Raw genomic sequence first — 72089 nt, 5'->3', positions numbered from 1 at the left:
AGAGAATTTTTGTCCACAGATTTTAAAAATTACCTTAGCTTACATAGAGTCACACATCAAAGGTCTTGCCCATACACACCTCAATAAAATGGGCTGGCAGAACATAAACATCGTCATATTATGAAAATCACTGGGACTTTACTAATAGCAAATCAAGTCCCAAAAGATTTTTGGGCAGAAGCTGCCTTAACTGCCACCTATCTGATTAATCGAATGTCATCCTCTTCTTTGCAAAATATAACTCCAATCGAAAAACTTGTGAACCTTTCTCCATATTACTCTAGACTGAGAGTATTTGGATGCAAGTGTTTTATATTTACAGACAAAAATGATGAACTTTCTCTTTATGCGATTTCTCGTGCCTTTTTATGATTTTTTTAGGATATACAGAAAATAAAAAAGGTTATAGGTGTTTTGACTTCAAGAATGATAGATTATATGTTTCAAGAAATGTTTCATTTTTAGAAAAAGAAAGCTTCTTTGATTTTGAAAAATCAAAAGAAGTTATTGAGTACTCATTTTTGTTAGATCTGACATCTAAATCTGATGAATATGATCTTGACTATAGCTTTGATAATGATCAAGGTATTATTGATCTTGATCATAATGTTGACAATGAAGAAGTCCATGGAAACACAAGTATACAATATTCCAGATGAAGAGAACCTAATCTTCCATGTGCACTTGAAAGATATTCTGACATTCCAACCAGAAGGTCATCCCGAGTTTTGAGGCCTCTAGAAAAAATTGTGTCATACAAATCCTTCTCACCTACATATAGGTCAGTCATTGCATTAATTCACTCAATTGAGGAATCATATTCGTACTCTCATGCCAAAAACGGTATCAAATGGATAGAAGCCATGAAAGCTGAGTTAGATGTACTTGAAAAGGCTTCTACATGGACTATTCAAGACATTCTTCTAGGCAAGAAACCTATAGGATGTCGATGGATTTATAAGGTTAAAACCAAGAGTGATGGCATTCCTGAAAGATATAAAGCCCGATTAGTAGCCAAAGGTTATGCCCAAGAATATGACATTGATTATGAAGAAACCTTTGCCACTGTTGCTCATATGACAACAATCAGAACTTTAATTGCCTTAGCTTTCATCAAGAAATGGTTCATATTTCAGATGGATGTCAAAAATGCATTTTTAAATGGAAACCTAGTTGAAGAAGTGTATATGGAAGCCCCTCTAGATCTTAGTATTCCTAAGGGTAAAACTCTTCGCTTAGAAAAAACTCTTTATGGCCTTAAACAAGCACAAAAAGCTTGGTATGATAGGTTTAATCGTGTTATGCTTGATATTAGTTTTCAATTCTGTTTGACTGACATTGTTTTGTTTATTAAGAATTCTGATGCAGGAATTATTGTGCCTCTTCTATACGTGGATGATATAATCATCACCGGAAGCGATAAACAGAGAGTTTAAAACATCAAAACATTTCTCAAATGTCACTTTGAAATGATTGATTTAGGTTTATTGAGATACTTTTTAGGCATTGAAGTCACCTATTCTCCTAGGAGATATTTATTATCTCAGACTAAATTTGCTTTTGACATTGTTTTGAGGTTTGAAATTACATATGATAAGAAAGTAGACACTCAAGAAGTTGTCAATGTTAAAATGAATATTGATGATGGAGAACATTTTGAAGATCCTACTCCTTATAGACAGCTTGTCGGGGCACTTTCCTATCTATCCATTACCAGACCAGACATATCACATGTTGTTTACACAGAAAGACAGTTCCAACATGCTCCCACCTCTGTTCACATGGGAGCAGTCATGCGTATTATCAGATACATCCAGTCCTCTTTTTTACGAGGACTTTTCTTGTTTTTCTCTTCCTCTCGTGATTTAATTGCATATACTGATTCTGATTGGGGAGGTAATACCGAGTCATGGAAACCACGACCATGGAAGTAGTTTGGCTCCGACGTCTGCTTGCCAACATGGGAGTTGAAGCAACAAAAGCTTCACGAATGTCCTGTGACAATAAGAGTGCGATCTACATTTCAAGTAACAAAACATTTCACGAACACACCAAACATATTGAAATGGATTGTCACTACGTCAGAGATGAATATCTATATAGGACAATTGATCTGCCATATGTTACTTCAGAATATCAGTTAGCAGGCTTCTTTGTGTCTTGTTCTAATAGAACTAGACAACTTTAACTAGTTAAGTTTCACTTGAAACTTTAATAAAGTAACCGTTAGACTAGTCCAACGGTTACATTTATAACCGTTGGACTAGTCCAACGGTTACAAGGAGAGCTCCTTAAGAGCTCTCCTTTCTCACTTGTATATAAAGGTGTGCATCCCCTCTTGTAAACTTACTGAATGCTTCTTAAGCATTTTATCATTTCAATAAAGATTATTTTTATTTCTTTTTTGTTCCCATTATACCCTTTTTAAGGGTTATGTTCAAGTGTCTCCCTAGACACCCTCTCTTGCGGATCTAAGTACTTTTGTGTAAGATCCTCACTTCATTTCAAACCTTACCTTTTATTATGTTATTTTTTGTCTTTTTGTTTTCAGTATTGTGTGGTTAATTATGCTCCTTTTTTAGCTTATTTTTTTACTTGTATTTAAGAATAAGTGTTTATCGACGGTCGAGCTCTGGTGGGATTCTATCATCAGTCCTCAACTTTATCATAAGCGAAAATGATTTAGGCTTGCATCATCTTCATTTTGCTTTCTAATCTCCTAGTCCAGCTAGTGCATAGGAGCCCAACATTGCACATTTTAGTTTTCATTTTTTAAAGACATTTTTTTTATCACTAATTCTTTTTGTCTGGTACTATAAGTTAAATTGACCCCATGGCAGACCAATTATTGGCTTGGTGATATAGCCTCTTGGTCTTGATAAGAATTATATCACCCTCTTTGTTGGTCATAATACTAACATACCATGAATGATCTGTGTGTGTGTGTGTGTGCATCACATGCATGCATGTGTTCTTGCACTGTGCTCATCAACAAATCACATAGAATAGGTTAGTTCATTTCCCATAATAGGAATTCCTCTTGCTTAAACGTTGTTTTCCTTTTTATGATTCCGTTTGAGCATAGCTACTGCTGTCATTCTTTCTTTTCTTTTCTTCTCTCCTCTCTTTCCCTCTTGGCCCTCTGCATCCCGCAGGAAAAAATTTATATATATGACGCTGTTTGAGTTGGTAAGTGGTGGAGTTGCTTCATCTAGAATGTGGTCATTTTTTCATACTCCGCTTGCATTATGTTGCATTTTTGGGGGTATTCTTTTTACTGCAAGTATTGCTTGCAAATAATAATATTTTGATGTATGTATGATTTCATCAGATATATTTGAATGATGTGTAGCACCTTTTGTTTTGTTTTGTTTTCTTTTTTTTCATTAGCTTAGTAATGTATACTTATCATATACGTTTACAAACCAATCTTTTGCTTCAGGGTGCACATATTCCATTTTATTCTTTTATAGTAGCTAACTCTCCACAAGTTTCTAGCGAGCATGGTCCACGAGTGAAGAAATTGCGAACATTTATGCCAGCTCTATGGCAAGATCATCTAGGGATATATGGTATAACCGTTTTTTTACAAAATGGTGGTTTTATATTGTCCAAACTTTGTGAATTCTCATGACCATGTCTGAAACTTTTTCCAATATAGATTCTTGGGGAAACTGATGTGACTGATATTGGACAAGTGTGGCCTATTTTGGTAGTTTCATGATCTCAAGTTGCAGCTTATGGTAGTTAATCAGAACCTCTAACATGATGTGGATATAAGTTCGATCCTTTGCCTTTTGACTAAGATCAAGTGAGGTTGCCCTCTTATTCAATAACATGAGCAGTGTAGCCATAGAGGAACTGGTGCAGTTTTTTTTGTTCATACTGTAATTGCTAAAATAAATGTGCTCATCTATGGTTCTTGTATTTGTTCATGGTGATGGATTTGACAATTGCATCTGAATGATGTCTAGGGTCTCTCTGATGGGGCAGATTATGTAAATTCAAATGTTTAATTTTACCTATTATTGACTTTTGGATTGTGCACTCATATTTATAACATTCTTTCAGAATATTTACTCGTTTGTCTCTACTGCTATTAGGTTAACAGTATGGTATTAATCTTCGTGATTGGAACCTGTCATTGTAGTTTGCAAAGAATTATCATGGATGCTATGCATAATGGATGTTTATAAGCCTATTATTCTGTTTGAAATGAAAAGGGGCTCCCTTTTTCCTAGTTTTTTTTATGCATGTTACAATTGCTAAGATAAGTCTATTATGTTATCTTATCGGTGGTTAGATCTTGTTATTTAATTCCTAGAGGGTGTAGGCATTTCTTCATCCAAACATGAATGTCACCTTCTCGATATGATTCACAGGAACAGCCTTTATCATTGCAAACAAGTCTTTCTTTTTGTTTTGTTTTGTTTTTATTTGCTACTTCTCACTGTAAATGTCACCAATTATTCTTTCTGTCAGGATCTTGGTGCTAGATATATGGAAAAGTGAGGCTGCTCTGCCATTTGTTTCTTCATGATGACACATCAATTATTGGTATGCAATTTTTCTATGGATTATGGATTATCAGTCTTATGTTTTCTTTTCTTTTAAAAGAACTAAAATTCAGAGAAATGAGACAAAATCACTTGAACAGATGCTGGTACATCCAATGTTGTCAGTATCGGTATTGGCCCTGTATTGTTTGGCCAACGGTTCAGGTGAACGGCCAATACCAATACTCAAGTGAATCGTTCTGAATCAGCCAAAAAATAATTAAAAAATATTATGTGTTAATCAGAATGTGACACGTGTTAAAGCCATTAAAATAATATTAAAAAATATTTTTAAGTATTTTTTTACATTTATTAAAAAATAGCCAATTCAGGGGTGAAGCGGATCGATTTTCTGCCGATATGATACCTATCGTCCAATAGGCACCGATATTGACAACATTGGGTACATCTAATGACAAAAGAACCAATCCTAGGTCTGATCCAAGCAATTTCAAAATTTGACCATTTCTTTTCAGAACGTTGCAATATCTAATTGCATCATATATGAATGTACTCCAGTTTAGAAAGGATTCAATTAAAGATCTGATTATATCTCTCCTTCTAAAGGGCCCCTAGGTTGTGAGAGGCCATCATCTCCATATGTGCCTCCTTTTCCTGTTTGTATAGATTTCATGGGGTCCCAAGAGAAATGTTGTGAGAATCGGATCGGGACCTGAATCAATTTTCAAAACTATTCATGAAATTGGCCGATTCCAATTCTGAACTGAATCAGGCTGAATCTGTGAATTTTTAATCAACAGATGACGTGTCAGGAAAATATTAAAAAATATTTTAAACTCTTTTCAAAAATTATTTAAAAAATAAGCTGATCAGCTCGTTTCTTATCGATTTTTTTGCTGATACGATACAATCGGCTGATTCAGGCCGATTGGCAACGATACTGACAACACTGCAGAAGAGTAATTTCCTTGTGCAAAACTTTGGATTAATGTTAACCAAGACGTTTGTCCATGCTATATGAAATAATTACTGGAAAGAAATGCATGACCAGAATGAATTATTTTCTTCTTCACCATTCATATCTGCTAGCAAGCTATATTCCTTTTCTTTTCAGATTTTTTATATTGATCATATCTAATGACGGTAACCAACACAGTGGTGGTTGGGTTGCTGCAGGTTGCCTTTGCAAATGAAGAAGTCTTACTATCCCTAATCCCCCAAAAAATGTGAAATTTTTGGTAAGTGAGCTCAATTCACGCTCCATTGGCTGTAGGAATTCTGTTTGCTAGCTACATTTTTTTTATTAGTCGAGTTCCAAGGGAAGTGTAGTAGACCGATGAGACTCGCATGAAGGAACTCAGCTTGAGAATCCCTCTGCATTACTCACCGCGGTCTTCATATAGAAGTGGTTAGGGTCATTGCCTTTGTTGTAGCTATTGGTATCCGAGATTGTTGCTGAATCAGTTTTTGGTTGATGGAATGCTGCATGCGTCCATCAGTGAAGGTGTGTTCAATCTGGTGGAAGTTTTTCAATCCTACGTGCAGTCGAAGACTAGGTGCAAGCTAATCTAATTCTGAGCACACACTCAAGAATCAACCTTTGAATCTGATGGATGGACTGAAATCGCTGAACCAGAGAATATAAGAGCTATAATCAGAATGTTGGATTCGTACTAATATAAAGAAGGAAATTGGGTAAGCTTGAAATTTAGTTATGTTTGTGTATTGCATTTTGCTTAAGCTTATAGCCTAGCCTATACATGATTTGAGAAATTTTGATGTTTTACAAGATGCAATGCTACCAAAACTCACCCTTGCAGTTAACTTCAAATAAACCCTTTTATTTTAGGATGGGGAGCGAGAACGAGGCTTGATTTTTTGTTTCTAATGTTGTGTTAATTTTTGGCTTTTCAACAAGGTTTTCTCCTTCGTTTCTGCATTTGATGGTTCTATGTTTTTTGTTTGTTTTCCTACTCTGATGATAGGCTACAATGCAAGAGTAATGATCGATTTTGGTGCTAGCTTCATGTACAGCGTGCAGAGTCACGGGGCATGGAGGGTATTGTCTAAAAGGAGTTCTCCAGAGTTGAGTGGGGAGTGAGCTTACTACTGGTTAGTGGAGATCGTATGAACTTTTCTCCAACCTGACTCAGTGCCCCTTAAACCTATTCTCATGAGAGAAATCCCTCAGTGGTAGTGGTGGTGAGATGGGTGGTGGCGGTGGTAGTGGTGGTGAGATGGGTGGTGGCGGTGGTGAGATGATGATGGTAGTGAGATGGAGAGGGCGCCCACACATTTTTTCTGGAAACATTCTACCCGAAAGAATGTTTTCTATCAAAAAGTGTATTTTTACAAACTCTTTCAGAGAGATTTTCTCTCTCATTTGAAAGCGTCGGAAAATTTGTACGGATTTTTAAAATTTTGTATCACTTTTTCTACATCTTTCTCACTTTTAAACGTGCCCTAAAGACACATTTGAAAGCCAGAAGAGTTTTTACAGGAAAAAAAATTGTCTATTGGAAGTTTTGATATGATAACTTTTTTAAATAAAAAAATCCACTTGTTTGTGTAACATGAAAAAAAAGGATAGAAAATGAGCTAGAGAAAAGGTGGGTAAGGTAATCTGGGGCTAGTCCGACTCCCATCAGTTATACAACAATACCATTGGAATTAGAATGTGCAACGTCTAAACTTGCCCTAAGTCTTGTGTGTTACAAATACGTGGGATATTTTGATTTTGTTGTAATAGTGTTAAAATACGATATAATCTCCATAAAATTTTGCTACATTTTTCAGACATCTCTAATTTCATAGTATCATGAAATAACGCGTTATAGCAAATTATTATTTTTGTAGATTTATATATACCATTTTTTTTAATATATTTTTCCTTTTTTTGATGTCTAGAGATTTTCCCTTTCTAAGAGATGCCTGGTAGCGATGTTTAAGGCACGGTCCTGATGGATGCACATTTTCAGAAGGAAAAAAGTTCACTGCTTGTCATTTTAACTTGAATCCTAACAGAAACCGAACCTTATGGGTATCTGACTCTGGTTAAATTTTCGAGTGTGTTTAATTAACTGTTTAAGCTACTGCACAAAAAGGGTTTGCTACAGTAAGATGGGACATAGACCGTTAGTAAGCTCACGGACTTTTACCTTTAGTAGCTAGGAGTTTTACCTATAGGACATCGACAGTAATTATGCCCGACTGAGTCGGTATTGTTAGGTTTCTGATCTTGGGGGCTGTTTCTCTGTAAATATTAAAAAAAAAAATACTACTTTGCCAGTGTATCACCCACAAAACTAACCTGGGGGCTGTCTTGAATTGTTTCTGAAATCACTTATAAGTCAAGGGGTTTTAAATCCAAGTCCGAATCCAAACCCTCCAAATATGGTTAATTTCCAAACTTGGGTACTTGTAATAGTATATTCAACTAGCCTTTGCCACCCAATCCAAATCCATTCAGATTCTGGATCTAATTAAGCAATATAGATCAGGTTGGATTTAGCAATGCCTACATCCGAACGAAATCTGATGGCTCTGTTTGGAATCTGGAGATGGGAGTGGAGATGTTATTTAATGAGGGTGTAATTATAACCACCTACCTTTCACAGGTGCCCATTTTGGGAGACGAGGCTAGTGTTGGGAGTGGAAATGAATCATTTTCAACTATAACCTCGTAAGTAGGTTGTTGACAACTCCAGCCTTTTCTTCATTTTCATCTTCACTCCCATTATTCTTCTCATCTCCTCACCAACACTGGCTCTAAAAAAGAAAGCCTACATTCCTAGGACAACACAAGTATGCATCCTTGTGGCTATTGCTTGCTCTTTTGCTGGGTTGACTCGGTTGGTTTGACCCGGATCATCCAATCACCAGGTCAAAAAAACAGGTTAGGGGGCTTTAACAAAACTTATATATTGGTAAAATATTATAAATATAAAGTTAACATGACCAGACCGAGTTATGAGTCACTAAAGAATGAGCTGAGTGACGAGTCACCAGGTTTTAAAACACCGGACAAGATCCACTGCCTTCTCCAAATATCACATTAACTTGTTAGCTGTTACACGTCTTGACCTTCTTTCCCACGCTTCATTTTCCCTCTACGTCCATCATGCTAGCTGCAACATACACACACGTGTCGCTTAGCCATTGGACCACCATGCCACCTTCCATCCATAACTCAAGTTTAAAACACAAAATAAAGTTGAAAATAACAGAGTTAAAATCCTTATTCATGCTAAAATTCAAAATAAACCAAACGTGAAAGAGAAAAACTTGCCTCTTGTTCTTTGAAAACTCCAGTGATACCTTTATTTTTTTAGCTTATGAATGTGTACGTTACAAACATTAAATTAACTGTTGCATTTTTTATATTTTTGTTCTATGCATAATTAAAAAAAAGCTAAAGTTGTTTAGATATGATAGCGAATATAAATGAAAAACAAAGTTAGGTTTTCACCCCGTGCAAACCCTATATGCACGGAAAAAGTCGGTGCAGTACAACGAATAAAAAATGTTCAAAGCCTTTCCTTTCTTGCTCTTTAAATCATTCAATCTCATTTGGAGAGGAACGTATAAACAGAAATTCTGAGTTTACCTTTTGTTTTGTTTCAGACATCATGGCTGTGAGTTTTATTCTTCCCATCTTAGTTGCGGAGTTCATAATGTCCTTACGTTCACCATCGATCAGATAAGGTCATATTGTATATGACTGATTTATGTCATATTCAATCCCCACCACACATCAGTTCTTTAGTTAGATGCACAGTTTTCTAGTGAGATGAACGGTGGGGACTGAATGTAACGGATCAGCGGTTACATCAATATGACCCTGTTATGCTCTCACCATCACCACCACTTGTTGTCACCATTTTCCTGGTTGTTTTTTTAATATATGGAGTTTGATTTCAGACGGTGGAGATAGAGTTCACGTGGACTGTGCTGGATGTGAGGCTAAGATTAGAATGGCTCTTCAAAGGCTCGAGGGTAAATAAACTAGTGTTGTGAGAGGCGTATGCCTCAATACCTGAAGCGTACGCCTCATAGGCGAAGCGAAGTGCACACTCAAGGTATTGAGGTTTTTCAGGCTTGAAACGCACGCTTCACTCATGTGAAGCACACGCCTCAAGTCGAAGCGCGCTTCGCTTCTAAAGCGTACGCATCTGTGTAGTCCCTACAAACTGCTCCTTTCCTGCCAAAATCCGCCGCCGGGGACATTGACGAGCAGGTTGGCGCCGCAAAGCCGATGGCGAAGAGGGCAAGGATCCCGACGATGACAAGGATCACGATGAGAACCGTCGGGGAAACCTCCCTTGCACTTGCGCCGCCGGAGGAGCACCGTCGGAGTGTTCGGGTTAGGGAAGGGTCGGACGCCCAGAGTTGGGGGTTCTGGAGGAAGCTCTGATCGAACGCCGCAGTGTCGAAGGTGCTGGGGATCTTTCCAGTGAGGGCGTTGTCGGAGAAGTTGAGGAAGGTCGGCTTCAGTCTGCCGAGCTCCGATGGCGAAGAGGGCAAGGATCCCGACGACGACAAGGATCGCGATGAGAACCGCCGAGGAAACCTCCATTGCACTTGCGCCGTCGGAGGAGCACCGCCGGAGTGTTCGGGTTAGGGAAGGGTCGGACGCGCAGAGTTGGGGGTTCTAGAGGAAGCTTTGGTCGAACGCCGCAGTGTCGAAGGCGTTGGGGATCTTTCCGGTGAGGGCGTTGCTGGAGAAGTTGAGGAAGGTCGACTTTAGTCTGCCAAGCTCCGATGGCGAAGAGGGCAAGGATCCCGACGACGACAAGGATCGCTATGAGAACCGCCGGGAAAACCTCCCTTGCACTTGCGCCGCTGGAGGAGCACCGCCGGAGTGTTCGGGTTAGGGAAGGGTCGGACGCGCAGAGTTGGGGGTTCTGGAGGAAGCTCTGGTTGAACGCCGCGGTGTCAAAGACGCTGGGGATCTTTCAGGTGAGGGCATTGCCGGAGAAATTGAGGAAGGTCTGCTTCAGTCTGCTGAGCTCCGGCGGTATCTCGTTGGAGAGGTTGTTCTCCGAGAGGTCCAGACTGTTTAGGGACGACAGGGAGGCGAGCGACGTGGGGATGCCGCTGTTGAGTTCGTTGTGGCTCAGATCGAGGATAGATAGCCCCAGCAACGATCCGATCTCCGAGGGTATCTGGCTGGAGAATCGCTTGCGGTCCTTCTGGGAGCCGGTGAGGCAGAACTGGGCGACGGAGCGGACGGTGCCGAAGACCGCGAGAGAGAGAGAGAGAGAGAGAGAGAGAGAGAGAGAGAGAGAGAGAGACGGATGAGGATGCCCTAAGGGTCCGGGACTCGGGGGTGAAAATGGATCGGGTTCGATTGGAACCCCGATTGATCATGAAGCTTACGCTCCAACGCCTAGCTTCGCCTCAGCGCATTTAACAACCTTGAAATAAACTTCTTTTGAGTTATACCTTCAAGGTTTCACTTTTTTATAAGTTCTTCGTTTTGTTGTATTGAGAGAATGTATTGTTGAAAAAAGCAACTTTTGTGGACATCAAACTCAAGTACAATGTTGTAAGCAGCAAAATTAAAAAAAGAAATAAAGAGAAAAAACAGCTCCCTTCCATCATGGCATTAATAATAATAATAATATTATTATTATTATTAGGAGATCACATTATTCATAGAAATTTGATAATCAATTAATTGTTTAGGACAATTAACTATATTTATGTATTTATTTATTTTAAACTCAGGAATTGATGGGGTTGATATAGACATGAGAATGCAGGAGGTGACGGTAACGGGTTGGGCGGATCAGAAGAAAGTGCTGAGGACGGTGAGGAAGACTGGGAGGAGAGCAGAGCTATGGTCATCCCATTACAACGCAGAGCAGGCATACTTCCATCACTACTATCATCCCCAATATCAACCTCAGCATGCTACATGCCACAACTCATCATCATACAACTACTATAAGCATGGGTATGATGCTCACATGCATGGCTACTACTATGGTCATGCCTATTCCACCATAGTGAATGACAGGGCTGGTGCTTTCTTTAGTGATGAGCTGATAAGAACTATTTGAACCAAACCCGGGCCATACCTGGTAAAATAATATATTTTTTATCATTTTTACATTGAAAATTTGTGGGTCTTAATTGGAACTTGGGTCGGCCCTGGGTCTGGTATAAAATTTCACAAACTATACCCAGCCCCATGTATTAATAAATTTTTGGGTCCAGACCCAGATCTTAATCGGGTCTTTTTATTTATCACCATACTCGGATCCTATAGGGTTTGGTATAGGTCGGGTCTAGGTAAACCCGACCCATTGACACCCTTTTGATATCTGTCCAGTGCAAGTGGTGATGTTTTACCAGGTGTGCAAATAAGTCGGACTCAGATTGGATATTGTCAGATCCAAATCTGAATCCAAAATGTAAATGGCATTTTCAAATCAGATCTGAGAAGGTAAGGTTGAATCCAAATCTAAAATACATGTCTTAATACTGGGTTCGCAAAAATTAGAACAAAAACAAGCTATTTACATGTTAAAAAATTGTAATCATGTCAGATTTTGAATTGGGTCGATTCTAAATCTGACCTAAAATGCTGATCCAAAATCCGAAAGTATTATGATGAAACAGATCCGAATCTGATCTGAATGTACATTCAGATCTTCCTTAAATGATCTATATTTGAAAAAACATGTCGATTTCGGATCAAATATCCAACCATATCCGATCTATTTGTAGCCCTGCCTTTCACAAGGTAAAGTTGGAAGCTTCATGGGGGATTGGAGGGGGGCGTCTATTGGGTTTTATGCCACAGGGGCGACGACCGTAGGTACAGTAGACAGTGTGGCCAGGTCTCCAATCCTGAGTGTGGTTTCTCTATGTAATAAACAAAAAAAATAGTGTTCTTCTATGAGGCTGTGTTTGGGAGCCATGCATTGGGATGGAAACACGGTTTCAGTGTTGCTAAAATATTGTTTTGCTAATGTGTGATGTCAAGAGATGGAGTTACCAAAAACATCCTCTCGTGAAGGGTGTTGGGGCTGGCACGCAATTCTTGATGCATTGTTTCATCATTGTCACTGCTCTCAAACAGAGAGAGTATGAGAACGAGCCCGGGCCAGTAATGCAGCCCTGGCCTGGGTGCACGTGGTTCGATCTTTGGAAATTTGAGAAGACGAGGTCCATAAAATTAAGTTCCATTTTATGAAAGGGTTAGGTTCAGAACAAGTGACATTGGGTTCAGTCATATTCAATTTAGATTCGGATAAACAAATAAGCTTGAAAGAATGAAATTATTAAAGCACCTTTTAAAAGTTGTATTTTCAGAAAACATGTATGCTTTCAACGGTAGATAAAGCATTTTATTTTGAACGAGAAATAAAAAGTTAAAAGCACAAATTTAAAAAGTTAACAAGGATATTTCATAAAGTAAAATTGACATTTTTAACCTTAAAAAGTAGTTGCAGAGCTAAAAAAAATGCTGCCTTTTTTAAAGTTAATTTTTTATAACGTTTGTCAAGCTAACATTGAGTAACCTGAACTAGGTCTGGGAAACGAGATGAGCAGCTTGCCATTCTGCAAGTTTTACATAATTTACATTTACATATTATATATTTTATAATATACAGAGCGATGGGTAGGTGCTTGACCCTTTTTTGTGCCTACCAAGCTTTGGAAAGATTGTTTCTATTTTTTCTAAAATCTGACCATACGGATCTGATCTACATGCTTGATTTTGTAGGAATCTACTTTTGGATCTTCCGATTCCAACACTAAAGTTAGATTTTTATGAGATTTAAAAACCAAGGGTCTACAATTTTAAAAAATATTCAATACTTAAAAAACCATTTTTTTTCTAAAAAAAACATGATTCAAGTGTGATTTTCTAGCAAATCGATTGTGCAGAACACATCTATAGGGTCAGATTTTTTAAAACCAACCTAAAAACCCCTATCCAAGTTCGATAGGGACGTGGTAGGCACAAAAAGCATTAGGCACCTACCTTTTTCTGATAATATACATATTGTATATGTTTTATACATCTATTACACATACATAATATGTATTTTATATATTATCAAGCATAAAAACATCTATATGTTTTAAACGAGTTATCTTGTGATCAGCTTGCAAAGCTCGGCTCAGCTCGCAACAAGCTCACCAGACAAGCTTGAGCAAGTGTATGCCCTTAATGAGCCGAGCCCAAACAGCGCAAGCTCAGCTCGTTAATCAGCCCAAACCTGAACTAAACAATTTTAACATTATTTTAGCTTAATAGAATTTGTTGCTTAGCTGGAAGCTATAAAACATCACATGCAAGTTTTATATAATTTAGTGCTCAAGATGACTGCACTCATTTGGTAGGGGCGACTTGTGAATGTCACCAAATTTAATACAACATTACTTGTTCTAAACATACTAGGGTGGGCACGTGTGCACCTTTACATTATTACTGCATATCAAAAAATGCTTTCAATGTATGAAACAAGTGTGTGAATGAATGTGTGGTTATATGGATACTTTGTTACTTCATGTTTTAAGCTCAAGATTCTTTGTTGGCAAACAGAATTGGACCTAATTGCTTTATTGGATTGGTCAGATATCCGACTCGAACTTCGACACATCCTAGTGTTTGTGCCCACCCTAGTTTAAACGCCTGGATCCGCCCCTACCACACACCCTTTATTGCAGGTATAGTGACAAATTTGGCAAGATGTATGGAAAAATCTCACAAAAATATCACGACAAATTATCCAAAAGTTAAAAACAGTAATTTCTCATGAAATTTTTGTCAAAAACATAAATACCACATTTTAAACATGATATTTATGTTTTTTATTGGCTATTTATCATGAAAAAAATCATGTGTTTTTTTATTTTTAAATAATTTTTATTTATATTTTCTTATAATAATTAAATTTTAATTTTTATTGTAAAAATTTTGCTGAAAATGAGAGATTTAAAAAAAAAATCAAATTCTCACGAGTTTTTTGCTGCCGATATTTCGCCTTTTTAAACTTTTGTCACTGTGACTGTAAGGCTGAAGTTGAGTGTACTCCCTTGTGAATAAGCAGAACTTAGGCTTTTACTCCAATAAACTCGATAAATAAAGCAGACTATTTTATTATTAAAAAAAAAGAGTTTGATAGTTGGGACTGGGACCAGATCTGACCCGTAAATGGTCCAGATATTCAAATTGAATGGATACAACTTAACATCTATAATTTTGAGTATGGACCACCTTAAAAAGTATCGCAGGGGCCCGAACCACAATGAAATGAAACATTCCACTATGGGATCCAAGTTTTGTCATGATCGGTAACCGGACCCACCCTAGGGACATGGCTCATATTAAGTCTGGGTCGGATCTGGAACAAAGATAGTCAGGCATACTCGGATATGGGTCAAAATTGTGAAAACAAATATAAATCAGGTCCAGTTCGAAACCGGGCTTAACGAAAGCACCTTCCCCACATAAAATTCAATAACTTTTACTCTTTTCTAACGGATCCAGTACCATAAGTGCTCAAATGCGGATCATAATCGCGACCCCATCTTTGAAAAAGTACACGTTGTCGGATAAATCCTGACCCAACCCATAACCAACAAGCTCTCGTTCCTAATCCTACCAGCTATTTAAAGATCGGATCCATACGACCCATTATCCAACTTGCCTGATTTCCTCGTCAATGACATTTTCTAAGGGTAAATTGGTCATTTTAAACTGACCGGCAACAGCGCGCATTGACGGTTCTGAAACATGAGGGTATAAAAGTCATTTCGTTTCGAATTCCTCTGTAAATATCTCGTTCTAGAGTTACTTCTAAGGCTCTCTCTCCCTCCAGGCAAAGAAAAAGAAGAAGAAATGGCGTCGTCGAAGGAACGCGACAGCTACGTCTACGTCGCTAAACTTGCCGAGCAGGCGGAGCGTTACGACGGTATCCCTCGGTTTTCTTCCCTCCCCTCCCCGCCCCCCCTCTTGTTGATATTCCATCCTTCCTTTCTGGGTTTTTTCCCTCTTCATTCCGTCGGCAGATGGTGTCTAAGGTGTGATTCTGTATTTTTGCCGTGATTGTCTTGCGGTTCGTTTTTTTTCGATGGATTCCCTGAATGATCGGTACGGCGGCGGCGGCCTCCTCTTCCCTCGCTGTTGGATTTTTTAGGGTTTCTGGTGTCTTTGGGGGGGGGGGAGCGGGGGATTTAAGATTTGAATGTGTTTTCTATTGAATTGGTTTGTATGACACCGCATTTTCTATTGAAATGGTGTGTATGGCGCCGAAAATGGGGAGGATTTTCATAGAACAGATCTCTCTCTCTCTCTTTCAGAGGCATTTTCTTAGGTTTTATACCTTTCATTCCTGGGAGTTGGAAGTTAGTTGTTTTCTTCGTCGTGCTGACAATGGTGGATTTATGAACAAAATATGGCGCTTGAATGTATAATTGATTGGGTAAAGAGCGAAAAGGGTTTAAAGTTGCATGTTTTCTTTTCATTTCTTGAATTTCAGAATACTCAAAATGGTGGTTTTGATCGGGAAATAGGATATTTTGGCAATAGACACCGGCAAGGTTGATGGTTGCGGAGTTGTCCTGTAGACATGTTCTATCACTTGTTTTTTGTTTTCTGGGTGATGAAGTCGTTCGCTCAAAAGTGTCCCTTTTTATGTCCAAATTGATGGTAATGGAGTTCATCATTAGGCATATTCTCTTAGTTCTTTTTTGTTTTTGAGGAACGAGAAAATTTGTGTAATTTGTGCAATTAAGTAGAAATTACGGGATTAGTGAGAAAAGTATAAAAAATAGGTAACAGAGGTGGTGGGCAGTGGAGGGCGTAGGCACACAAACATGCGTCATGAATCTATATATTTTAGATGTTCTTTTTCTTTTTCTTGAAAGATACTGAAAATATTGGTGTTTGTTTCTCCATTCTTTCTTGAAATGGTTAATTGCTGCAGATTTGACAACTTTGTATGTGAAATTCAACTATTTCTTTGTATAGAATCTATAGATTTCATTAGTTCGGATCTCTTTATTTTTTAGAATAATTAAAGAAAAGGAAATTGTAATTCCCAGCCATTTCGATTTGCAGAAATGGTTGAGTCAATGAAGAAAGTTGCGAAGTTAGATGTGGAGTTGACAGTGGAGGAGAGAAATTTGCTCTCTGTGGGGTACAAGAATGTGATTGGAGCTCGCCGAGCCTCTTGGCGGATACTTTCATCGATCGAGCAGAAGGAAGAGGCAAAAGGGAATGAAGTGAATGCAAAACGGATACGAGATTATCGGCATAAGGTGGAATCCGAATTGTCAAGCATCTGTAGCGATGTGATGACTGTTATTGATGAACATCTTATACCTTCATCAGCTGCTGGTGAAACTACTGTCTTTTACTACAAGATGTGAGTAATTTCTTCCTTCTCATATCTGTTGTTTCCCTGTTATTGACATAGGATGTAATGTTTTCAGGCCTTTTAGGTGTGAATTATTGTATTCTCCTTTTGACAGGAAAGGTGACTACTATCGATACTTGGCTGAGTTCAGCACTGGGAGTGAGAGGAAGGAGGCTGCTGATCATTCATTGAAAGCTTATCAGGTAAGATATTATGGTAATGACTGATGAATATTGTGAATTTCTGCTTCTTGATTCTATTCTTTAAGCATATGATTTTGTAAGAAAATGGGCATAAAGGAGTCCTATATTGCTTTGATTTCAGTAGCTTGTTTGTTATCATTTATAGACTTGGATAACACTTGGATAACAAATGACTCACTTTGATGAGAGTTATCCATATTCTCTTCTTTCCTATTGTATATGTCTTTTCTAATTCTCTGGTTCAAATCTTTCCACCCCTTGAAGTGAATGCAGGGAGGAGGTTGTTCTCTAGGTAATTTAAGTAGTCACGATCATGAATTATGCTTAGTATATACAGGGATGTCTGAGGAGGTAGGTCCAAATATTTTAATAAGTCCAAGGAAAGGGAATGAAGTATTACTAAGACATTCACACATGCATATGATTGTGAAATTTTGAGAGTAATTAGTCTCAGTGAGGCATTTTGTGTTTTGCATGTTATAAATAGCTGTTCTTGGAAGGGAATGTTTTGGTCTCTTTTGTGAAATAAAGTAACCCCTGATGGTGTTTTCCTGGTGTGATTTAGGAAACAATCTACACTGGCGTTCTATTTTTAAGATCTGAGAGTGGGCAAAGAAGCATGGTAATAGTATGAGCAGGGGTTTGGGCAACATGGCATGGCTGAGTCTGAGAGTAGGTTGAGGATTACACTCTGAGACTATTCCTAGTCATTAATGATCTCACCAAGAAAACATAACTCCTTATTAAAATGCTTTTTGTTTCTCTTGTACTGAGTCAAAATCTTACTTGTCAGAGGCGGTGCCTAGGTGCTGCCTAGGCGGGCTGGGTGCAGGGCTACCGCCTAGGCTTATGGGTCTTCATGGCGCTTCCGAAATGCACTGAGAAGCGCCATAATTAAATGGGAAGCTCTCTTCCCCTTCTTTTTTCCTTTTTTCTGTTTCTTTTTTCTTTTCTTTTTTCTTCCTCCTATTTTTTCTTCTTCTCTTTTCTTTTTTTATTCTTCTTCCTGTTTTTCTTTCTTATTTTTGTTTCTCTCTGTCAGTTTTCTTGTTTTTGCTATAGTTTATGTTTTTCAGTTATATTATATATTTTGTATTTCAGTTATTATAATATGTATATTATATATTGTGTGTTCTTGTGTTTCATATATATATATATATTGTGTGTGTGTGTAATTCATATATAATCCGTTTGTTTCTGAGTTACGTAATTTATATTTTTGATTGACTGTTTCTGAGTTATATAACTTATATTTCTGGTTGTCTTTTTTTGAGTTATATTTCTGGTTGACTATTTTTGAGTTATATAACTTATATTTCTGGTTAACTGATTTTGAGTTATATTTTTTGGGGGACTTTTAGTCTTATTTATGTGATTTTTTGCTTCCCTTCGAATCCTTGTTCGTTTCGAGTTCTCTTTCGGTTTGCTTCCTAGGTCGCTTCGGGTTTTCTTCTCTTCTCGCTTCCGAGATGATTCTTGGTTCACTTTTAAGTCGTTCCACACTTCTTGCTTCTTAAAATTTTGTAAGTGCCTCGCTTCTCGCTCCCGCTTCCCTGTCTGACAACTCTGGTCTTGGTTGTAAGATCCTGTTTTTTCTGCCTAGGCCGTGGGGACATGGATGTCATTATATTTTTGTTTTGTTTTTTGTTTTTGTTCTTCTTCTTACTCCTACCCTACGTCACCCGGGTACAAATGCATGTGCAGTGTATGACATGGCAATTCCAAAAAATGTGTATATATATTATATACTGAAAATATAAAGTTATAAAGCGAAAATACAATATATTATATACTGAAAATATAGGTCAGGCAAAAGGCCATGTCCGGTATCCGCCTCCATATCCCGTGTCAACACGGGTACACCACCTTCTTTCTTTCTTTTTTTCCTTCTTCTTTCATTTTTCCTTTTTGCCTTGTTTTTTTTTAACCCCTCATTTTTCTTCTTTTCCTCCTCTTCTTCTTCTTTGTCTTTTTATTCCTTTTTCCCTTCTTTTTTCTCTTTTGAAATTTCCTTTTTTTTCTTCTCATGTTCCTTCTCTTGCCCCTTGACTCTCTTCTCTTTTTTTTCTTCCCTTTTCTCTTTTTTTTCCTTATTTTCTTCTGTTTTATTTTTGTTCTTTACATGTATGTATGCCCATCACACACACACACACACACACACACACACACACACACACACACATATATATATATATATATATATATATATATATATATATATATATATATATATATATATATATATATATATATATATATATGTGCTCTTGGAGCACCTACTCTCAACTAATAGAAGCTTCAAATTTTCAAAATTTGAGTGTTTTTTGTTGATTGGACCCTATAGATATGATCTACATTCATTATTTAGTGAAAAACAAGTTTTGGATAATGTGATTATGACATATATGTAGGTTTTTTAAGATCTTCAAAACTCAACATTAATGTACCATCATGACAACCTATTTTGATGTCCAAAAGACATGATTCCTATCAAGTAAATTGTGTTAAATTCATCTATAAGTTCTGATTGAGAAGATGGAACCTACAACTATGATTTCTACCATAGTCACCTGTATTGTTAAAGGTAATTTCTTGGTGAGGGTATTCCTCAGAGAAATTTTCAAAAGTTGATAAATCTCGGGAATATCTCTGAAAAATCTAGTGAGTACCAAAATTTACTGATCTGAAGATTTTTCATGTTAACAAATATAACAGAAAAATATTTTGTTCAAGAAAAAGGAGAAAATCATCAAAGGTTTCGGCGTCTGAAACAAACATGAACTTGTATAACAAAAAAACGATCTGATTAGTGATTTTTGTATCTGATTAGTGATTTTCTTTTTTGCTAATTTTATGTTGCAGTCAGCTTCCACTGCAGCAGAGACAGATTTGCCACCCACGCATCCTATTAGATTGGGATTAGCATTAAATTTTTCAGTATTTTACTATGAGATTATGAATTCGCCTGAAAGGTATGGACTGTGCAGATGATTGACTATATCATTTCTTGTGGGTGTTTGGAGAAAATTTTGTGCTGTCTGATATGCCTTTATGGCGTCTTTCTAATGCAGAGCTTGCCACCTTGCAAAACAAGCTTTCGACGAGGCAATTTCTGAACTTGACACTTTGAATGAAGAATCTTATAAAGACAGCACTTTGATTATGCAACTGCTGAGGGACAATCTAACATTATGGACATCTGACATTCCAGAGGATGGAGGTATCACTCAAAGCTTTTAACTTGTGGCTTCTTTTACCCTTCTTTCTGCAATGTATGCTATTTCAGGCACTTTTTTGTGTGCCACTGTCTTATTGTGGCATACTTGGTTCAAGAAATGCTGAAATGCGTCTTCTGTGCTAAAATTAGAGTTGTTTTTTACCATCCACAAATTCTCTCGTGTATATACTTCGCTAGTTGGTGATGTAAATGCTCCAGTCAAATTTAATTATGTTGCTGTTGGAATCTGAGCTTTCAATTTCGGCAACTGTCATATTTGTTTTGTGTGTCATAGATGGTTACATGTCGTCCAAGAGATTAGCTTTCCTGATCTTCTTTTACTTGTAGCTAGTTTCCCATTGAAACTATTTTTGCTGTTTTGGCAAGCCTATACCTTATTCCTTACAAAAGAAACATTAGCATTTTTTTTATAGGCGAAGCATTACCATTTTTGGAAGAACTTATGTTCTAAATTTTTCTGTCATTTTTGCATTTACTTCTAATATTGGGTGGGCTGCATGTTTATTGAGCTACTTCAGATGTAGGTTTTGTACTTTCTAACCATAGTCACCTGTATCAGTCTCGGCAATTTCTTGCCGAGGGTTTGTGTGGGGAAATCTTGGGAGTTTGAAAAAAATTTAAAATATAAATACTAATAAAAAGATAAGAAAATAACAAGTTTTGCATGATTTTTCTTGAAAAAAATAGACAAATTTTAAAATGTAAAAGAAAAAAAATAAAATGTAGGCTTAAAATATAGAAAAATAAGATTTTTCCCAAAAATATTATGATATTATTGTGATAAAATATCACAATATATTGCCAATAATATTGGCTGACCTTGAATCACTAATATTATCGTCATATTCTCAAAATATCAGTGACTATGCTTCTGGACCTCTAGGTATTCACAGTTATATCTTTGTGGAGTTTTTTTTAGGTGTATGTTGTTTCAGAGTTAAAAGAGTTATCATTGGAGCTATGTCACATGGGTGCGGGTGCGGGGGTGTGGCACTTTCAAAAAACTTGGGTACGGGGTGCGGCAAAAATATAAAAAATTATATATATAAAGTCCAAAAGTTGGACATAAATGACCCTGAGTGTGTTGACTGCACCCAGGGTCAGGTTGATCGCATCGGGTGCGGGTGTGGGTGCAGGTGCAGGTGCGGGTGCGCCCCCTAGTTGGAGAGTCCCTGTGACATATCATTGGAGTTGTTTTTGTTGTTGTCTTCAGTCAGGTCAATAGATTATTTTTGTATATGTACTTTTGAGGAGGATTGAACCATGTTTGAGAAGGTAGGGCATTCTATATGCTAATCAACTTATGCTATCTTTTAGGTGGAGAATCTGATCAGGTCTTATAGAGGACCATTTCCATGAGTATGCATGCCTCGTCACTCATGCAGGGATGGTGGTGATATGTTCAAGGCAGCATAGGTGCCCCTGGAACTTGTATGATAACATACATGGAGGAGATTTGCAGAGGAACTGACCCTCATGGTTGTCAATCAGGGTTATTTCTGATTCATAATGTCTTTGGTAGCTCAGGTGACTGTACAGAATGCGTTGCAGCATTGCCTGGACTGTTTGTGGATTACAGATTTTGGGCTTGACTTGCTAGGTTTTTGCTCTTTCATATCGTTTCTGAAAGACAAAATGCAAATGATCATTTACCCTATCAAAATGAAGAGGGCATTTTATGTTTTGTGAGGTGTCAATTACTGCAAAGGAACGTCTGCAGGGCTCTGCTATCATGAGTTCACATGAGGCAGTTTTGGAGGAAATTCAGGTAAGTACTTTGACAAGGTTGATTTTGGTTGTTTTTTCTGAAAGATTATAGAGGTTTGCTTTTGGCTGGGGAAGTACTTTTTGAGGATATACATTTGATACCGAGGAATTTTGGGTGGCTTCTGAATTTGAGCTATATATGTCCAGTTTAGTTGGAATCATCCTACATGTTTGTAGGATCACTCAATTTTTTTTAGATATATTTATGTTAGTAATTTCCACTAAGATTTTAGCTTTTAATAATGTTTAGTTTCTACAGCCACAATTATGTTCTATGAGGGGGATTTAGGATTTTCTGAAGCCATTTTTCATTCTCAAGGATGCCTGCTCGGGGTTAGCCTATCAAATTTTCATTTTGCTGTCAAAATTGGAAGACTTCATGTCTGATGAGCTAGCCCAGAAGCCATATCCCCGCTGGTGGCTGCACTGTGATATGCTGAATCTTATGAGATTTCCCAACATGGTTAACGAACATTGGGACATCTAAAATCCAGTTCTCTGAATTGGGAGAATTCATTAGCAGCAGTTTCAGGAAACCATGAATGGGATCTAATTGGAACAAGGGGTATTTTCACGTACACCACTATGTCGATGGGATAGGTCAAACTAGTTGTGCATAAACCCTGCAAATGGTCAAATAGTTTTCTCTAGTGTCTGAAAAGCATTCCTTGTAGCCCTCCCACTTGAAGTTCAGTGATGCTCCAGGTTCAGCAAAGGAGGTGTTAAAAGGTATGCTGAATGTGTGCCTGAAAGGAATTATACTTCCTGGTTGTAGATTGCCAAACTTCAATGCATGTTATGTTAATAAGAACATAAAGAATTATCAGATTTTATAAAATTTGATGGTAGCATGAACTAGCTTTATTGATGCTTTTGTAACATGAGATTGGTGCACTTTGAGAGGATTGGGGGAGATTAGGTATATAAATGGGTAGATTCAGTTCGGATGAAGGAACATGGATCCTATTAGCTTAAATAGTTAAGAGGATATGCCTTTTACGTGTAACTGGATTCAAATGATAGATTTGGATTGGAATATAAAACTCTTTACTTGAATCCAGATCAAATTATTAGTCGGATTCTCTTTTCTTGACTGAATCTACTATAAGGATTCAAATTTGGTTGGATGTCCGACCCAAATTCGTACTGTTGTCATTCTAGAAGGGGGTAACTATCTGTGCACAATTTTAATTAGCAATATTATCATCATTTCCTTTGGATTATCCAAAAAAAATGTTTGTGAACAATAACCTGGCTAATTTTGGTATCTGACATTGTATGGCTGTTCATCTCATAATAAAATTGCTATGTTAGTTGGACATGGGATACTTTTCATCACCTTACAGTATGATGGTGGACCATCTTAACTGTTGAACAAATTCTTGTTTTTATTGTTGAGCTGGAAGAACACACATAATTTCATGGTGGTAGTTCCTGTAGTAGTGCTACACCAAGTATGTGTGAAAACCTTACATGACTGTTTCTTTGCGCATTATAGACTGTTTATGCCCTCATCCTGGGCAAGCTTGAGGGAATGGAATTACCAACAAAATTGGATCACTGGTTCTCGTTCATCTGACATAGTTGTTAACTTGAATTCACTTTTGTGTTTGCAATGGACTTCATGTTGGGGAGAAAGAAGGATTTTATGTTACTAAGATCAAATGTTCTTTTCATGGTGATGATATGTGTAGAAAATTTCCTCGTTGGACTTGCTTTTTAAACATGTATTACAATCTATTCTATTTCTTGGCTGGTTTTATATCCTTCGTCATCTGTGCCTTTATACTGATTCCATCCTGATGAATGGATGTCAGCTGAAGACCATCCAAAGATGGAGACCTCTGCCAGTGCTAGGGCGGAAGATGCAGAGGTGGTAGTCATTTTTCGATAATTCAACCTTTATACTGATTTCTTGTGTACCAATTTTCTGAAAGATGTAACTGACTATTCCTCACACTGCAGTGATTCACGCTGTTGGAGGCTTGAATGACAGGCGGTTGCTGGATGTGTTGGTCTATTCTAGGATTGTGGTCTGGTGTCTACTATTTTTGCGTGAGGTATTTATGAGTGTAGTTGATAGGTCATTTTTAGCTCCTCTCCCTGGACAGTAAAAAGATCTGCATATCTGTTTGCTCTGTGGAGTGTTGTACAACAAGGCTGTATTTTTCTTGCTGTTGTACTCTGTGTGACTGCTTTCCATCGTCCATGGGGACCCTAGTCCTGTATGGCACATGTGAACCCTTGTTTCCTCTTTTCATTGCCCCCTTGTTGGGTGACATACTTGTGTAATAGCTTGTTAATTGCTTTTCTGAACCTGCATAGTTTATGGCAATGACTATAGATGAGGCAGTGTTTCTCGTTTATCTCAATTTGGCCCATGTTACAGGAAGCTTTCTGTGATCCTTCAGCAGTTTCCTCAGGTAAGTATTTTTTTTCTTTTTAACCTCGATATACCTTCTTAAGGTGGCATCTTCGGGCTGCTTTATTGAAATGATACCAGCATTAAATTAGAAGTTTTATTTTATTTTGATTTTTATTCTGCAAGGAATAAGATTAACTCAGAAGAAAAGAATGTTTATTGACGTGCTATCTTGAGTTTTGACAAGTTCATCCTTCTAAGCTGTACCTTCATTTCCTTGCTCATTTTTTCTACCTCTTTATCTACCAGTGTTTGTAATAGATTGGCTACCGATTTCTATATATGACATAATGGGAGCCTGTTCGTATCTTAGGTTATTTGATTTGACAACTAAAAATGAAAAAGAAAAAAGATCAAATTCTTATTCGAGGTGATGGTTTTGTTAGATGGAGCAGAGTTGCTTCATTTGCATTCTACTAGGGGTGTAAACGGGTTGGATTTAGCCATCACCAAGCCCGACCTAAAATTCTATTTGTCAGCCGGTGAAATGGTAGTGGAGGTGATGCAGATAGGGATGGCAGTGGACCGAGGAGAGTGGGGGACAAGCCCTCCACTCTCGTCCCGTCTCAAAACTTTGCCCTCCATCCTCGTTGCTGGTTTTGATTTTCTCATTCTTGGTCCATTTCCTGTTTCATGTCCTCCATCTCCACCTCAAAATGAGGCAGGATTCTGTTTTCCTCCGGTCCACTGCCATCCAGAGAGATACCCTGGATTGGGGCCGCACCAATCACCATCACGCCCAGGATTTCCACCGCCATGGCCTCGGCCTCTTCTGAAACCACCACCTCCACCATCACAACTGCCACTGCGATGATACCCTCTCTCGCTGTATCTTACACCACCTGCACATCAGAGAGAAACTGTTTGCCCTAAATGCAAACATCAGAGATGAAGGTCAGGAACCTAGCGCCTCCCAATACCTCATACCCACTGCCTCATCTCATCGCCTCCTCTTGAACCTTACATCTCTCGCTGTTTACATTGACACGTTGGCGTGCAAAACCATGATGGCTAGGTGGACTCAGCAGATTTGTGCTGGATCTGGACTCGGTTGCTAGGAACCAACCAGATGAAATGGTTTGGGTATGGGTTGGTTCTTACTTCTAAACAGCGCCTTATTGTTTGAAGCAACTTGTATGAAGACATGATGAGTAAAATATTAAAAGTCTATTATTAATTTTAATAACGGAGATCATGGGCAGGGCAAGGGAAAGAGTAAATTCACCCTTGCCTCCATCCCGCGGGTTTTGATTTTCACCCCCATCCCCGGTCCTTCTCTGTTTCATGTCCTCCATGAGGCGGGTTTGGATGGATCCCCGTACCGCTGGTCCACCCATCCCTAGATCCCGACGATCATTTTCTTAAAAATGGATTGGAAGGGTCTTGAATATTTTGCCATTTGCAAAACCAGGCCTTCTCATTTCTTTTTTGCATGTTGTATCGCTTGATGCAAAATGTACTGGATATACCACTAATATCATATCACCTTGTCACCAAATACTATCAGCACAAATATATACTTATTATTATCAACTTATATCACCATGTAAGTTAAGTCAATAAGGTTCACAGAAATAGTGGCGTTTGGGGGCTAAATTCAACTTGTACTACCATTAGAACCTGCTTTTCTTGACCACAGAATTTAAACCATGGTTGCAAATATCAGCAATATCTTGAAAATAACATTTCACAACCAATACTTGATGATATTTTTAAAATGTTTCTATATTTAAATATTATGATTGCATCATGATACTGAGGTTTTTAATTTTTTATTGTTATATTTTACTTTATAGTTTATATTTTTACAATATCCTTTTAATATCGTCTGGTTATATCTGTCGAGAAGGCAAATCTTAAATCAATCATGATAATTTTCCAAGTGAATGAGATTTGTCATTGGTTGAAATAGTAGTGATTATGCTCGATGAGTAGCCACTGGTTGATTGGCCGTCGGAAGTAGTCCAAATTTGAGGCTAAAAACCGATTTTTAGGGGCTGTCAATGATTTGGACCTTCACTAGACCTAGGTGGGTCCAGACCTGGTTCTGACTGTGAGGTGTTGGTATGAGGCCTGGGTTTGAGTCTAATTGGACCTACTAAAGGCAAAGCCATACCCGGTTTCTATAAGGGTAACATAAACCAAACCCAGATCAAACCTGGTAAAATACTAAACTTGTATACATTTTACATTAAAAAAAATGCAAATCTTGATCGGGTCCCAGGTTTGGTATGGAATTTTATAAATCGTACCTGGCTTCATTTGCTAATTGCTCCTCACAGGTCCGACTCAAAAGTCAATTTGACCCCTTTCTTTGTTGCTAGACCCTGAATTATTAGATCCGGTATAAGTTGATATCCAGTCATACCTGAATTGTTGGTACCTCTACAGATTTCAATATAAATACATATTTGTCACACCAATTGACTTATTTATAGGGTTGCAGATGAATTGGTTTGGTCAGACACAAATCTGACAAATTGTTTTTGTTGATACGTTCATGAATTTTGGATGTCCATCGGATCTGGCATGATTCTGTACCTGATCAGTTTGAACTCCTAATAGCCATCGACAAGGAGCAGTTAGGGATGGCAATGGACCGGGGCGGGGGACAGGGTCTCCACCCCCGCCCCGTCTCAAGATTAGAACCTCCATCCCCGCACGGGGATGGATTTTAACCTCCACCCCCACCTTCATCCCCGTTTCATGTCCTCCATCCCCGGTTCAAATGGGGAAGAGGCGGGGTGGGGGCCCGTTTCCCCGTAGTCTATTGCCATCCTTTAGAAGGACTGGGGATGGGGCGGGGCCCCGCTTTCCCCCTGTCCACTGCCATCCCTAGGAGCAGTTATCAACTTTGGGTGTTTTTGCAACGCCTGAAAAAATAGTCAGAGATAAAAAGTCCATGGGGGCTCCGGACTTTTTATCTCGGCTTTTTTTAACAGTACAACTCCCCAAAATGCAGAAAACAGCAGGGATATTATTAGGGATGCAGGTGCGCCGAGCAAAGGCTATCTCGGCTGGAATAAAAAAACTAGTTGTTCAAGCTCGGCTCGGCTAGAGACGAGCATTTTTTATTTAAAAAAAAAAAACTGCACAAAGAACAGTATATGAGAAAGGCCATTTGATGTATTAAATTTACAAACATAAATTGTACACAGACTATACTCTCTGCGTTAACCGAGCTTGATCGGGCTAATCGAGATCAACCAAACTTGATTGCCTGATCATGGACGCCCTTAAAGAACGTTTGCATGCCACAGAAAGTTGGGGGTTTCCCTACGCGCTTCTGCGGGCCCCACAACCTCCCGTTGAAACACATGATTCTCTTTCAACGAAGAAAGAGGCCTGCAGAGTAACCCCCCTTCTTCAGTGAAACGAAGTCTGACGGGGTGGGAGGCCTTTTTCTTTGGCACACAAACGTGCCCTTAGAATGCGTCCTAGGCTCTTGGTCCCAGCGTAGTCAGCTAAGGTAGCAGATTAAAGAAAAAAATAAAATCAAAAACCCACTAACGTCAACAAATCCGTTGTAGTCTAGTTGGTTAGGATACTCGGCTCTCACCCGAGAGACCCGGGTTCAAGTCCCGGCAACGGAACTTTTGTTTTTCTTAGGTTTCTTTAGATTTTTCTCCTTTTTTTTTATGGTTATACCCGAACAAGCTACATTCAATAATGGGCGTCTTTATTTGCTAGGCTTTACCACTAGCCATTACTCAATCGCTATGACTTATAAAGTGAGTCCTTGACGATTGATAGAAGAGGGAAAGTGTGATGGTTATATTTCCTAATGACTATAATGTCCTTACCTACTTTCCCAACTTTTTCGAAAAGTCGTAATAAGATGGTTGTGATTCTCTCTGGCCAACTCTGTATCGTTTGAAATCCGACATAGTTTATGAAAAATAGCGCATTTGATTAGAAACGCGAGCTTGAGATCTTGAACTTGGTCGCGTTAATTTGAGTTGGCGTCCTCAGAAGTTAGGAGGATATGATTGTCATTATCACGTTATATTGGAACAAATTGGACTACAAGGCACTGATTGAAGGATCGGGCAGATGCTTTGAACTAATGAAATTACTGAAATGCCTCTCTTTGGTCATCCGCTCCTTTTTCCGTAGTCACGTTAGCGTTATACTGACGCTGACCGGATTACTAAGAGAGGTTGGCTGGACCTAATGAAATTATTGAAATGCCCCTGTTTTGGTCATCAGCTCTTTTTTAGGGTTGGCAATGGATCGGGGCGAGGGATAAGGTCTTCACCCTCGTCTCGTCTCAAAATCCTACTCTCCATCCCTGCACTTGTTTTTTATTTTAACCTTCATCCTTGTCTCCATCCCCGTTTCATGTCTTCCATCCCAGTTCAAACAGGCTGAGCTCCATTGTCATTCCTAAAAAAGGATTGGGGACAGGACGGGGCGGGATGTTTATAGGAGGATGTTTTTGGCAACTCTATCCACTGCACCATGTTTTGGTAAAACCTAAGGATGCCAATGGGACTGATGTAACCTTATCTCCGACCCTGAATTTGAATCCAAAAAGTTGGATTCAGTATCCAAATCTGGATCTGTTTAGAAATTAGATTTGAATCTGGTATCAATTTTACGTTGAAATCCGAGTCCAAACCCGATTAAGTGTAAATATCGGGTTTTAGATTAGTCGGATCCGGATTCAGTTTTATCTTTTTCCATCTCATTCTGAATTCGATTAGGTCGAATCCAATTCGGTTTAATCTTTTTCCATCTCACAAAATTTTTAGAATCAGCAGGTCACTGTGTTGAATGTTTTTTTTTTAAAGGCAAGCAGGGGTTAGGCCGACCCTACCAGTTAATCAACGATACCATTGGGTTTTGAACCTGCATCGTTCCAACACAAGGTGACGTGCACTAGGTGCCCCTACCAGACAAGCGGAGCCCCGGTTAGTCACTGTTGAAAGTTGAAAGCAAGAAAATTGTTAGTGCAGGGTCACGCATGAACAAAATTGGTAGAGGGGTTATACACGGTTCCCCATGAAAAACGTGAGCTTGATTCCTCCATAGGCTCATATTTTCTCACATTTTGAGGTGAAACAAATGCCCTCTAAGGGTACGTTTGATGTGCCGTTCTCAGCGTGATTCAAACAAAAATTACGTTAAGAACGGCGATTTTCAGCAAATGTTGGACATGGCGGATGACGTTTCACACATCTGCTGCATTCTTATAAGTATGTTATTTTCGTTCCACCCTCCTCCTGTCAAGAATGAAAAATTCTCTATGGGCGTGCTGAACCATCTCGCAAGCCCGACACTCTCTCTCTCTCAAAACCCACCTCCATTCCCTCTTTCCCACCTCGTTCTCCTACGACGACCATCGCTCGACCCCGTTCCCTCTCTGGCGATCATTCTCTCTCAAACCCACTCTCTCAACCCCCTTTCTCTCTTTTCGACCGCGTTCCCCTCCGGCGACCATCGCTCGACCCCGTTCCCTCTTCGAACCCCATTCTCTCTCAACCCCCTTTCCAATCCCGTTACCCTCCGGTGACCATCACCAAACCTAGTTCCCCCTCCAGCCAACCTCCCCTGCGTCTCCCGCCTCTCTGCTCCCTTGACTCGTCGGAACCCCCTGTAAACCCCCTTTGCCTCAGGCTCCACCTCGCTCTCGTCCTGCGATCTACCTCTCTCCCTCGCTCACTTTCTTCCTCAGTTTGTCGGACCACCTGCACTGGCGTCTCCCCTATGACCCCCCTTGCAGTTTCCCTCTCACACGGTCCATCCCCCTCAGGCCTTGGCTCTGGCTCTATTTTTCGGCATCAACATCTGGTTTTCGGTCGCACTGTACACTCTCTCCCCCCCCCCCCCCCCCCCCCCCCCCCCCCCACACACACACTCATTCTGTCTAACCTGTCAGCATCGTCTTTGCTGCTCCCTTCTACTCAGGTGGGACGTTGCATGTTCAAACCCCAGTGGTGCGATGAATAACTGGGGGGTCTGCCTAAACCCAGCTTGCCTTAAAAAAAAAAAACTTCCAAGGGCCCGATTATTGCAAGGGAGACTTTTTTCCATGAGAACAATCCAACGTGACAAAGTGAGCCTCATTCTTTCTCGCCTCAAGTGAAACAAACACAAAAGGGTTTTTTGATAGGCAAGCTGGGGGTTAGGCACACCCCTACCAGTTACAAACATACCATTGGGTTTTGAACTTGCAATGTCTCAACATGAGGTGACTTAGGCTAACAACTCCTACCAAACAAGCGGAGCCCCTGTTGGTAAAACAAACACAAAAGGTGCTGCCTGGAAAAGTTCGACGTTGCAGGTGCCTAGTCTGTGGAAGCTTTCATGAGAAGCATCGATCATGGCAGGAACTTTTGAAAGACGTGCCCTTTTTTCTCATGAAGGGCCTTCCCTTTCATGGGAATGAAACAAACGGGTCCATAAGGACATGCCCGAAAGCTAAGAAAAAATGACGGAAAAATGTGAGTGAAAAGAAAGAGGTACAACTTTTCTATTTGTTCTAAATGAGGAAAATTTTTGCAGGAACATGTTTGTTTTGGTGACGGGTGAGAAAATAGAAGCTTGAGACAGTAGAAGGTGAGATACTACTTTCACAAGTTTCAAGGCAAAAAGAAGGAAAAAAACAATCTGTTTTGTAACCTTATTGACTTAAAAATCTATTTTTATTAAAAATAAAAAAATATTTGGGTCGGGTCAAGTACCCAACAAAAAAGTCAAGTCAAGTAGAATTGGGTACTCCCAAAAACCATGATCAAAATCTGACCTGCATATTGCTTGTCTTGGGTTATTCAGGTGACACTTTTCGTTCTCATACGGGAGAATTTGGGTCAGGTCTAAGTCTAATACCTGACCCAGACTCAACCGTTAACATCTAGACTCTAGTCACAAAGGTATTCCTTGAGTATGCGGGTGAACATTAATCGGAGGGTACGTTTGTGTTGCGGGCTTAGAGCACATGCCCCCGTTCCGAAGGTTCGGTCCGGGACACTTTGGCTGTATTTAAAAAAAAAAATGAAAGTGAATCAATGTGATTTCTAATCATTTAATTCAAAAATCTCACGGTCTTGATTTCGAATCACATTGTATTCAAAACTACCTGCCATGTTTATTGGAATCTCTGTAACAAATATTGTGAGATTTATGAAAATCTCACGATAATATCATGAGAAATTGCTTGAAAGTTTAAAACAATTTCTCGTGAGATTTATAAAAAAACATAAATACTGTGATTTAAACATGATATTTATGTTTTAAATGGCTATCTATCATGAAAAAAACAGTGTATTTTTTATTTTTAAATATTTTTTATTAATATTTTCTTATAAAAATCGTTTTTATATTTTTTAATGTATTTTTTATTGCCAAGATTTTGCCTAAAAAATGAGAGATTTATGAAAAAATTTCAATTTCTCACGAGTTTTTGACAAACGAGATTTTGCCGAAAAAAACGTTTGTCACTATGATTGGAATCACCAGGTGCTTCCAGATAAACCCGTGACAATTTGAATCCCATGCCAAAAACATTACACAGGGACATTTTAGTAATAAAACTGAAAATTAACTACCCTTGCGTAATTAAACCACATCCTACGTATAACTTATAAGAATGACTCTCCCCTTTTCTCTCTCTCTCTCTCTCTCTCTCTCTCTCTCCAATTCTCGGGAGATGGCCAACAGCAATCTACCTCGAAGGATCATCAAGGTAACGATCGAACCCTCTATTCTTCCTTCATGCTGTTCGTCTTCTTCCTTTTGATGGAAATTACTCGAGAGAATTTCGATCTTTTCTCGTTCGATTCCGCACCGATCCTTCGATTCTCTGGGTTTCTAGGGTTTGATTTTGGGGTTCGCGTTCTTCTGATCGTTTTTTTCGTTTATCCTCTGCAGGAAACACAGCGTCTGCTCAGCGAACCAGGTACTTTCCGTGCTTCGATTGGAAAATATCGGTGTGGATTGGTGGGATTGATCGCGGTTTTTTTTCTTCAGTTTTCTTGTCTTGAATGTCGGATTTTTGCATCCGTTCAGACTGTGACGCGTTTTTCTTCTTTTTTTGTGTTCCATTCGGTCGTTAGGGTTTTACTGTTTGTTCGGGAAACTAGGGTTTGCGTTCTTCTTGTTTCCCTTTTTGGCCTCCTTAAGTAGTCTGTCTTTATGAAGTTATGTGGTTACTGTCTCTTAGACTTTGAATTATTGCTTGATTATAAGTTTATCTTGTGATTGTGCTGTGTTTTAAGGTCTCTCTCTATATAGAGGGAAGGCGGCGTCCAACCAAAGGAAGATCCAAAATCTACAACCAATAACGATCGGACGACTCCCCTTCTCCAATGCTTAAGCATCTCATCGGCTGGATCTCATATGTTTGTTCTTTATAATTTGTTTAGTAAGAAATATACTTTACAGGAAGACTTTACTACATATAGGAATGTTTTTCCAAATGTGAAAAATTGACAGCTCACAATGCATTTAAAACTTTACAATACAAAGTATTGTGGTCAGTTGATTTTTACTGCTTTCAAAAACACATCTAAAAATCGAAAATTCATAATTCAAAACATGTTACTCACTAAATGAATACAATATGTAAAGTCCTGCCGATGAAAAGCTCTATCGTTAGAGAAGGAATGCTGTCAGTTATCATCGGTTGTAGATTTTGGACCTTCCTTTGGTTGGATATATATAGGAAAATGGGAATCTACCCGACTCCATCCATGCCCGACCTGTACTATATGTTTTTTTTCCCTGAAAATTTTGGTATTTTTTCGAAATTCTAACCTTACAATTGTGTTCTACGTGCTTGTTTTCATAGGAATCAGGTATTGGATCATTTGATCCTGATGCGTGGATAGGTTTTTATAAAGTTCCAAAATCAAATGTCTATTTTTTTAAAACTTTAGAGGCTCCAAAACTGTTTTTTTCATCCAAAATGCATGATTCAAGAGTTGATTTCTAGTGAATCGATCGTGCAGAACACATTTGTAAGGTCAGATTTTCAAAAAAAAGGCCCATCGGGTACAGGTTGGCCAGGGATGGGATCGGGTATATTACCACTGCTCTCTCTCTCTCTCTATATATATATATATTTGGGCCACTAGAATATGAGAACTAAGAGTGTGAACTAAGCATTTCCATTTTTTTTTTGCAAATCCAACCCTGCAGATGCTTTCATCCTAGTCCATTTACTAGGAATTGACTGTTGGATCATGTTTTTTCAACAAAAAAACATGAAGTTTGAATGCCTGAATATTTACAAAAATTCTGAGCCATCAAATTTCAAGCCCTAAAAAGTCCTACCAATGCATCACAATCAGATGATTCAAGAGCTGATCCCTTTAAAACCAACCATGTAGATTGCATCTGTACATTCTGATTTAAGAAAAAAGATAAAAAACCCCATGAAAATCTTGGTTTACACCGTAGTTCTCATATTCTAGTGGGTTCATATATATATATATATATATATATATATATATATATATATATATATATATATGAAAATGAAAATTAAAATGAAAATGAAAATGAAAATGAAAACCTACAAAATACAAAACCTACTAAATGAAACATGATAGTGGATTTCTGGTGTTTTTTTTTAAAATTCCTACCCCCCATAGATGTATTCAGCATGATTGATCTACTAGAAATAGACACTTTGATCATGCATTTTGGATGGAAAAATGGTATTTGGAGCCTCAAAAATTCATGAAAATTGTAGGCTGTTGAATTTTGAAACCTTATAAAAACCAATCTATGCATCAAAATCAAATGTTCCAAGAAGTGATTCCTATAAAAACAAGCATTATATCACATCTGTACGGACAAAATTTCGAAAAAACACCAGAAATACATGAAAATCCACTATCATGTTTCATTTTGCAGGTTTTCATTTTTTTCTCTTTCTCTCTCTCTTTGTGTGTGTGTGTGTATGTATATATATATATATATATATATATATATATATATATATATATATATATATATATATATATATATATATATATATATATAGTCACTAGAATATGAGAACTGAAAATATGAGAACTAATGTGTGAACCACGATTTTCATAGATTTTTTGTTCTTTTCTCTTAAATCTAGCCCTACATATGTGATCTATGTGCTTGGTTTTATAAGAACCCGCTCTTGAATCATCTGATTTTGATGCATAAATGATTAAGGCTTTAAAATCAATGACTCATGATCTTCATAAATATTCAAGCATTCAAAAATCACATTTTTTCATCGAAAATACATGATCCAATGGTTGATTCCTATCAAATTCACCATGCCAAGCACATCCACATGGTTGGGTTTGCAAAAAAAGTGTTGGAAATGCCCATATTTCTAGTTATCATATTTCAGTTCTCATATTCTAGTGATTATATATATATATATATAGCAGTGAGTAGGTGCTTGAACATTAGGTGCTTGATGGGTTTTTCAGCCTTTTTTCATTTTATTTTTAAATTCTAACCGTACAGATGTGATATATGCACTTGATTTTATAGGGATCAGTTCTTCAAGTGTTCGATTCTAACACATGGGTGATCAAACACCTACTCACTACTATATATGCGACCTCTAGAGTTATGAGAGCTACATCCATGACTTTGCTTCAACTACATATGCATCTACATGTGTTGTGGTCTGGGGACGTGGATCTCCTGGTGCTCAAAAGTTGTGGTGAAGCTCTTCTTAGAAAACAAAGGGTTCGATAATGAACCCATAAATACACACTTAAGGTGCAAATACACAAACTCATTAATGGGCAACCAAAAGCACATAAAGTGCTAAACCCACAAAGGGGTTAAGCCAAAAGGCTAAAAAAATATTTCTTTATTATGAGAAATAGGGTAAAAACCCTTTACAATGGAGCTAAAGCTCTCACAAGAATGTCTAAAATACAAAGGAAAGTCCCCTATTTATAACACACAAGAGAAGCAAGGAGGGGCTCCTCTTATAGACGTTGGAGCCCCTCCAACGGTCACAATTGTGACCATTGGAGGGGCCCAACGTCTCTAAGAGTGGGCCCCTCATTGTACTTTGAGAAGTACGAAAATAGAAAATTAAAAAATAAAAAATAATAAGGATTACAATCATATTCGTTAGATAGAATATGCATAAAATTAAATAAAATGACTAAACTACCCCTATGGCTAATAATAGAGAAATATATATTTTATATATATAATTAGGTAAATACATATATATGTATATGTATCAACCTTTATATGTATAAAATATATATATTATTACAATGATTCAAGAATACATTTTAACACCCTCCCCCCCCTCACACTTTGCGTGGGGGAACGAAAAGATTGAAGAATACAAGAGGAAGAATCTCAAGGCTTCAAGAGTCTTCAGTAAGGATGCCATTGAAATTTGCAAATGTCTTCCTTCAATTGTCTTTAATAGTGAGCACCTTCCATGATCTATCCAAGGAACTCTTTTCTATCTCATCTTCAAGATCCTGTGAAACAAACCAAGAAAAGGTCCAAGTAAAAGATATCTTTGCACTTTAATCAAGTTGAATATTCCAAACAAGACGAATCAATCAAAATCATATCATATGATTCATCAAAAAAGAACAATGGTGCAAAAAGATATTCTATGCATAGTAAAGGAATAATTATTTTATTTAAAGTACAATATCCGTTAGGACAAGATAATTACTTATGCATGCAAACTGTTTTTAAAAGACCAACCTTTGAAAACATATCCTTGAAAATAAGTAAAAATGAGAAAATTTTAAAGTGTATGCGGAAATGTATAATACCATATAAGAAAGTAGGCGAAAAATAATAATAAGAATGCTTAATGCATTCATAAAGTCCAACAATGGACAAATACGAGCCCACAATGGGAATAAAGAAATAGTCCACGAAGGAACAACACAAGAAGCCTTCAAAGAGGCAACACATAAGAAAATATATGAATCTTAATTGAGGGATTAAAAAAGCCATTGGGAGCATATGCAATACGATATCATGTAATGAAATAAATCAATACTAAAAAGGTCATTTAATGAACATGCTCCAATCATACTTTAATCAGGTATATTACTTGAGCTTACAAGACGAGAAAGGCTAGTGTTATTGAATTGAGCAATTCTCTTAAAGGAGATTTTACAAAGGAATGCTCAAGAGCATATGATAAAAGAGAGTGGATAAAACACAAGAGTTCAAAAGTTTCACTTATGAGACAAAACAACAAAAATATATTCTTTTATTAAAAGAAAACATGTGCACATAGCAATTGTGCTATAAAATGAACATGAATTACAAAATCTCATATTAAAACCAAATTTCAAATTTTCATAAATATGAAATTTTGTAAATCTCAACAACACTACAAGCAATCACCTTATTAGACCTCAAAAAAACTCTCAAATCAAGTGTATAAGCGACTAAAACGAGAAGATAAATATAATGTCACCAAAGGGCCAAAGACACACACAAAGGTGTGTAAATATCTCTTGTCTACATATAATAATACTTGAAATGAGTATATCAACGACTAGAATAAGAGTACAAATGCCAACATGGACTAAAAATCACACGTAAAAATGTGAATAAACAACTCTTGTTTACATATAATGACACACTAAATCAAGTATGTTCAGCTACTAGAACAAGAGTACAAAACCAACCATGGGCTAAAACACACACTAAGGTGTGACAACACATCTCTTGTCTATATAAATGACACTTGAAATGAGTCTTCAGCGACTAGAACAAGGACACAAAAGCCAACCATGGGCTAACATCACACACAATGGTGTGAAACAATAATCCTTGTCTACATATAATGGTGCTCAAAACAAGTGTGTTCAACTACTATATCAAGAGAACAAAAGCAACATATTTCTTGTCTACATATGATGACACTTAGATAAGAGGCATAAAAGGAGAAAACACTTAGGTAAGGAAGCTTGTAATGGAAATATAATTAAAGAACATTAATTTTTCAATATACCTTGAAACACTATGGTTTCAAACCAGAGTTACCAGTCGAGGAAGCGGGAGCGGGAAGCGAGGCACTTTCAAAAATTTAGGAAGCGGGGAAGCGTGGGACCACTTAGAAGAAAATTTCGAACCGTCTCGAAAGCGACATAGGAAGCGAGGGGGAAGCGAAAAAATGGAAAAAATGGGGAAGCGAGGGGGAAGCGTGGGAAGCGCGCTTCCCCATAAAAGGGGGATGCGCTTCCCATAAAAGGGAAGCGCGCTTCCAAAAAAAAGGGGACGCTTCCCCTCACGCTTCAGAAGCGCGACGTTTTGCGCTTCCGAAGCGCGCTTCCCCTTTTGCCTAGGCGCTTCCGGTAACTCTATTTCAAACCTTAGACATCCATCACAGGTATACATAATTCAAAGCATCCAAAATAAAATCAATGGCCAAAAAACAAACGAGTGACACACTCATAATCATAGATCACATAACATATCATTTAGAGTCAAACTACAAGTTGACAATCTAAAATGACATAACACAAGGTGCATATAACTCACCCCAACAAACATCTCTGTAATAACAAGGCCAAAAAGTGATGCATCATATAACTTGTGATGAACAACATAAGGGTGCCATAAAAGGCAAAGAATACACTTTAAAGACAACATTCTTTCGAATACGCAATGCTATGTGAAAGAATCATTTTGGGATAATCAAGACTAAAACCAAGCTTTAATATTCCTTGATTGTAATGAGATATGCGGAGACTTAAAAATGCTATAAGCACTTACAATGTCCTACAATGGACAAATAAAAGAGTCAATAGCCAAGTCCACTAAGGAACAATACATACACAAGCCTTAAGAAAGGCACTAAAATATAAAAGCTTCTTTAAAGAGTATTCAAACAAGCACAAATACTTTCACAAAAGAGACAATACACATATAAGCACAAATACTTTGAAGAAGATATGCACAAAGGCACTCACACAACACTTGAACAAATACGCACAAAGGAGTGAAAATAAGCAAACATGCACAAAGGCATGTATCTATTGAAAGAGGGCAATGCTTGAGACTCTCAAGCTTTAATTATGCAATTACATTTTCAATTCAATGTAAGAAAATGAGAACATATTACGGCTAACGTAGGCATCTTTTAATAGAAGTGATATAATCAAGAGGTTTGAAAATCTCATGTGAAAGATACAAACAAACAAGTTTATAAACTTGCACCATTAGAAGAAAATCCAAACTAATGAAATCTTTTATACCAAAAGATCTTATTATGCAATAAATACAATATGAAATTTTAATACTTACCACAAAAACTTTTAAAGATTCTTTAAATAAACCAAAAACATTGAAGGACCTTTACAATCCTTCTTTTCACAAAGATCGCGGAATTCTCACAAATAGTTATTATTAACAAGAACCACTTAGGGTTCATACAAAAAAATGAAAGACTTAATTCAAATGTGAGAAATTTATATTCAAGAATTACCAAATTCATATATCAGTTTTTTTCTAAAAGTGCACCAAGACACACAAACAAGAGAGGACCTCAAAACAAATTAGGTTTCATATGAGAGTCAAGAGTATTAAGCAAAAACCAATAATACTCATTTAGCAAGAAAACATATATAATTTTAGAAGTTGACTTATAAGTCAATCATGAAACAACTATGTAAAAATCATCAATCTTACATAATTGAAGACAATTTTGAAAAACATAAATTACTATTATATGTGATGGGTAATCGATGAATGCGTAGTGAAGTATGTGAATTATCACAATCCTTCGTATACTAAAATTTTCAATCTCAACCAAACTCTTTTCAAGAGCTTCCTACACATATAAAAGTTTTTTATTACAACCATGTGTGTTCATTCATGTAAAAATCTCTATAAAAAAATATTTGTGTATAAACACAATGCTAAAAACAAGAAGTGTGCACGAGGGCACAAGGAGAACTCTCACAAGTGCACAAAGGCATGGAAAAAATAAAGTTCAAGCTTTTAATACTTGAAGTCAACATAAAAATAGAAAACTCCTAAAGCCATACACGAATTCAAGGAGGATTGACATTAATTTTTTAAAAAAATATGATATAAGACCCATTTTTGAGCAATCATATATCTAGAAAACAAACAAGTTTACCAATTTTAAAAAGAAAAATTTTAAAACATGTGAACAAGTGAAATGTGATATGCGAAAAGAAAGGGTCCTCGAGTACCCAAAACACTAAAATGTGCAAAATACATGTAAGAAAATAGTTTCATAATGCATAATACTTTAAGAAAAAGGGATACATACCAAATAGCTTCAAGAAAGAGAAAAAACAATGAATACTTCACCATTCTTTAAAGTTTCTTGAGCGACACACTTTCTGATGCACCAAAAGACAACTCGATCATGACCTTGCTTTGATACCATGTTAGAAAACAAATGGTTCGATAATGAACCCATAAATGCACACTTAAGGTGCAAATACACAAACCCACTAAGGGGCAGCCAAAAGCACATCAAGTGTTAAACCCATAAACCCACAAAGGGGTTAAGCCAAAAAGCTAAAAAAATATTTCTTTATTATGAGAAATAAGGTAAAAACCCTTTTACAATAGAGCTAAAGTAATGAGGGGCTCCTCTTATAGACCGTTGGGGGCTCCCCAATGACTCTTTGGAGAGCCTCCCTAGGTGGCGCAAACCACAAAAAAGAGAAAAATAAAAAAGGAAAATTAAAAGTAAAATTACAAACATATTCCAAATGGAATATGTGTAAAACTGTGAAATGTCTAAACTACCCCTATGCCTATAAATAGAGAAATATATATTTTATATATATAATTAGGATAATACATATGCATATATACCATATATGAATATGTATTATCTTTTATATATATAAAATATATATAATATTACAAATGTTGAATGATACATTTTAACACCCCCCCTCAAGCTTTGCGTGGGGGAACGAAAAGATTGAAGAAAGCAAGATGAAGAATCTCAAGGCTTCAAGAGCCTTCAGTACGAATGCCATTGCAAATGTCTTCCTCCAACGTCTTTAACGATGAGCACCTTCTATGATCTATCCAAGGTACTTCTTTTCCTCTTATCTTCAAGATCCTGAGGAACAACAACAAAGAACAAGTAAAAAATATCTTTGCACTTTACTCAAAAAGGAACATTCCTAACAAGGTGCAAACTTTATGCATAATAGGATAATTACTTTAGCATGAAAAGAAAATTTAGAAAACCAAAGTTTCAAAAATCAAATATCATGTTAAAGAGTGAGCAAAAACGAATTGCAAGAATGCATAATGCATTTATAAGGTCCATCATTGGACAATCACAACCCCATAATGGGAAATAACAAAATGGTCCACTAAGGGACACCACAATAAGCCTACGAAGAGGCATAAGCTACATATGCTTTAATGAAAGAGGGCCTTAAAAGGCCATAATGAGCATATGCATATACTATCATGAAATGAATTAATACTTAAATAAAATCATTAATGAACATGCTTTAAACATTAATGAATTGCCAAACAAGAGAAACGAAGTCTCCAAGCATACTTTAGACAAAATAAACACAAGAGTTCACAAGGTTTTAAATCCATTTACGAGGCAAAACAAATAGTGTTATTTGAGTAGAGAATCTTACCAACAACAACAACAACAACTACGCCTTCATCCCAAAACAATTGGGGTCAGCGATATGAACCAAAAAAGAAATTCATTTTGGGTCTTCCACATGAATCCTTTTCCTCCAATCATTTCTATCCAATGCCATGTCCTCAGTGAGGTTCAAAGCATTCATATCCTTTCCTATCATCTCCATCCAAGTCTTCCTAGGCCTACCCCGACCTCTTTTAACTAATATATTTTCACATTTCTCCAACCTTCTAACTGGAGCATCATTAGGCCTTCGCCGAATATGTCCAAACCACCGTAAACGATTCTCTCGCATCTTATTTTCAATGGGTGCAACACCTACCTTCTTACGTATCTCCTTGTTCCAAATCTTATCTTTTATTGTATTTTCACACATCCATCTAAGCATCCACATCTCAGCTACACTCATTTTTTGAATATGATGTCTCTTGGCAGCCCAACATTCCGTACCATATAGTAAAGCGGGTCTAATAGTCGTCCTATAAAACTTTCCCTTCAACCGCAATGGCATTCTACGATCGCACAACACTCCAGTTGCACTTTTCCATTTCATCCACCCAACCTTTATCCTATGATTTACATCTCCATCAATTTCTCCATACTTTTGAATGATAGATCCCAAATATTTGAAATAATCATTCACCGATATTTCTTGCTCACCAAGCTTCACTACACTCTCATCACTACTTCGTTGCTTACTAAACCGACATTCCATATATTCAGTCTTACTCTTACTCAACTTAAAACCTCTAGCTTCCAATGTCTGTCTCCATAATTCTAACTTAGCATTAACCCCAGCTCTAGACTCATCAATCAAAACAATATCATCAGCAAACAACATACACCACGGTACATTTTCTTGAATTGATCTCGTAAGCTCATCCATCACTATCGCAAATAGGAAAGAGCTTAAAGCAGATCCTTGATGTAACCCAACCGTTATCGGAAAATTGGTTGTCACCCCTCCACAAGTGCGGACATTGGTTACTACTCCTTTATACATATCTTTAATTATACTAATGTACTTGAGAGAAACACCTTTCTTCATCATTGTCCACCAGAGAACGTCCCTAGGTACTCTATCGTATGCCTTCTCTAAATCAATAAAAAACATATGCAAATCTTTGTTCCTCTCTCTATATCTTTCAATAAGTTGTCTAAGAAGATGTATAGCTTCCATAGTTGATCTTCCAGGCATAAAACCAAATTGATTCTCCGATATCATGACAACCTTCCTCAACCTAGACTCAATCACCCTCTCCTAAAGTTTCATAGTATGACTCATGTCAATTGACAAAAAACACATTTTGCATACAAAAGTGGCCAAAAAACCATAAGCACTTAATATATAGATTAAATGCTAAAAAATCAACTTGATTTTAAAATATGCATATCAAAAATATGATTCACTTGAATATCTTAAAACACAAGTCATGAATGAAATTTTGCAAATTTCAACAATAGTTCATCCATTACAAACAACTACCTCATTAGTCCTCCAAAACCCATAAATCAAGTGTATAAGCTACTAGATCAAGAATATAAATATAATGCCATTAAAGGCCAAAGACACACACAAAGGTGTACAAAAGAACCTCTTGTCTATATATAATAATACTTGAAATGAGTGCATCTACGACAAGAACAAGAGAATACACGCCAACATAGACCAAAAACATCTCTTGTCTACGTAAAAATACACTCAAAACCAAGTATGTTCAGCTACTAGAACAAGAGTAACAAGCCAACCATGGGCTAAAACACAATACATCTCTTGTCTACATAAGATGACAGTTGAAATGAGTGAAATAAGTCAACCATGGGCATACATCTCAGCGACTAGAACAAGGACACAAATGTCAACATGGACTAAAATCACACACCATGGTGTGAATCAACGTGCCTTGTCTACATAAAATAACACTCAAGACAAGTGTGTTCAGCTACTAGACCAAGAGAGCAAAAGCCAACAAAGGGCTACCAACACACGAAGGTGTAATAAAATTCTTGTCTACATATGATGACACTTAGATAAGGGGCATAAAAGGAGAAAACTTTTGAGGTAATAAAACTTGTAATGACAAACATATAAATAAAACCTTGAAACAATATTCTTCAGAAAGAATACCCATAACAATATCATTTTGGAATAAATGTGTGAATATACACACACCAAGATCACTTGTTCACAAAAGCACAAAACATAAATGTGCAAATGCACTCATATGATTCATAAACAATAAAAGGTTGGACAATAATCCCCAAAACCTTGATTTTAATATACCTTAAAACATTTAATGTTTTAAATACCATATATCCATCACATTTACATATAAATGAGAGCATCCATTAGATCAATGGCCAAAAGAGAAAAAATGAGTGACACACTCATAATTAGAGATCATATAACAAATCATTTTAGAGTCCCAAGGTGCCCATAACTCAACTCAACAACCATCTATAATATGACAAGTGGACAATCTAGAATGATATAACACGAGGTGCCCATAACTCACCTCAACAAACATCTCTAATAAAACAATAATAAGGCCAAACAAATGATGCATTAAATAACGTGTGATGGACAAATATAAATGCCACAAAAAGGCAATAAACACTTTAGGAATTATTTTTCAAAGAAAAGAGGACCGATTAAAAATTGAATCAAAGGTCCAATATAATCAATCACAATAATATGCTTTATAACAACAATTTTGCATAAATCCGAATTATGCTTAATCTTCAAAAGAAGTCATTTATACAAAAAGACTTATTATGCAACTAACACAATTTATGAAATATTAAGCAACATCATGCGTAAGAACCGATTTGGAATAATCAAAAAGTCAAAAACAAGCCTCAACTATGATAGATATAAAGTGCAATTAAATGTACACCAAATAATAATAGATACACTTTTATGCAATGCAAGATTTTTAAATGACAATAATCTTGAATGAGCAAATAACAAACTTAGGCCAATATAGGCATTCATAAAGATGGTGAAGTTTGAAAATCTTATGAAATCCACTATTGTAACTTAAAAAATGATGCTCACAACCAATCTTCTCACAATAACCATGAAATCTTCATAAAAGAGTATATACTCACAAGAAGATTATAAGGACCGAAAGACTCCTTAAAGAGAGCTCAAAAAACACACAAAATTCCCAAAGAAGGGGGAAACTCCACTAAAGTGGGAGAAATCCCAACAAAGAAGAATAATAGATTTATTAAAAAACCTTATGATAAAGTAAGATTGTACTATGGCATAAATCTATAAAATTAAACATTTATCGAGGAAAAATTCAAAAACTCTTAAGTTTTATAAAAAAAAAACATGACTTAATAGATTATTACCAACTTCTAATGCAATAAGTACACAACAAACATTATTGAAGACCATAAATTTTATAATGAGACAAGCTCTTTAAATCAAATTGAAAAATCTTTTAAGAGTATAAAGATGCAAAGAAAATCACCATATTCAATAAGGCCATTTTAAAACTTAATTCAACCGAAAAAAAAACTTCTTAATTAAATGTTGCTCATATAAAAAGGACACATTAGGAAAGTGAATCAAAACTTATTAAGGATTTTTTCATATATGTAAAGCATTTTTCAAAAAAATTACACCTCACAAACATTTTAATCTTAACATACCTTTCTTTAAAGACTTACCATTCATATAAAAGGTATTCTTATAAACAAAGTTCGGTTTAAAATATAAATTCAAAGCTCCAATGGTCATAAATTTTTACCGACTCATTAAAGCAAGTTTTGAGCAATCATATATCTAATTTTTCGCCAAACAAGTTATCATTTAAAATTTTTCAAAGAAAAACATACGAAAAAGTATGTATACGAAAAAGATTCAATAGAGTATCAAGTAACTCAAATTTTTATAAAAAGACATAATGACAAAGAGTACACATAAAAAAAGAACATATTAAATTCTTCATACAATACTTAAAGAAATAGAATGCATACTGAATAACTTTAAGAAAGAAAAGAGAGAGAAATGAATACTTCACCATTTTTCTTTAAAAATTTCTTGAATACCACGCTTCCTGATGCACCAAAGAGCAACTCGATCTCAACCGGGCTTTGATACCATGTTAGAAAGTGACTTTGAATACATTAGGTTCAATAATGAACCCATACACATGCACACGAAGTGCGAATATACCCACTCAATGGAACAACACAAGCACATCATGTGCTAATACATAAACCCATAAAAGGGGTAAATATGACTTAAAGTCATAAGTTGAATATTATTGAAGAAAAATGAAGAAAAGGGTAAAAACCCTATACAATGGAGCATAAGCTCCTACAAGGAGTGAATGAATTACAAGGGGGAGACCCCTATTTATAACACAAGAGAGGAGCCACCTAGGGGGCTCCCAAAGGAGTCATTTGGAGCCCCCAACGGTCACATTTGTGATCGTTGGGGGCTCCCCAACGACTCTTTGAGGAGCCTCCCTAGGTGGCGCAAACCACACAAAAGAGAAAAATAAAAAAGGAAAATTAAAAGTAAAATTACAAACATATTCCAAATGGAATATGCATAAAACTATGAAATGTCTAAACTACCCCTATGCCTATAAATAGAGAAATATATATTTTATATATATACAACAACAACAACTACGCCTTCATCCCAAAACAATTGGGGTCAGCGATATGAACCAAAAAAGAAATTCATTTTGGGTCTTCCACATGAATCCTTTTCCTCCAATCATTTCTATCCAATGCCATGTCCTCAGTGAGGTTCAAAGCATTCATATCCTTTCCTATCATCTCCATCCAAGTCTTCCTAGGCCTACCCCGACCTCTTTTAACTAATATATTTTCCCATTTCTCCAACCTTTTAACTGGAGCATCATTAGGCCTTCGCCGAATATGTCCAAACCACCGTAAACGATTCTCTCGCATCTTATTTTCAATGGGTGCAACACCTACCTTCTTACGTATCTCCTCGTTCCGAATCTTATCTTTTATTGTATTTCCACACATCCATCTAAGCATCCGCATCTCAGCTACACTCATTTTTTGAATATGATGTCTCTTGGCAGCCCAACATTCCGTACCATATAGTAAAGCGGGTCTAATAGTCGTCCTATAAAACTTTCCCTTCAACCGCAATGGCATTCTACGATCGCACAACACTCCAGTTGCACTTTTCCATTTCATCCACCCAACCTTTATCCTATGATTTACATCTCCATCAATTTCTCCATACTTTTGAATGATGGATCCCAAATATTTGAAATAATCATTCACCGATATTTCTTGCTCACCAAGCTTCACTACACTCCCATCACTACTTTGTTGCTTACTAAACCGACATTCCATATATTCAGTCTTACTCTTACTCAACTTAAAACCTCTAGCTTCCAATGTTTGTCTCCATAATTCTAACTTAGCATTAACCCCAACTCTAGACTCATCAATCAAAACAATATCATCAGCAAACAACATACACCACGATACATTTTCTTGAATTGATCTCGTAAGCTCATCCATCACTATCGCAAATAGGAAAGGGCTTAAAGCATATCCTTGATGTAACCCAACCGTTATCGGAAAATTGGTTGTCACCCCTCCACAAGTGCGGACATTGGTTACTACTCCTTCATACATATCTTTAATTATACTAATGTACTTGAGAGAAACACCTTTCTTCATCATTGTCCACCGGAGAACGTCCCTAGGTACTCTATCGTATGTCTTCTCTAAATCAATAAAAACCATATGCAAATCTTTGTTCCTCTCTCTATATCTTTCAATAAGTTGTCTAAGGAGATGTATAGCTTCCATAGTTGATCTTCCAGGCATAAAACCAAATTGATTCTCTGATATCATGACAACCTTCCTCAACCTAGACTCAATCACCCTCTCCCAAAGTTTCATAGTATGACTCATGAGTTTTATACCACGATAGTTTGTGCAATCTTGTATATCACCCTTATTCTTATATAAAGGCACCAAAGTACTCTTCCTCCACTCATTAGGCATCTTATTTGTTCGCCAAATCAAGTTAAAAAGATTTGTCAACCAGTCTAAACCTTTCTCTCCCAAGCATTTCCAAGCCTCGATAGGTATACCATCTGGGCCAACTGCCCTTCTTGATTTCATTTTCTTCAAAGCCTCTGCAATTTCTTTCTTTTGAATCTTGCGCATGAAGTCACGATTTATCTCATGAAAAGGAATAGAGAAGTCTCCAAGATCTTAAGCATGACTATCATTAAATAGCTTATCAAAATAATCTTTCCATCTCTCCTTAATCTCCTCATCTTTGACTAAAACCCTTTGCGTTTCATCTTTGATACATCTAACCATACCCAAATCCCTCGATTTCCTATCTCTCATCTTTGCAAGCCTATAAATATCCTTCTAGCCTTCTTTGGTATCCAACTTGTCATAAACCTCCTTATATACCTTAGCCCTCGCGTTTCGAACTACTTTTTTAGCTTCCTTCTTTGCTATTATATACTTCTCCAAATTCTCATTATCATGACTCTTACTTAGATTTCTATAAGACTCTCTTTTAACCTTAATAGCTAATTTGACATCCTCGTTCCACCATGATGTATCCTTACCTAGTGGTGCACCGCCTTTAGACTCACCCAATACCTCCTTAGCCACTTTTCTCATGCCACCCGCTATCTTATTCCACATTGATTCTGAATCCTCCTCGAGACACCAATCAACTTCCTTAACTACCTGCTCTATAAACATTCCTTGTTTAGCTCCTTTCAGTGCCCACCACTTAATTCTAGGATCTATCCTATGTTTATCCCTTTTGCGGCATTGTCTAATTTTAAGATCTAAAATTAAGACTCTATGTTGTGTAGCTACACTTTCTCCCGGTATAACCTTACAATCGATGCAACAACCCCTATCTCTCTTTCTAAGTAGGAAAAAATCTATCTGACTCGTATTAACCTCACTTTTAAATGTTACTAGGTGAGACTCCCTCTTCCTAAACCAAGTGTTTGCTAAGATCATATCATAGGACAAAAAAAAATCTAAAATCCTTTCTCCACTTTCATTTATTTCTCCTATACCATAGCCTCCATGGATACTCTCAAATCCATCCCTACTAATGCCTACATGTCCATTCAGGTCACCGCCGATGAAAAGTTTTTCTCCATAAGATATCCCTTGTACTACTCCATCTAAATCTTCCCAAAATTGATGCTTAATGGAATCATCTAAACCTACTTGAGGTGCATAAACACTAATAATATTAATATCATCCGTACCTAATACTAATTTAATAAGTAAAATTCTATCACCCTTCCTACGGACCTCAACTACATTACCTATAAACTGATGACTCATAACAATCCCTACTCCATTCCTATTCCTATTTATTCCTGTATACCAAATCTTATATCCCCAAGGTTCTATCACTTTTGCTTTCTCACCTACCCATTTGGTCTCTTGTAGACATAAAATATCAATCTTTCTCCTACACATAACATCTACTAACTCTACCAACTTACCAGTTAAAGACCCTATGTTCCAAGTGGCTAACCTAATTTTATGGTCTTGGACTAACTTCTTTACCCCCCACCCGTCCAACAAAGTGAGGGAACCCTTGCCTATTTGACACCACACCCGGGCGCCGGTGTGACGCGTCGCTTCTGGGCGACGACCTAGCAACCCTTGCCCATTTATCACTGCCTTCGGGCCTAGAGAGTACAGCGCGTCGCATTATATATATTATCCTAATTATATATATTATATATATAATTAGGATAATACATATGCATATATACCATATATGAATATGTATTATCTTTTATATATATAAAATATATATAATATTACAAATGTTGAATGATACATTTTAACACCCTCCCCTGTCATAAGGAGATGCAGGGAGGGGCTCGACCCCACCCCTGCAACCAGAGGGCACTGAGAGGGGAATTGCCCCCTCCCTTACCAAGCACGACACAGGGAGGGGCTCTCCCTCGCTAAAAGGAGTCGCAGGGAGGGGGCTTTGCCCCTCCCCTGCGATCTAGGGCAGCAGGGAGGCGGCTCGGCCCCCTCCCTGCGTAACGGAGAAGCGAGGGAGAAAGAGAGACGAGGGAGAGAGAAGAGAAACGAGAAAAAGAGGGGAGGTGGATGCGTACCTGGGGTCGCCGGAAGGAGGGTTGTCGGTGTGCGAGCGTCGTCGGCGCCTTCGCTGCAGAGAGAAGGAAGAAGGTGGTATCCGACGGCGTTTGGGGTCTCCAGCGAGCCGACGAGAGAGAGTCGGGGGGAGATAGCAGAGAGATGGGAGTCGGGGGAGGCTGAGAGGGAAAGAGTGGGGGAGCCGAGAGGGCGAAAGTGCAGAGAGAACGAGAGAGCAGGAGAGAGACGGTGAGCGGGGTTTCATATTTGAAACCCCCCTTCCTTGCTGTCTATAGAAGACCCGAGGGAGGCGTTAAGGCTGTGCCTGACCGCCTCTCCTTTTGGATTCGGGTTGGATACAAATCTAAATCCGACCCGGGTCCAACAATTTTTTTTGAGGTTTTACATATATACCATATATGTATATGTATCAACCTTTTATATATATAAAATATATACATGATTACAATGATTGAAGAATACATTTTAACAGCTCTAATATGATGGGGTAGTCTAGTTCATGGGTTGCAGGTTTCAGTTACTGGTTAATTATTTGGTCCTTTGTGTTCGAACTCTAACAAAATAACTGGGGTAGTACAAAACAATTGCTTTATCAAATCATCCCGTGTGTTGGTAGTGGATGGTTTTCTTTGTTTTTGCAACTTTCCCTTGCTGGAAAGGTTTGCCCTAATTGTTGATGCTGGTGTTATTGATGATAACTAGGTTCTGAGTTCATTCTTGTACCTTTTTCATGAGATTTTTCATTTTATAAATGGAGAAAAAGAGAAATTTAATATGCTGTTTGAGCCTGAGAGTTGAGTTGAGGAAATTCTTTGTTTTTATATGTTGAATCTGCATGGTAATTTATATATTTTGCCCAAGTCGTGTATATAATTTAATTAGTCTGGTTCTCGTTGTTTAAATACAGCACCGGGCATTAGTGCTTCCCCTTCTGAAGACAATATGAGATATTTTAATGTGATGATCCTCGGTCCAACTCAGTCTCCTTATGAAGGTATGCTAGGAATTTGTATTCTTGCACTAACATATTTCCAGCAAATTATTTCTCTCAAGTGGTTACACTTTCTCCATTAATTTATGTAGCTAGCTCTGTAGATGTGTGTCAGTCGAAATGTTTTTTATTTGTTTCCTGCTTCCAGATACGAGTACTATAGTATGCAATGAAACCTATTCCTCTAAGAAAAGAGATGACATAGCATGTTACTGCCGTTGGGTGCTATCTTTTCTCAGATTTTCAATGACTTGATGAAGCCTTACTTTTTAAACCATTATCAGTATTTTTTCTGTTGCACTTGAGATGGTTCATTTGTTTCTCAACAGTATACAATCAGCATCTGTCTCTTGTTCAATGGCTACTCATTATGAGACATGAAGTAATGACCCTCCTGTTCTATGCTACAATTTCAAGTCATGCAAGATAGATTCCTTGCCAACCTAAAGAATGGTTGGAGGAAGGTTGCAGTGGTCAAAATAATTTTCCTCATCTTCCTTTCATTGTGTAACTTTTTTTTTTCAAAATGATAGAGTAGACAATTTCTACCCTTGCTACCCACGAGTGCACCTCCTGTGAGTGGTAGACGTTCAGGGGTTGAGGAACACTTGCAATCTGCTAGTCTTTAGGGTAGAATTTTGAGGGGTTTGTTCACAATCAAGTCAGAACCTATGTCACACGGACTCGGCTCCAAGGTCGCCGCACCCGCGTCGACACGCACCGACACGGGTGCGGCTCGGACTCGGTCAACCCGACCCTGGGTGTGGTCAACGCACCCAAGGTCATTTTGGTCCATTTTTTGGATTTTTTTGTTTGAACTTTTTTTTTAAAAATTTTCTGGGCTACAGCTGTAAGGAAAAAACCCATCACAACTAAAAAACCTGTACACTTTCAAGTTTTAAGTACAGAATGGGCACAACTCAAGTTTTTGTGGTTTTTTCCTGTATGAAGAAAGTGAATTATTACAGTGTATGAAGAAAGTGCCCAAAAGTGAATTATTCTTGTATGAAGAAAGTGTACAGAATGCCTTCACAACTCATCACCTGTCCCCTAATGGGCACAACTTTGACCGAGTCTTATATATATATATATATATATATATATATATATATATATATATATATATATATATATATATATATATATATATATATATATATATATATATATATATATATATATATATATATATATAGCCCAGTCCCCATGTCCAAAATTTTTGAAATTGCGCCGCACCCGTGTCGCACCCGCACCCGCACCCACACCCGCACCCGCACCCGCACCCATGTGACATAGGTCAGAACATAGGATGAAGAAGGGGTGGTAGCACACTCTTTTCTCCATGGAATTGACTATAGGCCTCTTCATGGAGGTAAACAGAATGACTGCATGACTTGCCCACACTAAATGATGTGGTGCACTCATATCTTATCTTTGCCTAAGGATGATTAGGGGGTTTCAAAAGGGAGCTTCTGTTTGAATCTGAGGTTACTTGGTATCAAAAGAGGAACTATTTGATCAGTTCTTGCACACAAGGGCTATGAAGGCATTATTGCAGTGCTTGGTGTTACGATTGATAGGTGTGATTCAATGCAAGGTCTCTGTTGTGAATGAAATATAGACAGTGATTTTAGTGTCCATTCACCTTTTTCCCTTTCATTTTCCTGTAATATAGAATTAGAGCCTGTAGGCCCTATTCTATAGTAGCTCCTCAGGGTAACTCAATCAGTAAGAGTTCAAGGCTTGGGGAGTGAAGGGATCTGTTCATTGTTATGAATTTAAATGGTGTTTTGGTAAGTTTTGTTTGTCTAACCCATGGTTAACCTCAGCTAAAGGAATAGATGTGCTGTTAGGTCCTTATTTGATAATTTATTTGAAAAGTTGGGTTGTTTTCAAGAATTATCTGAAAGATGGGTTTGTATCTGGAGTATTGTGCAAATATAGGTCCCTCAATGGAAATTACATACACACGCACACACATACACACGCTTGCATGAATGAGTGCAACTTCAGTGTCTTTTTACACCTATATCATTTTTATTTGTTCTCTTTAAGCTTTCGTTTGGTCTTATTTCAGTGCATGGAATGTTTCATGTTGGAAAAAGAAAGTGTGGTCCATCTGCCTTTGGTGAACGTGGGGATTTACACTTTCCAATCAATATATTTTTGCTATTCTTAACATTCACTCTCTGCTCCATCTAGTTTGTTTGTATCAGCTCTGTACAAGGAGTAATCTATATTAGGTTAAGTGGCATCAATTGCTTGATTGCTGTATGGTTGATCATATTTATAAGTTTTTCATGTAAAACGATGCCTACCAATTTTTACTTTTGTACATTTTTTATTGCCTAGGTGGTGTTTTCAAGTTGGAATTGTTCTTACCGGAAGAGTATCCTATGGCTGCCCCAAAGGTATGAAAATTGCAGGGGTTTTGAGTTTTAACAGATAAACTCTAGCTGTCTTTGGAACTTGGTGATTTACTTATTTATTTATTTATTTTTTTCTATTGCTGGATGTATTTTTTTGCCTGTTTTTCTTTTGTTGCTTTAACGTTTTGCATTTGAATGCTAGAAGCAGTAGTGTGAGAGATGGAATATTTAGATTTGAAGGCTAGAAATACTATTTTGCTGCAAACATTTCATTTCTTTGCACTCTTTAAGGAAAGAGTTCTGCTTACACAGGTTCGATTTCTCACCAAGATATACCACCCAAATATTGACAAGGCAAGCAGTTTCTTTTCATTTTTTCAGTAATACAAGTGTTTGTAATCTCCTGTTCCTGTGAAAACAAAAGGTTTGTTGTTTGCAGCTTGGGCGGATATGTTTAGATATCCTGAAAGACAAATGGAGCCCAGCCTTGCAGATACGAACCGTGTTGTTGAGGTGATTCCTTCCCGCTGATACCTTTCAAGTTTCAACACAGGCATTATCATATCAAAATGCAAGAATACAACAATCATCACTTTATCTATCAGTCCTTTTGTTTTGCTCTCAGTATTCAGGCATTGCTGAGTGCTCCTAACCCTGATGATCCATTGTCTGACAACATTGCCAAGCACTGGAAAACAAATGAAGCAGAAGCCGTCGAAACAGGTAACTGTCGGATGCATTCGTTAAATTTGTGCCCTTCTTTTCTGGATTTGTTTTGTCTTTGAAGTTGGCTAGTAGAGTGTAGTCGCTCTGTGATGTCCGTTTCATGTTGCTTAACAGGATGAAGTTGGCATGGTTCATGTCACATAACCTTTAAAGTGGAATCTGACCTGATTGGACCTGAATGCTTGTTGAATTGGTATATACTCTAATTGCATCAAGGCCCAGGGGTTTAGATTTCAGAACCCGTTTGTGATCAACTGATCAGGTAGTCGGGATAATGTTGGGGTGCACCAAACCTTAACATGTCACCTTCCATAATCAGCTCCTGGTTATATGCTTTGTCCATGGTGCATATATGCAAACACAGAAACACACATGGTGTGCACGCCCTTGCGTATAAAGATATGGTATGCTGATAAGAATTGTTTTTTCTTGCATGCAGCGAAGGAGTGGACCCGCCTATATGCCAGTGGAGCATGAGACTCGTATTGCAGATGGTGCATTGAATAATATCTTGAGATTTACGCAGCTGCTGTGTATTTTCTTGCTCGAGCGATGGGTGGGGGGAAGGGGGAATAGTTAAAAAAGATGGTTACTGTTGGTTGAATTGTGAGGATTAAACTGTCAAAGGGTTAAAAATGTTATCTAATCGGCTTTTGTTCTCAGATACCTTGTTACTGAGAAGGGATTTCTGTATGTTATAGTTAAAAGGGTCTCTCTTTTCCTTCGTGATGTTAACCATTCTAGTAGGGCTTCCTTTTTTTTCTTTTTTAAATAGATAAGCAAGGTGGGGTTAGGGAGATCCCCACCGCTTAGAAATCAATTTAGTTACAGCATTATTCAAGACATTACTAGATTACCGATCTTTCGTGGGCTTACTTTAACCATTACTGCCCAAGCTGGCAAGATTCCTGGATGTAAGACATCTCCATGAAAAATGTGGTTGGACTTGAATAATAAATTCCAAAAGGCAACTTTCTTATCAAAATGGTTTTGCACCTCCTATAGGGAAGCCCTTTCCCTCCTAAACATATCTTTCAAAGTGGCTTCCCTTGAGTGAAGGTGTAACAACTGCCTCTAGAGATTTGAAATTCAAAGTGAATCTGGGCCAAATTGGGGGTTTGCTCATCGAGTCACTGATACAAGCTTATTTTGATAGTGATTGCTTGCTGCTTAATTCATGTCTAAATCAAGCTGACTAATATTATGTTGTTATGCTTAGGCTTCTCAAGAAAATGATCGAAACATCACCTGATTTATATATACTAGACACTAACAGCCTGTTTCAGCTTTTGAATCAGAGAAAGGTAGCTGCCAGGTGCCAGCCATGTTTAGTTTCATTGTGTTTTGGAGAAATTGCTATTGCAATCATGTGAATCTTATACGAGATTATGAGAGAAGCTGAGAGCCTAGACAAAGACGATTTGATGAGTAGCTATGATCAGCTAAAGAGATGATGTAAAAATCAAGGCTCCTTGACAGACCATGGTAGGCACGATTCTGAGTCATGATCATGGTTGGCCCAATCAACAGCGTTTGAGATGCTCTCTCTCTCTCTCTCTCTCTCTCTCTATATATATATATATATATATATATATATATATATATATATATATATATATATATATTGACAGAGAAAGCTGAGGTTAGGCAGACCCCTACCAGTTATACAACCATACCATTGGGGTTCGAACTTGCAAGGTCCCTACACAAGGTGACGTGACTAACTGCTCCTGCCAGACAAGGGAGGCCCTGTTGGTCTCTCTCTCTCTCACACACACACACACACCACATATATATTTTATATATTGTACAACTGACCTCATGTACTATATCAAGTTATAAAATCAAAGGTGCAAGCTGTATTGACTCAACCGACCCCATAGATATGTTCACCACGGTCTCTGTGCTGGGGATCACACTTTGGATTGTGTTTTTCTGACATAAAGTATGATTTTCTGAATCATAAAGTTTTGGTATTGGGCAATTGACTGATGAAGCTCTTGAAAACCTGTACGCACATCGCAATCATGATCTGAAATTCATTTTTTACTAAAGAAACCATTAGTCTATTTCTGTAGGGTTAGGTTAAAAATAAAATAAAATATAAGAGTATGATAGGACTTTGAAGTTTCAATATAGCTTTTGATATGTTTTCTTACTGGAAAGTTAAATCTGCTGAAAGAAAAAGCCACTAAATAGAAAAGCGTAAGAGAAAGAAATAAGACAAAGAACCTTGCGAGATATTCAACATAGCTCAATATTATACCGATTTTATTGGTATTTGATCTTGATCTTTACGTATTTAATACTCTCTCTCTCTCTCTCTCTGTGAGATCTATTTAAGATGTATTTGTTTAGGAAGCAAATTTGTTGAAAAATCTTCATTAATGACAATGCAGCAGTTATCATTGATCAAGAAGGAAATCCAAAAAGCAATCGAGTTTTTAGTTATGCTTCATCAAACCTCACCACATCCAAAAGAAGAGCTGATGGATCGCTCCTCCAGGTTCCTAGATCTAGGACATGAATGCAAATTGTAAAGTACTGTGGGTGCTGAGACTTTCCGAAAACCTATTAATCATCTATATAGGTCTCCAATTTTGTACAAATTAAAAAACCTTTGACACCATTTTCTTACTTTTCTAAGATACATGCAAACAAGGGAAACTTGATCCAGTGGGAATTTTTTTCTCGATTAGAGTATTCCCTTAATCTCTACTGCACATTAGATTTGCTCTATTACATAAAAAGCAGGCATAACACAATCTGACCTAAATTAGCCAGACAGGCAATGTCAAACTCAGCAGCATCATTAGATCTGGCTAAGCTGTCTGGAGGTCCAAAATATCCACACAACAGTACCAGGCTCGAGAGGCTGCATATACAAGTGCAACATAGGAAATGTACTTTCTGGGCCCTGTAACAACAGCAAATGAAAGGGGGCTAGGTTTTTATGCTAAAAAAGTAGATCGATGAGAAGCATAAAATCTGGAAATGCTTTGGTGCACTAGCAAAAAAGATTGCCCCTCTAAACTTTCATTGCAATTATTCACCTACGAAGAATGGTGTTTAGCTAGGATATTGTGGTTGCCCCATGGTTTTTTCTTGAGATGTAGACGAAAAATTAGCAACTACTTTTTTTGTTCAGACCGACCTACATCCCCATAACAGTTCAATGTTTTACTTTTACACCTTAAACTATTCGGATGGCATAGCAACACTTGTTAGTAAAAGAATTAAATGGTTAGGAAATCTTAATCAAAGAATGTATAAGTAGTTTTCCTTTTGTTTCTTTTGTCCGATGATGAAGCTCAGTTTCAGTTTTCTCCCTTCACATTTTTTTAGTTTTCACTTTTTGCACATGAGAAGCTAGTCGAAATCTGCAAAGGACACGGTATAACAAATATACATTATAAAGACAGCAAAAAAAACACTGATCTGGACAGGTCACTGATTCCACAAAACACTTACATTTACATACCCTATGACCAGTTTATGCGATGGTATAATGAGGACAAATAAAACTCATGCAAGAAATTATTGGCTACAAACCTAGAATACTCTGAAACAATCACAATCATGAATATATTAATTGCAATATTCACAATGCCTGGCTCACCGTGAGAAAGAACAAGCAAGAAAAGTGACACAAACAAAAAGCAGAAAAGGCTACTCAAATTTAGGTTAAAATTGAAGCAGAAGCAAATGGAACAGTCTTCCAGGAATTAGTTGGCAAGAGCACTTTGAAAATCATCAGAATCACGAATTTATTCATTGCAACAACCAGAACACCTACCTCACCGTGAGAAAGGCACATGCAAGTTCAGCCTCACAAACACAGATAGAAAGTGAACTGTTTCATCAAATTTAGACAAGATAGAAAGCACAAAAGTCAAACTCAAAGTTAGAAAGACTTTCATAGTTAAGAATTTAATCAGCAAATAAATGCACAACTATTCAGCAAGCTTTCAAAGATTGTCCATTCACTTCTATTGCATGACTTAACATTAGTAGATCGTAGGGGCCAAAACAACTGAACGATGCAAAGTGAATGGATGAATGTCACAATGTGGATGGCTTTGTTCATCTTGACTAAGGGTTTTGTACATGTTAGAGGCCATAGGCATGCAGATGTCTTATGCCGGGTACTAGCTACCACTTGATGATGATGTTTTCACAGTACTGGGCATATATAAAAGATCACTCTTGGGGATGTCATAGCATTGAGTACCTCGGACACATGATGATGTTTTCACAGTACTGGGCATATATAAAAGATCACTCTTGGGGATGTCATAGCATTGAGTACCTCTGCCACATGATGATGTTTTCACAGTACTGGTGCATATACAAAAGATTACTCTTGGAGATGTCATAGCAATGATTACCTCTTTTATTAAAATATCCATGCCAATCATCAAAATGCCACCATAAAAAAAGGTAGCTTTGGTTTCCTATTGTCATTCTTTATAAGCCAATAAGTTCACTTTCAATAAATACAAGTATTTCATATACCATTCCAAAAGTGGGACACAAGCAAACCCAAGTGAACTTCTGTTGAACATTCTTAACAAAAGTTTGAACAGCAGGGTCAGGAAAAAATTTCCAACTCACTTTAAGTGCCTGATGGCTTGATAGGTTGCTCTTGAAGAACAGTAACAGGAGCTGAACGACAAACTCTAGGAGCAACAAATACTCTGCATGTATTTTCTTACTAAACTTTGTCGAAGCAGCATGATGCAGTAACACAAGAAACTCCAAACACTTATGTTCCAGGTTTCATGTCAGTGTCTAATCCAACTGGTGTCCAGTAGCCTATACTTGTTTTAAAGTACATGTAAGGATGCATGAATTCAAATGTGCCTACAGAAATGTAAAACTTCTGTTTGTTGAAATTCAAGCATGCCCTCAAGCCAAAGGACAGGAATGGAATATCCAACTTGCTTTTGCTGGAAATTTTGATAGGGTGCTCCACCAAAAACAGAAAATGAAAGAGAATTCTAGTTTATATTTATCCTAGTGCACATTTTCTTACTAAAAGAACCTTGTTCCAGCAGCATGATGCAGTAAGAAAAGGTCCTTTGAAATGTTTTCGTTGTACGTTTATGTCATTGTCTAATCAACTGGTTTGCATAGCTACTGGCTTTATTAATGTCGTAATCATTTTTACAGATTAGAAGAGCAATACATCCTAAAATTTAAGGGGATATTGGTTTTCTTAATGAACAGTGTACGCTTCAGGATTACCTAAGATGATAGAGTACTCTGTCTCCTCTCATTCATTTTACAAACAGCCGTTGGATATCACATGGAAAGTACCATTCATCTGCAAATGTCATCATTAAAATTCCAACTCAATATCCCACCAATTAAGCAATTTATTGTAAAGATAGGTTCTCACTATCTGTGGTCTAACAGCTCAGTGTCAGGATGAAGCTTAATGATGCAACTCTAAATAAAAGTTCTGTACTTAGAAATTGCTGCAGGAATATCATGTACACAAAGAATGTGATTCGGAGATGCCACAAAACTCTAGCAACCTATGTCACATAGGTACGGTTGCGGATGCGGGTTCGGGTGCAGATGTGACGATGCAGCACTTTAAAAACACTTGGGTGAGGGGAGGGTATATATATCACTGTCACCAATATCACCAATATTTTAAAAATATCACAATATTATCAGCTATTTCAAGGTAGCCGATAATATCAAGAATATATCGCAAAAAAAAAATATCGTGATAATATCACAATATTTTTTGAGAATTTTTTTAAAGTTTGCATTTCCTATTTTTTGTTTCTTTTATATTTTAAAACCTTTAAAACATGTTTCTTTATATTTTTGAAATAAAAATAATGAAAAACTTATTATTTTCTTAGCTTTTTGTTGTTATTTATATTTTTTCAATTTTTTAAACTCCCAATATTTTTCCGAGATTTATCAACTTTTGATAATCTCTCCGAGAAATACCTTCGCAGAGAAATTACCTTTAATGATACAGGGGACTATGATATATATATATATATATATATATATATATATATATATATATATATATATATATATATATATATATATATATATATATATATATATATATATATATATAGAGAGAGAGAGAGAGAGAGAGAGAGAGAGAGAGACATATATGTGTGTGTACATTTATGCACATATATATATATATATATATATATATATATATATATATATATATATATATAATATTAGATAAAACTGGACTTGGTTAGGGTTAACCGAATCTACTTTTGGACAGAAATGAATCTCGGTTTGGTTGACTTCACCTGACACAAAGAAAACAGTGTCCAAGTGTCGCACCCTCATGGGTGTGGGTGCAACGCGGGTGCATTGCCCTGTTAGAAGAGTCTGTATTACATAGCTAGCAACAAAGAACAAGAATATTGCCGAATTTCGTCTACTATATTTGATAAAAATTGAAGCTGGGCAAAGTGTACCGGAGTGGGAGTGATTTACAAACACCTACTACACTTTCACCATGTGAGCCTCAGCAAGTGAGGAACTAAGGTCTTCCCTTGACTGTGATCGCCTGCTTTGAAGTCGCATTTGACTTCGATGGGGAGCCCAGAAGGATCCACTGCTATTTTCCAGCTGCATCTGCCCCAAACTACTAGTGGAAAAACTGTGAGCAACTCCACGGATTGGGGCATGTGGTAGAGATTCGATGAGGCTGATATTGCCACTGCGTAAACCATGTGGAAATCCAAATGGCCGTTGCTCAGAGCCAGCAGTTGTGGGACTTAATGGTGTCTTCACTCTTCCATCACCTGAAACATCACAAACAATTCAGAGCTTTTCTTGTGCAATATGTACGCTAGCCACATGTTATCATGCTAAAATCATTGACTAGCACTCTCATTCATCAGCTTCTCAACCATTTTCAGTTTTTTTTTTCTTTTTTTATCACCAATAAAAGGGAATCAATAAAAAACAGTTAAGTATCACTAGCCAGATAAAAGTAGATGTACAAGTTACAAGAAAAGTGCACACATGCTTGACATTTATAAAATCGTTCATCACTAATTTCAGTAATATTATAGGCAAAATATGCCTATCCATAAACACTGCCTCAATTTGGCCATCATAAAACAAGATGATGGGGTAAAGATATCAACCTCTCTTGTAGATTTATAAGACATTTAGTCCTCCATCAAGTGTGTATATATAGCTGCATGCGAACACGTGTGAGAGAGAGAGAGAGAGACAGAGTACTAAATATGAGCATCTGTATGCATCTATATGTCAAAACCATCAATATGTCACAGATATTTGAAAAAAACATGAAAATAATTGCTAAATTTTACCTGTTATTTTGTGAAATAACATTATTTTCAATATATCTTGAGATTTTCATTTTCCTATTTCCAAATTTTCAATCTAAACAACACATTATTCACAATCCACTTCGTTTCTAATTTGTACAACTAATTTTCTATAATAAAAAAAGACAAGGAATTTCAATGGGCAATATAAGTGTCACAGACCGGGCTTGTATGCAGCCCATGACAATAAGTGCCTGCAGTGCAACCATTTCTCAGAAATAAAAGAATAGCTACATAAAGTCGTATGAAGCGTTTGCAGTGGTATACTGATGTTAACATTCATAACACCTCTAGAATGAGACAATTAAAGATGAAACGACAGTGAATTATAGAACACATATAGCCACAGGAATTTCTTTTAAAAATTATAGACAGTGGCAGTTCTTTAAAAATAATTGAAAGTAACCTCTCCAAAACCAATGACATTGGTTCAATACCTTGAAGGGCTCTTTCAACTCTACAGTGACTCCAACCTAATGTCGAACAAGCATCCAAACCATATAAGTAGGACAAACTTAGTGACTTAAGTAAAACCAGAATCACTCGATTTTATAAATATTTTCCAAAGATCAGACAACTTTTCTGGGGGATACTTGATAGGAAGCCTGAACAGGAAGATCAATTCGAGGCTGCAAACCTGCAAATGTTATCAAACTGTTCCCCTGGGATGCAGCTGAGCAATTGATAGCATTACATTTTGAACTCCTTAAGCACTTTTATACCTAAATAAGGGGCATCTTCTTCCAAGTTAAATTAGTGGCACAAGCCTCCATCAGGCCATTATAACCAGTAGATGTGATCTAGATTATACGCTCCTTGTCTTTCTGACAATCACTGAAATAAAGAAGTGAATAATCTCTTTATAAGTACTAAGCAACATGCTGATTCTGGCAGCAGCCGCAGCACATATTTCCAAATATTATTTCAAGATCATACATTCTGATGAAATTGCATCAAGGAGTGGTGCTTTCTTCGTGGTTATTTCATTTACCAAACTAAATGGGTCATGCATACAAGACCAACCACTCACTAGTATCCTTAAACCTATATCCAAGTCTATGCTTTTGCTAGAGAACCAGTACAGCCATCTATTTAGTTCACATACTGTTCCAAAAACTGCAAGTGTTTTGAATCATCTAGTAGAGCAGATCTCATCATTTAAAAATGAAAATACTAAATTACAAGCAATATCAATGAACCAAAATTCATTACTAATGTGCTTATACAAAATTCCAATGAATACTACAGTAAAACTGAGGTCACCGCTGAGCAACAGAGAAAACTTATGCTTATGCTGTCCAAGAGAAGAAAAGGTCCAGAAACTTCACAGCCATATTGAGAGGAGGGTGAAACATAAAAGTCCAAGCATCTAGTAAGGACAAATCACCTCTTTGTATTGCAATACCTCGTCTAATTAGCAACATTGTATGGTGACAACTACACTAAACGGTGGAAAAAATAACAGTCTATGGAAAACAAAAATTCACCCAAAACCATCAATAATTGAAAAAGAATACAGGGAGAGGTTTTTCACATCCAGCTGGACGAGCTCTTGTAACAGATAGAACTAGAAGTAATTATAGGATATGATCAACCAAGAAGAAAACCTACATCATAAATGAGGCCAGAACATGTTAGCAGGTGGTATGCCATGGAAAAAACCCTCAAAACTATTAAAAATAAGGCCACAGATGAACAAGATAAATCATTAATTGGAACCATGATGTATACACAATATGAGTAACAAAATTATTATTAGAAAGCAGCAAGATCCAACCCTCATAAACAAATGTAGTTGCAAGATAAAACAATTATGAATGGGAACAGTAAACACAACCTGAATGATTTCATATGGAACAGCCAGATACAGGAGCTTACCAGACCACCCATGAGTAAAACCGGAATTGATAGGACTCCAATGCATAAATCTAAAAGGAGAGTTGTTTGCACTCTTGTTCATAATAAGTGGGAGAAATGATCTACGGAAGCATCTTGAGGCTCCTTTGCCAGTACAGTATATGATGGAAACAACGAGCACCAGTGATATAAATATAATAGCAATGAGAAGAGCTGGGTTCGACTTATGAGGGAAAATAGAAAACCCCTGAATCTCAATTGTTCTCGACAATATTTGTCCAGCTTCTGTTAAAGCAACACCTAGTGTCCAAGAGATGCTACCAGAACCAATAACTACTTGCTTATCATCTATATGTAGGCCATCTCTCAAAAGTGAAACTATGTAAGGTGCACGGAAACAATACTGCTCTATTAATGGCTGCGGGGCAACACTGTTTTTAGCAACTTCCCATGTTTTCCCACAAAAATCATGACCCTTCTGCAGGACATCACTGAGAGAAGCCTTGGAGCTCAAGTTAAAAAACTTGAAGACAACATAAAATCCAGACATTGCAAAAAACTGTCCATAGGGCTGGGCTAAATCATCACGCAGGGCACAAGGTTTCTTTGAACAATCCATGCTGGGATATAAATGCGACCATTCTGACAAATTAACAGTTGATTTTGCAAGTGACACACAATCCCCCCATTGTGGGACACCGTGCAATTCGATAATGGTTCCTGATGCTTTTTTTTTCATACTTCTTCTCCCAACCAGGGGACTTCCCCCTTGATCAATTGGAGCACACTGAGAACATACATACTGTTCTCTGTACCCAGTTTGCAAACATGGATGATCAAGTTCTATCTTGTCATTTACTTTCTTGATACTCCCAACATGCTTCTTGAGAAGAAGTGCAACAGATTTATCAAAGGCATCATTTAGGCCATAACCAGAAAGAGAATAGGCACTAAGATGATGCTTAGCTGCTCCAATGCTCAAGTTTAAACTAGTTTTATCATGCAAAATATTCTGAGTCTCAAAAGTTACTTGCAGAGAGGAACCACCCAAGTCTAGGGATCCGAATGTTGATTTTGACTTTCCAAAGCCTAATGTCTTCATGTGATAATTGAGAGCTATCCATCCATAATAAGCTTCCTCCATGCCAGTGATAATCTTCACCCACTCCTTTTGACACATAAATGACGACCTTTTTAAAATGACCAACGCATTATCCAGAAGCCATTTTGAATCAGCATGTGGCAGCCGTCGAAGACCTGCTGTAGCATAAAGGTATAAAGGAGTGCTCTTGTGTGCTCTTTTGGGTATTTGCCTCTCAGCCCACTGAAGAAGGGGTTTTATGGCAGACTTCAAGCCCGACATATTGTGTACAAGTTTGTCAAAACCAGGTTCTGTTTCCATACGACGATAAGCACGACCATTCCTCACAATGGGCTTTTTTTGAGGGTCCTTAGGCAAAGATTTAACTATCAAGGGAAGACTTCCATGGCGTCTACTTTTATCAGGTAACCACTCGTACACATAAACCCGGGTGCCCGTGCTTCCGCTATCCAAAATTACAGAATATTGAGAAGATTTGGTAGACCAAAAAGTACTGAAATACCTCGAACAAATGTAGAAAGACAAAGTAAGCAAGAAAATGAAAAAAAGAACAGTAGCTATTCGCAGCCATCTTTTACGTGCAAATGAGGATGGTGGCGAGCCTTTCTCCTTTGAAAAACTTGAACCTGCAGTTTCCCTTTGCAGAGCTGTTGGAACAAATTTTGCACGTGCTGTGATTGTATCAGTTCCATAGTCACGATGGCTGTCTTCAGGAATAATGTTACTGTAAGTTGAGAGATCTTGTAGAGATGAGGAAGGTCTCATGCTTATTTTCTTTCCATATCCAGCTGAGCCAAATCTCCAGCTTGAGGCTGTAGCTGAAACTGAACCAGATGCAGTTGGAGAATGTGGTGTTGTCACATGCCTTAGAGCTGCAGATAAAATTGCTGCAACTTTATCAAGTCCTATCCGTTTAGTTTCCCACCTTTATTTACTGTAATATCAATACCCAAAAAAAGATCACTTCAAAATTGTTCAAACTTAGGGTAGATGAAAAGAGTGATATCAACAGCTAACGCTAGGCACCAAGAACCAACACCACCTGAAAATATTCAGTGAGAAGATCATGGAATAAGACATACATAAAAAAGGAAATCAATAATATGGCAATTAAAATGCATAATTGACCAATCCATTCAAATATCATGAAATACTACATAAAACCACTAAACACTAAATACCAATCTTCATAGATATACAGGTTGAGCATGCTGCTATATGGGCCAATCCATGAAGGGTGATTTCAGGATTAGATCTGATCGCCAAAATATCCACACTTTGAATGGTAACAGATAAAGACAGACAACAAACAGTAGGAAGAAAAAAAGAATTCCAAAAGTACTCAACACTAGACTAATTTTCTTCTTGAAATCAACATCAGTAAAATAGTAAAACCAGATCCAGATTGTCAGCCACAAACTTTTTGACTTGGAAGGAACTAGAACTAAAAAGAATTAATAAAAACTTAATACTCCTCTGCAAGCATGCAGCTTGTTTTTCTCACCATCTGCATGTGAATTTATGCAAGCCAACAAATAATCTAGAAATCCAGTTACAGATTTTCAAACTTGAATTTTTTTATCTCTCTTAGTTTCCTGATGAGCTAGAAAGAAAAGAAAATTTATTCTATACCCTCGTCTGCCCTGATCCTGTATGGAAAAGAAACAAATATTGTGAATGGTTAATCAATGACCAGCATGGAAAGCAGCTCAGTCAGATCAGCGTGGTGGTAATGACAACATTGCAATCTCCATTAAACAGTTGACTGCACAACTTTCACCCCTTTGGTCTCTGTTAGCTCAATGTCCATCATGGTCCGAGTCACTTGTGAAGATAGCTCCTCTACCTCTACTACTAACACACGTGAATGGACTATGGAATGAGGTCAAAACTCTCAAGAATTCCTAAAATGGAAGAAGAATTCAACTTTTGAATCTCATCATTCAAGAAGTCTAGCACCCTTTACTCTCACCAAGCCTACTCCAACTAAATAGGGTCAGAACATAAGATTTTGTACCAACTGCTGAGCAAATTTACAAACTTAATCGCCCTACTGCATCGGGCTAGGATCAACAAAATATTTAATCTCAGCAACAACAAATTTTTCTTCATGCACAGTTTCAAATGTTGAACAAAAGGAGCTTTCTCCATGAAAAGGAATGTTCATTTACTCTGACCATGTCCTTCTACTAACAATAAAGACTTCATAATTGCAGCAATATAAAATCTAACAGGATTTCATACTGAGGATTGAAAATTAAACTTACAGACAAAGAAAACATTGACACCATTTTGCATCACTGGATAATACATTCACTTCACAGCACATCTCCAATATTCCATCATAAATGAAATTTTGTTGGTCAAGCGTATCTCACGCAGCAAAATGTGATCCTCGTTTTGGTAGCTTTAGCATGACAGAAAAAGACCAAAAATTATAAATCAGACAAAATCTATTTCCAAACCCAAAATACCTCTGCAATTGTTCAACATTCCCACAAAAACGATAATTAACAGTGATGTCAGACACTTCCTAAAGAACCTGCAATCTTACAATATTCCATACACAGTTTGATCGATCGCAAATTGTTATCAATAACAACACATACCCAACATCAAAGATGACTGAAAAGGCGCTAATCACTCAGTTTCTCAACACCTCAACACCAGTTTTTCGTCTGATGTCTGCCTGATAAGACCCGTCTATATAAGCAAAGAAAATTGTACACAAAGCAGGGAATCAACACCATACAACCTGGGCATAAAAAATTTCATCTACAAAACTTACACAATTATAGCGTGCACAAAGTAACATAGCCAACAAAACTTCATCTAAAGATCAAAATGCAATTGCTAGTGGCGTTTAGCAACAACAATTCACAGTTTTCGGATTCGAATCGTTCAACCCAAAATTAAATCAAGCACTACAAAATGTGGCATACTACCATACAACCACTTCGCATTCGACTAAAGACCACGCCGCAGTCAGCGATCCTAGTCCACACTGACAACCCCAAATTCTCAATCACCACTACGAAGAATATAACAAAACAATCGAAGAAATCCCTCGTCCATCGATCACCGACCCATCTTAACTCAAAATCAACACCACCACACTTCTTCCAAACCCAAAATCATCAAACTCCACAACAAGTAAAGCGAAAAACCAGCAAGAAAAAAAGTGCCGAAAATCTCAGAACCCCAATTTTAAAAAACCCCAAGAAATCGTCAAAACACACACCAAAACTCAGGCCTAGAACCTCGATTTAGATCTTATATCCCAATAATCACATCACACAACAAGCAAAGAACTCACCAGACGTAAGAAAAAAAACCAAATCCAAAAAATACCAAAAATATATATCTTACCGAGATCCGCATGCACTTCCCATCAGACGAAAAAATCTTCCCCGAAAATCGCACTAAAAGAATTAGTAAAATCAACGATCCGAAGAAAATTTTATGGTCAGAGTTTTTTTTTCTGATCCGTTCGAATCGAGTAAGAGTGACCAGGAAATCTGGGGAAGAAAAATTGAATTAAATTATTACTATTTTTTTTTTTTGAAAAAAACGAAGGGCCCGAATCGGAATATATATAGGAAGAGGGAAGAAGAGGGTGGGGTAAATGGGAAGGAACGCGGAGATTATTTCTTATGTAATCAATTTTAATAATCAACGTTAGTTTCATTTTTTAATTCGGTTTAATTTTCGTTAATCAATGATTAAGACGAGGATTAGTTTTTTGTTTCTTTCCATGCAAATGACGTTTCTATCCCTGATTGATTGGTAAACTGACTTTCATGTCACTGAGTCAGTCAGGATGAATGGATGATTAGTTTGTTATTCCAAAACATTATCAGCTTTTTCTTCTTTGATGTGGGTATTTGCCACGTGTCCATCTACTTTGCAGTTGTGTCACATATAACGATATTTTCACTGATCCACATTATACAAAAATAACGGGATATTTTTGAAAAAATAGTCTCTATTAAAAATATTGTGTTTTAACCCGTTAATTGTAACATTTTTATGCTTATCTATATGTTTATGCATTATGTATGTTATGTATATTTTATATTTTTTATATGCTGAATTTTGTCGAAAAAACTATATTTTAAAAGCATTTTTCTGTGAATGAGATTTTCGGCAGTTTTTTCTAGGAATGTCTTTCACATCCTCAGTTTTATTATTATTTTTACAAATTAATAACAGGGATCGAGTACAAATCGGTCTGAATTTCATTAATGCAAGTTGTTTTGTTCCAATCAGACTCCACATATGTGATTTACGTCATTCATTTGCTGAAGATCAACATTTAAATTGCCAAAATCCGACCTCTGTGCAGGATTTTTTGCTGATTCTCAAATCAAACGGTTGACAAAACAAAAGAATTTATAATTTAGAAAACCATTTTTATTTTTTAAAAGATTCGATTAAGGGTCGATTGTTATTAAATCGACCATGTTAAATCCATCTATAGTCTCAGATTTGATCAAAATAACTTGCATCAGAAGATTTAAGGGGGCATGAAGATGGGGGATGCCATAGGGGATGAGATTGAGTATGGTTATGACTCAATGAAGGTAATACCAATGTTGGTTAGGGGTCGGGTTTGGTTCGGACCCAGTTGAAATCAAACTTGAACCAGATTTTTGGTTATGGTATCGGTTTCGGACCCAGGTCTAATCAGGTCTACTATAAGGAAACCATACTTGGACCCAATAAGAACTACCAGACCCGGTAAATAATATTTTTTTATCATTTTACATCGAAAAATTGCAGGTCTTAATCAGAACTCGGGTCAAGCCCAGACCTGGTATAAAATTTCACAAACTATACCTGGGTCCATGTACTAATCGAACCCTGGGGTCCAGACCCAGGTCTTTTTAGTTGTCACCATACCCGGACCCTACAGGGTTTGGTCCAGGTAAACCCGATCCGTTGATGTTGGTATTACTGTTTTGGAGTCCAAGGAGCAACATTGATACTTAAAAGCAATATTATCATAATCAAATTACTGTCTTGGAGTCCAAGGAGCATCATTTGTACATATTTGAAAGCAATATTATCATAATACATTTAGACTTTTATGTTTCTTTTCTTTTGTTTTGTTTTTTTTGAAATGGAGCAATTCAAAGTGATCTGGTTCAATCCGATTCAGACTGATTTTCGTTCCGGCCCATACGGGCAGAGTAATTGGTATGTCCTAAACCGTTATCCAATAGCCATTCCTAATCAGTGGAAGAAAATAACATAAACAAATGTTTCTTGCTTAGTCAACCTGTAGATGTATTGCATCATTGCTTTTTTAACAAAAAGGTAAATAGGTCGTATCCTATGCGGTAAGCGGGGTCCTGTGTCAAGCTTAAGGCCCAGGAATCCTTAGCTTGGGATCCGCCTAACCCCAGCTTGCCTTTAAAAAAAAAAAAACGTGTTTCCATTTAAACCCTATACAGATGTGTTTTATAAAAACCAGAATCAGATGATCCAAGAGTTGATTTCTATAAAATCAAGCATGTAAATAACATTTGCATGGCCAGCTTTTAAAAAAATAAAAAAACCTTTCAAAAGCTTGATAGACCGACAGTAGGCTACGCACATTTGTATGGTCATATCCATAAAAAAATAGAAAAACCCTTAAAAAAACTATGACTACTTTCTCTCTATATATATATAATCACTAGAACATGAGAATGAAAAACCCTTCAAAAATATGATAGGCTGATAGTAAGCTAGAAAAATGGTAGGCAGCTGCCACATAATAATATATATATATATATATATATATATATATATATATATATATATATATATATATATATATATATATATATAGAGAGAGAGAGAGAGAGAGTAAGTCGTCCGTGCATGATCAAACTGAACATGACGGTAACATGACATTAAATGAGATCCAACAGCCAAGAAAATGGGTGTTAAATTCTCCTTTTCTTACCTATTTAGAACCCTAAATGCCTTTTTGGGCTTTCCCTCTCCCTCTCCCTCTCCCTCTCCATGTCTGTCGCTCTTCTATGCCAAGAACCTTAAGGAGCATTAACACCTTCTCTACGGTTAGAGCCCTCAGCTTTCTCGCTCTCTCTCTTTCTGTTCTTGTTCCCTTGAATTGCTCTTTGTCTGCTACATTCCGCTGGTCATCGGAGCCATGGGTTTGCGGTGGTAGAGGAGGTCGCGGTGTCATCGGTCCCTCCGTCGTGGCCATCTCTAGTGGTGAGTTAGTCGAGCCTCGCCCTTTCCAATCGAATGTCATCATGATCATCGACTTCCTCATGATCAAGACACTCTTCTCCATCACTTTTCTGATCCTTCTCTATTGGGCATCAGAAGGACTTCTGTCGGTGACAGGGGAAGCCGCTTGCTTTCTGAGCCTTTTGTTTTCTTCACATTATGTAAGTTCTGACTATTCATTGAGTGATGCCCCTATGAGGTCATCGCACCTTCACAACTAAGTTTTCATGTCATCATAGTTAATTGTGGAATTGGACAACTTGTTCATAGTAATGCTTTATATACTAGTCTAGTCACTCAAATATGATAAATTGACATTTTATAGTTCATACTTTCTTTGGTACATAAACACCAATTACCTTTTCTTAATGTTTAAATTTTCATATATACAGACAATTCCCATCATTGTGCACAAATATTTCTATTTATAAAATACATCGCTATCATAAATTAGTCCATAAACTGTGTTAACACGGCCAAGACTTGAATTACGGCCAAATTAGTTGTCATGAGTCATTGGGTTTTCTTGGTGAAAAGTTATAAAAAAAAACATTAATTCTTATGTGAAAAATATATGAACGAGATACTAAGACAAAAATTTCAACATGTTATTTAATTACAAAGAATTGTATTAATTTATATTAAGCTTTCCAATGTTGACTTAGGGAACAAGTCCCATGATTGGTTGATTGCTCTCATGCTATTGTTTGTTGCACATTAGAAAAATCCAAACTCATGCTAGACCAGGAGTTAGTCTCAAAGACAACAACCTGCAACTTGAGAATCTAAAATGACTTGAGTAAATTGTATAATGTCTCATGTTTGCAGACCTATCAGTCCTTTCTTTTTTCAATTTTCTTTCCTTTTCACCATTTCATATTTGAAGAGAAAGACCATGGGGTGATGCCTTTTGTTTTCTGCACATTCTGTAAGTTCTGATTGTTCATTGAGTAATGCCCCTGTGAGGTTGTCTTTCTCTTTTGTTCGTCTTTTGCTAAATTTTGTAGTTTGTTTATGTGTCCTTTTGCTATGTGAACATGGTGTCAATTTGGTTATTTTCTTATAGATTTTTTATTGATTGCCTATATATTTTGTTGTTGTTTGCTTGATTTTTTTTTGTTTTCTTATAAATTTTTGGTTGTTTGCTTGTTTGTAAGGTTGAAGAATGCTGAAGCTATGGACAAAAGTTGGTGTTCTATAAATCTTAATATAGCAAAGAAGTTGGACATGTTTGTTAACAATACAGAGAATGATGACAATGTGGAGAATTGTGATAAAGTAGATATATGTTTGGTTGTGGCTGATGATGAGGAAGTTCTTACAGAATTAGATAAAGAATATGATGTTGGTCTTACATCCATTGATGCAAATGAATATGATGTTTTGAAAAATGAAATAAGTAAAGAATATGTGCGTAGAGTGTACACCTATTAAGGGTATGGAATTTGAGAGTGATGTGGATGCACATGTATGCAAGGATGAGTGACTTTGATACTAAAATAAATACTTCAAAAAACACAAGGCGAGTATTTATTTAAAGACAATTTGCATGCACAAAGTAAGGCTATAAGAGACTATCAAGAGAGTTAAAAAAGAAAAAAGTTATCAAGAGATGTGGTTGTAAAGCAATAATGACCATTCAATTATGTCCCAATAAAAAAAAATGGGTTGTTCATAATATTCGATTGGGACATAGTTATGTATTTCATTCTCCATCTAAAATAAATATGCATAAGTCACCAAAAAGAATTAATACACCTCAGAAAAATGTTATAAATACATGATGATGAATCTATTTGCCGTTGAAGCAGAAGTAATTGAAAATGCTTCTTTTACTAAGAAACAACTTAAGATGTATATTCGAAAATAAAATAAAAAATATCACTGCAAAGATTGCCAAATTGTATTACAATATTTTATGAAAAAGAAGGAAAAAAATGTTGATTTTTACTATGCTATTCAGGTTGATGACAATGGAGATATCGGTAATTATTTTTGGGTTGATGCTAGATCGCGTAAAAATTATTATTATTTTGGAGATGCAATTGTATTTAACACAACATATAAAACAAACAATTATCTGATGATGTTTGCTCCATTCACTAGAATTAACCATCATAATCAATCGATCGTCATTGGATGTGCATTACTTGTAG

General features: G+C 37.1%; 3 protein-coding genes and 1 non-coding gene across 7 annotated transcripts; 3 read left to right on the top strand and 1 right to left on the bottom strand.

Moving 5' to 3' along the window:
* Nucleotides 1-15344: 15344 nt before the first annotated feature.
* LOC149843811 (14-3-3-like protein B) lies at nucleotides 15345-24477 on the top strand. 3 transcript variants are annotated; one of them, XM_090000071.1, is made up of 7 exons: nucleotides 15345-15451; nucleotides 16600-16906; nucleotides 17013-17100; nucleotides 19963-20072; nucleotides 20172-20320; nucleotides 23923-23978; nucleotides 24071-24477. In XM_090000071.1, the coding sequence occupies exons 1-7, from the start codon at nucleotides 15379-15381 to the stop codon at nucleotides 24071-24073; spliced, it is 786 nt and encodes a 261-aa protein (XP_089856197.1). In that variant the 5' UTR covers nucleotides 15345-15378; the 3' UTR covers nucleotides 24074-24477. The 3 variants fall into 3 exon arrangements, with proteins under 3 accessions (XP_089856197.1, XP_089856194.1, XP_089856196.1); XM_090000068.1 differs by lacking the exon at nucleotides 23923-23978; XM_090000070.1 differs by lacking the exons at nucleotides 15345-15451; nucleotides 23923-23978 and adding an exon at nucleotides 15476-15560.
* A 3570-nt stretch (nucleotides 24478-28047) lies between these two features.
* TRNAE-CUC (transfer RNA glutamic acid (anticodon CUC)) lies at nucleotides 28048-28120 on the top strand. Its single transcript has one exon. It is a non-coding gene; the product is annotated as a tRNA-Glu (tRNA).
* A 4008-nt stretch (nucleotides 28121-32128) lies between these two features.
* LOC149843809 (ubiquitin-conjugating enzyme E2 36) lies at nucleotides 32129-54108 on the top strand. The gene is made up of 8 exons (XM_090000067.1): nucleotides 32129-32214; nucleotides 32400-32427; nucleotides 50195-50281; nucleotides 52631-52689; nucleotides 52960-53001; nucleotides 53087-53160; nucleotides 53273-53370; nucleotides 53813-54108. The coding sequence occupies exons 1-8, from the start codon at nucleotides 32179-32181 to the stop codon at nucleotides 53848-53850; spliced, it is 462 nt and encodes a 153-aa protein (XP_089856193.1). The 5' UTR covers nucleotides 32129-32178; the 3' UTR covers nucleotides 53851-54108.
* Nucleotides 54109-59792: 5684 nt separating this feature from the next.
* LOC149843808 (putative apyrase 7) lies at nucleotides 59793-67227 on the bottom strand. Of its 2 annotated transcripts, none has more exons than XM_090001941.1 (3): nucleotides 67060-67227; nucleotides 62610-64732; nucleotides 59793-60176 (listed from the first exon to the last, which is right to left on the bottom strand). In XM_090001941.1, exons 2-3 carry the CDS (start codon nucleotides 64453-64455, stop codon nucleotides 59875-59877), a joined length of 2148 nt encoding a protein of 715 aa, XP_089858067.1. In that variant the 5' UTR covers nucleotides 64456-64732; nucleotides 67060-67227; the 3' UTR covers nucleotides 59793-59874. The 2 variants fall into 2 exon arrangements, with proteins under 2 accessions (XP_089858067.1, XP_089858066.1); XM_090001940.1 differs by having other exon boundaries at nucleotides 62610-64624.
* Between the last annotated feature and the right edge of the window lie 4862 nt (nucleotides 67228-72089).

This window comes from Nuphar pumila, chromosome 3 (assembly GCF_984573655.1).
Source record: "Nuphar pumila chromosome 3, dmNupPumi1.hap1.1, whole genome shotgun sequence".
In the NCBI taxonomy this organism is placed as follows: Eukaryota; Viridiplantae; Streptophyta; class Magnoliopsida; order Nymphaeales; family Nymphaeaceae; genus Nuphar; species Nuphar pumila.
The sequence above is the reverse complement of the archived record's forward strand: the minus strand, read 5'-3'. Positions and strand labels throughout refer to the sequence as shown.

Bases quoted from the DNA above. Each gene is read 5' to 3' on its own strand.
- LOC149843811 (XM_090000068.1), top strand. From the start codon at position 15,379: ATGGCGTCGTCGAAGGAACGCGACAGCTACGTCTACGTCGCTAAACTT. The intron at 15,452-16,599 runs GTATCCCTCGGT...TTCGATTTGCAG, and splicing joins GCAGGCGGAGCGTTACGACG to AAATGGTTGAGTCAATGAAG. The intron at 20,321-24,070 runs GTATCACTCAAA...CTCACACTGCAG, and splicing joins TGACATTCCAGAGGATGGAG to TGATTCACGCTGTTGGAGGC.
- LOC149843809 (XM_090000067.1), top strand. From the start codon at position 32,179: ATGGCCAACAGCAATCTACCTCGAAGGATCATCAAG. The intron at 52,690-52,959 runs GTATGAAAATTG...CTGCTTACACAG, and splicing joins ATCCTATGGCTGCCCCAAAG to GTTCGATTTCTCACCAAGAT. The intron at 53,371-53,812 runs GTAACTGTCGGA...TCTTGCATGCAG, and splicing joins AGCAGAAGCCGTCGAAACAG to CGAAGGAGTGGACCCGCCTA.
- LOC149843808 (XM_090001941.1), bottom strand. From the start codon at position 64,455: ATGAGACCTTCCTCATCTCTACAAGATCTCTCAACTTACAGTAACATT. The intron at 60,177-62,609 runs GTAAGCTCCTGT...GTGATGTTTCAG, and splicing joins TTTTACTCATGGGTGGTCTG to GTGATGGAAGAGTGAAGACA.